The 72,089-nt window shown below is 39.4% G+C and overlaps 2 protein-coding genes across 6 annotated transcripts; one reads left to right on the forward strand and one right to left on the reverse strand.

The window, feature by feature from the left end:
• The first annotated feature begins 6,518 nt into the window (after positions 1–6,518).
• LOC148019663 (putative intracellular pathogenesis-related protein T1) lies at positions 6,519–7,695 on the forward strand. Its single transcript, XM_087700801.1, has 2 exons — positions 6,519–6,799; positions 7,205–7,695. Exons 1-2 carry the CDS (start codon positions 6,589–6,591, stop codon positions 7,507–7,509), a joined length of 516 nt encoding a protein of 171 aa, XP_087556927.1. The 5' UTR covers positions 6,519–6,588; the 3' UTR covers positions 7,510–7,695.
• Positions 7,696–14,214: 6,519 nt separating this feature from the next.
• LOC148019664 (uncharacterized) lies at positions 14,215–24,078 on the reverse strand. Of its 5 annotated transcripts, none has more exons than XR_015694856.1 (3): positions 20,912–24,078; positions 19,314–20,739; positions 14,215–19,070 (listed from the first exon to the last, which is right to left on the reverse strand). XR_015694856.1 is itself a non-coding variant. In XM_087699774.1 (3 exons), the coding sequence occupies exons 2-3, from the start codon at positions 21,482–21,484 to the stop codon at positions 20,416–20,418; spliced, it is 897 nt and encodes a 298-aa protein (XP_087555900.1). In that variant the 5' UTR covers positions 21,485–22,154; positions 22,237–24,078; the 3' UTR covers positions 14,215–20,415. The 5 variants fall into 5 exon arrangements, 2 of the variants coding, with proteins under 2 accessions (XP_087555900.1, XP_087555899.1); XR_015694854.1 differs by having other exon boundaries at positions 14,215–14,739; positions 14,856–20,739; XR_015694855.1 differs by having other exon boundaries at positions 14,215–14,739; positions 14,828–20,739.
• Between the last annotated feature and the right edge of the window lie 48,011 nt (positions 24,079–72,089).

Below are 72,089 nucleotides of genomic sequence, written 5' to 3' on the forward strand. Positions count from 1 at the left end.
TTGCATATGTTGGCAAGGCATGGGAAAGCCTTTGCATTTCAGCCACATGAAATTGGATGTGTTGATCTGAACATAGTTGCACCTATGATGATTTTTACAGTACCTCATCTGCAATGGAATCTAAAGCCTATTCCAATACCTCCGACATATTTGTCTAAGCTGCTGGAGTTTTTGAACGAGAAGATCAGGATGTGGATTTTGGAGCCCTCTTCAGCTCCATATTCAAATTAGTGGTTCACTGTTCCAAAGAAGAATGGTTATTTGAGGTTTATACAGGATTTACAACCAGTTAATAAGGTCACCATAATGAATGTTGGATTAGGCCTGATAGTGGATGAATTTGCAAAAGCATTTGTAGGCAAGGAAATTTACTCTATGGGAGATTTATATTCAGGATATGATCAGTTTCAACTTGCATTGGAAAGCCGAGATATCACTACCATGAAGACACCACTTGGATTGGTTAGGATGTGTACACTTTCACAGGGAGCAACCAATTCAATGGCACATATGATGAACGCTATGCATAAAGTTTTGAGGGAGTATATTCCTTAATTGACCTTACCCTTTCTTGATGATGTGCTGATGATCAAAGAATGTGATATGTATGACAAGAATTTAGAGTTAAATGAGCACAAACGTAGAAGATTTGTGGTTGATCATATTGCTGATTGTGATAAGATTTTGAGCAGTCTTGAAGAAGTGCATTTGACTCTGTTAGGAGAAAAGTCAATTCTAGATTGGAGGAAGTATAAGTTATTGGGCACATGTGTGGACCATATGGGAGAAATCCCTCACCAGTAAAGATTGATGCCATAAGCAGGATGCGAGAGACATGTTCAAATGTATCCAAGGTGAGAAGATTTTTGGGTGCATGTGTCTTTTACTTAATATAGATTCCACATTTTGCTCATGTGGCTGAAATTTTATATCAACTCTTGAGAAAAGGGAAAAAGTTTTGGTGGGGTAAACAGCATACAAAGGCAATTCAAAATTTAAAGACCTTATTGATTTCAATCCCAACACTAAAGAGAGAAAATTATGAGAATGGGTAGCCTATTATTCTCATCGTGGATATAAGCCCAATTGGCATTGGTTGTGCAGTGGGTCAGGATGATGCTAATGGGAATAGGTATGCCATTTCGTTTGGAGAAAAGGTCCTCAATGAATGGCAATGGCAATATTCTCAAGTCAAGAGAGAGCTTTGGGGTGTAATGACAGCCCTTAACTGTGATAGGAAGTATTTCATGGGAGCTGATGTAGTGGTAGAGACTGATTGTCTACCTCTATTGGGCATGATAGTGAATTGCTCAACTTCCGATATTGCCATGTTACGATGGATTGCATATATAAAGTCACTTAACCTTGATTTTCAGCATATTGCACATAGAGAAAACCTTGTGGCTGACATGCTTTCATGGGCAAGGTTTGAAGATGAAGAGGAGCTAATGGAAGATGAAGAGGATGATGTGATAGGTGCTAAAAATGGCATTATGGCAGCAGGGAATGAGTATGTAGCTATTGTTACTGCAGGTACAACTGTTGTAACAAGGATTTTAGCAGTAAGAAAAGAGCTTACAACCATGGAGAAGAGATGGGCAGTAGAGCGAAAGCATCATCAGTGTTATGCTTCAGTGAGATCACGATTTTTGGAAGAGTTGTATGAGGATGATTGGCTGAAAATAGGCCAATATCTCAGCCTCATGACAAAGAAGACTAAGTGGTCTAAAGCTGAATTCAAAAGGATTAAAAGAAAGGCTTATGGGTTTTTCCTTGAAAGATGGATATTGATGGAAGCATCAAAGAAAAAGAGAGGATCTCCAGTACGTGTATTGGGGGATAGGGCTTCTCAACAACAGGTGATGCAGGAGTTTCATGAAAGCTTATGGGCTAGACATAGAGGAGTTTGGGGCACATTTACCAAGATCAAAGAGAAGTATTGGTGGAAAAACATGTATAAAGATGTGGAGCATTATGTGGAATCATGCAATGTCTGTTAGATGTATTCCATGGTAAAGCATAGACATGGGTTGCAACTGACCTATCCATTATCTATACATTACAAATGGGTAGTTGATCTGGTTAGCATGCTTACAGGTTTATGGAATATGAGATATCTTGTGCTTGCATGAGAAGACTTGACAAATCAAGTGGAAGGCTGAGCTCTTAGTACAAAGACTACTCAAGCAGTTTGCTGGTTCTTATTAAAAGAATTCTTTTGCAAGTATGGTTGCATTAGTAAAGTGGTTGCAAATAGAGGAGAATTGGATGCAGATGAGGCTTGTGACTTCTTTTCACGATTGGGTATCAAGCTGGCTTTAACTTCAGCCTATAATCCTAAAGCAAATGGCAAAAATGAAAGAGTTCATCAACCTATCATTAAGGCATTAGAAAAGTCATGCAAGGGCAGGATGAAAGAGTGGCCAAGAATGTTACCCTTTGCTTTATGGGCTAATAGGACCAGTCGTAGTGCAGTTACAAGGTATATACCTGCTGAATTAATGTATGGACAACAACCAATCATGCCTATTGAGGAGACTATTGCTTCTTGGAGTGTTTTACCATGGGAAGAGGGTTTGAATAGAGAAGAGTTGTTGGTCCTACCCATTAGATAGTTAGAAAGAAGGATTGAAGACATTGAGACAGCCATGAAAAAGTTGAAGACTACAAGGATCAAGAACAAGAAAAGATTTGACAAGCGACACAGACTTCGACCACGAGCTATACAAGAAGGGGATTGGATGCTAGTTTATGACAACAGCTCGAAAAATCCGTATAGTGCTAGTCAAAAGATTGCAAAGCAATGGTTTGGTCCATATGTGGTAAGGTTTATTTTTGCTACCTATGCATTAAATGAGATGGATGGGATAGCTCTAAGGATTCCAGTGGCTAGAAAACGTATCAAGCTCTTTAAACGTAGGGAGTCTTCAGCATATGAGTTGAATGAGTTAGATACTGAGCATGCATGAATATGAGAAAATGAAAGAAGAAGAGGTAGAAGGTAAAGACATTGACATGGTAGAGGATACGATACTTCTTCTGACACTTCAGATCCATAAGACTTTGGCACATGCAAGAGGATGTGCAGGTTAGGAGGGGGTGGATGTCATGTCGCTACGTGCACACCGTGTGAAAAACTCTAGAGTGCGGCTTTCTTATTGATCTAGAGAGCCAATGCCATTTTAGACATTAGTGTTAGTGTCCATGGTTCAAAAATATTAGATTTTTGGATAAGTTTAGACAATTTTTGATATTTTAGATATTATCACTTATAAAAATCCAAGAATTATAGATAACTTCTAGAATAGAATGACATGTAAAAGAAAGTAGGTAGCTTTCAGCCATTTTGAGAGGATTTTATGTAAAAAGAGAGATTGGCAAAATCGTGCGACGCGCGATTGCTATTTTTAGGCAATGAACAACACTCTGAAGTGAAATGAAGCAGTGATCTGGCAGAATTCTAGTCAGTTGTCCTGGTATTTTAGCCCCCTTTCGGAGAAAATGGAAGCATTAGATTGGCGATCTAAACAGCATAGAGGAATGCATTATTTTATGCACGTTTTGGTCTACAAGAGATTTATCTTCTCGTAATGCAGAAATAAATTGACATGCTTCACCTTTGTGAGTATTCTTCTACATCTTCTATTTCTTTCTGTGAGTATTCTTCTACATCTTCTATTTCTTTCCAAGAGTATTCTTCTACGTCTTCTATTTTTTCAAACCCCTTCTCTTCTATCTACTCCTCTCCCTGAATCTCCCTTCACCCTGCTGTCTTATACCCCCGCAGAAGACTTTCGACCCCAAACGCTTCGACATCGGGTAATGGGTTGATGGGTGGAGGCAAGCACGAGCAAAAGATGCACCGATCCCATGTGGTGGTGGTGTCATATAAAGGATTGTAAGACTAGTCGAGACTTGTGCTTGAGAGAGAGAGAGAGAGAGAGAGAGAGAGAGAGAGAGAGAGAGAGAGAGAGAGAGAGAGAGAGAGAGAGAGAGAGAGAGAGAGAGAGAGAGAGAGAGAGAGAGAGTGTGTGTGTGTGTGAGAGAGAGAGAGAGAGAGAGAGAGAGAGAGAGAGAGAGAGAGAGAGAGAGAGAGAGAGAGAGAGAGAGAGAGAGAGAGAGAGAGAGAGAGAGAGAGAGAGAGAGAGAGAGAGAGAGAGAGAGAGAGAATATATATATATCTTAAATAATTACAAGAAATGCAGGAACAAAAATTAGACTTAATCATTGCATTGAAAGTTATAGTGAATGACTGAATTTCCATGCTATGGATGCACAACTTTATCAGTGTAGGGAGGCTAAACTAAGGTACATATTATGGATAACAAGATTAGTTTTTCGAAGAAGCATTTGCATTTGGATATGTGTGAGAGGATTGTGTGAATATGAAAGGATGCAAGCTTACCTCCTTGCACATTAATCTGTTGAGCTAAGAATGCTAGGCATTTGGACTACCAATATGTAATTGTCATAGGCATGTCCACTTGTGAGGCTGGCTCGACAATGCCATAGCTCCCTCTCTACTAGGTGCAAAGCCTATGAGAGAGAGACTATGCGTGTGTGTGTGTGTGTGTGTGGGTGGGTGAGAGAGAGAGCTATCATGTTTTCTTTTGTCGGTTTAATTTTTGGAAAATATGATTTTCTCTCAATCTATGGACAGTGGCATAAAGAGACAATTCATATGGCCATTTGGTCAATAGTTGTGAAAAACTTACCAAGATAAGAAAAGAAAAGGAAATTTATAATAATTATTATAAAGTATTACTTATTTGTAATAACAAATAATAATAATTTTAATATGTATCAATAATTATTATTTAATTTGATAATATTAAAATAAATAATAATTAATATATTAATATATTAATATATTTATAATAATTTAAATAATAATAATTAAATTTATAAAATTATATAATAACACAAATAATACTTAATATTATTAATGTATATAATTAATTATTGTATTGTTATGTTATATAGTTACTACAGAATATGATATATATTATTATATTAAATATTATAATGTATATGCTATGTGAATATATGTATGAATAGGCATGTGTGTATGTGTGTGTGTCTATAATATGAAATAGTATATATAATTGATAATATATATAATATATCGATGCTAAAATATAATTTTCTCTCAGTCTATGGACCGTGGTATGCCCATTTGGTCTCAATGGCTATGAAAAACGGATTAAGACAAGAAAAAGAAGAAATTTATAATAATTATTACTTATTTCTAATAACAAGCAATAACTTTAATATATATCAATAATTATGATTGATTTTAATAATATTAATATCAATAATATTTAATATATAAAAATATTAATATATTTATAATAACCAACGTTATAAAATTATATAACAATATTAATAATACCTAATATTATTAATGTATATAATTAATTATTGTATGGTTATGTTATACAGTTACTACAAAATATGATATATATTATTATATTAAGTATTATAATATATATGTTATGTGAATATATGTATGAATAGGGGTGTGTGTGACTATAATATGAAATCGTATATATAATCGATAATATATCAATGTTATAATATGATATAGTGGCGAGGGGGGGGGGGGGGGTGGTGGTTTGTCTCACGATTGGTTTTTTTGTGACATAAGGACCCACGAACCCTCCTGCCATTGGAAACATGCCTTTGAATCTTTGTGGGAAACACCACAAAATACCAGTGCAAAGCAACAAGAGAACATCGATGTGAAACATCGAGAGAATCTAGGTGCAGAGTGCCTAGTATATATGAAGACAAAGATAAATATGTTTTTGAGTTTAGAAAGACTAAAGCTACTCCAAACAACAAACAATGGCACTTCCAATTCATGAGGAAACTTTGGAACAATAACATCTGTGATGCATGCGGTCCTTGAGTTACCTATGCCAAGTGATTTAGGTCTTGGGAATAAATGAATGAAACTTTAATTTTGTGCCTTTGCTTTATTTTAGACTTGACACTGTGCCGTACAAGTATCCACCAACGTGCCTTATGTAAGTCTATTTCCACCAGAATACCCTTGCTCGCACGCTAGGGTGTACTACGGATGCTACTTTTGCACTATTATCTCTCTATATATAATTCAAATCCGGATCATGGATTGTTGTGAGTCGTGCATTAACAACTATTAACGTAACAGAATATATATAGCTCATGAGCCATCAAGCGAGCAAGGCTCAAGCCAGCGCGCCACATGCAGCTTCACCTGGTAGCGCAAAAGTAATTAGCATAAATCATTGAGTCGGCAGTCATGTTTCACCTGGTAGAGAATCAAGGCTATTATTGATTTTGGGAGTTGTATCTCAAAGATGTAAAGGTGCACACTGCCGCAGCGAGCAAAGCGTAAAGGTATAAGCAACTCGGGCATGGTAGGATAGACATAAGTGGCCACTAATTAGGTGCATACTCGAAGTGTCGCGTCAAGTGGGGTGTATAGTGGAAGTGCAGCTCTCTTATATAAACGTAGGTAGGGTCCGGGGCTGCCAAGATCAACCACGAGAGAGAGAGAGAGAGAGAGAGAGAGAGCGCTAGCTAGCTAGCTAGCTAGCTGGAATGGCTTATGGGAAGGCCCACATGAAGAAGGTGGTGTTCGAGGTGGCAGTGAACGCGCCGGCGTCTCGCGTGTGGAGAGCCTACGTGGACGAGCTCCCCCGCACCCTCCTGGCCGCTACGCCCGACCATTTCGAGCGCGTGGAGCTCGTAGAAGGCGACACTTGGGCCAAACCGGGCAGCGTCTTACATGTCAAGCTGGGGAAGAGCATGGGTAATTAGAGCCTCCATTCCCACTCTCGACGGTCATATTATTGGCTATTCGACTTTTATATGATAAGCAAGGCTCCTCAGCAGCGGATACTAGGTTATATTAGTGGCTATTCAAGTCTTGTAATACAAACTTCTCACAAGGGAATGCTAGCACGGGGTTAGGAACTAATTCCAAACATTTATAGTTGGTTTTAGAAGTTCGAAAATTCCTTAAAATCTCTATATCTTTTCCTATAATAGCCTTGTTATGGCTCTTGCACATTGTTACTTTTGACCACACACACACACACACACACACACTCTCTCTCTCTCTCTCTCTCTCTCTCTCTCTCTCTCTATCTCTCTCTCTCTCTCTCTCTCTCTCTCTCGTATCAAAGTGAACTTGTTGGATATGATTGTATTGCAGGTTGCCTCCATGGGTTGAACTTCACAAAAATCAAGTTCGAGCACAAGAATGAGGACAACCTTGAGGTCACATGGCGCACAGTGGAAGGCTTTGGTTTAGGCACCTATTGGCTCTCTTTAAGCCACAACATCGAAGTCAAAGGTGCGCCTCATACAAGCTCGTCCATGCTCATCCACACCCTCGAGTTTGAAAGCATTGGTGAGCATGACCTCCACGAGGTGTACAAGGAGCAAGCTATCCAATTTGCCCATGCCCTTGAGAGTTTCCTCAACACCAACCCAAACTTTGGTTGTGTGCCCAACTAAGTTTGTTGTCATGGTTGATATGGCACACTAGTTGAAAGTTTGTTGCACTTACAACTAAATGCATCTTCTTTAGGAGTATTTTGCACCAACTCTAGCTCATAATAAATATGACAACATCTATCATCCTATAATGAAATCTTCTATACTATAGTAGGAATAAAACTCAAAGCTGATGTTTTTCTCTCATGACATGCTCACAAGAATTTCAATAGTGATTGTAGCTAGAATATTATGGAAAGAGGACGCATTGACTAATTGGTGCGAACTAATTGACCTACAACTAACAATAATTAACTAGTGGGGCTAAGTGAAATCCATGACTATTGCTACCTTCATGGATGCAAATGGGTTATCGTGTATGGACTGCATGTCACCATTTATGCACTTCCACATGAGACATCAATCGTGTTATCAAAAGACTTAAATGAATTATAAGTACAACGTTCATGAGGAATTAATACCTTCTATTAAACAATTGGGCCATGCTAAAATTTATTTCATATTATCCCAATTTTTAAATAAGCAACATACTTAATGCCTATCATGTCGATCATGAAGGAAATAAGTTGCAAATATATGCAATTGTTTCCTATTAAAATAATCAACTTTATACAAACTATGAAATCCATAAAGCACGTTGTGATAGGGACAAAGGGGGGATTGGGTATCTACAAAATGGAGTAGTTCAATGTTAGTAAGAACTAATAAAGACATATCCTTAGTCGCTATCCCTATCTACCAATATACTCAGTATACTACTTTAGGTTTGTTATTATAGTATGTTTTAATGGTAGACCTCACAATGGTAACCAACACTAAGCAATATTGCAATAGCATGTGTTTTATATGGGTTCTAAGTACCAATGTGTTCAATTGATAAAGCAATGTTAGGATGTGACAATCCTTACATTTAGGGCTATTAGTTAGCATCAAGTAGGTGGTCTATGAAACCTTAATCTAGATATATCATGTCACCACCATTTGCATTATTGTCATAAACATGGAGGAATAAGTTGAGAATATATTTAGGTGTCACTAATGATGCTAGTATTGAGGTTTGGTAATATATATATATATATATATATATATATATATATATATGAGAGAGAGAGAGAGAGAGAGAGAGAGAGAGAGAGCACGAGAGATGGCCTTAGAGTACTTGATTATGGTGCATCTTAGATGAAAATGGATAAGAGCGATATAATGTGTTTGAATCTATGGGATATTCATGTAGGTTGCTACCACACATGTGAAGCCACATTACTAGGTATTCATAGTGCATACATGACATACATGTCTCACTCTGGTATATCATAGTGGCCATTATCAATTCCGTAGCTTGAGTCTCATCATGCAACAAATAGCCAACTATGGCACAATATAGGTTATGCATATATTTAGATGGGTATGCATTTGGAAGAACATGTAAATATGGGATTTTGGTTATGTCCAATATATGAGAAGCCTCCAGGCTACACTCTTCATGAATAGGTGGAAGTATTGTTGCGAGCAATGGATGCATGGTTTGCGCATAATGAATGGCAGAAGCTCCCTCTTTCTCTCTTTTACTCATAAAATTGCATACGATTCATGAGAAATTAAAAATAGACTAAAAGAGAGGGTAAAGTAAGATGAAGCGACACAAGATTGGGTACAATCTCCCCCCGACATGAAGTGAGCAGCTCCTTTCATGCCGTATTTATAGTAATATTATGAAATCTTCTTTGCCCAAGATTTAGGCCCTTTACTGTCACTCTTTGCATAAAGAGTTTGAGTGTATTGGAAAAGAGATAGAGTAATCTAAATTAATGGATGCTAGCAGTTGTGCATCCCACAACTCTCTAGAACCATTAATATTTTATTGGAGATATCTTCTAAAAATCTATTTTGCTAATAAATATTTATATAGAGACTATGCACATGCTTTATAAGAAATAGCGGTGCATCTAATACAATAATCCAATAATTGCCAAACAAATTCTTAAGGAAATAATCTTTAAAATGCTTGCGCGTGGCACGCCTTTCCAATTCTCCTTGCTCTACACATTAGCTGCCAAAAATTCAGAAAATCATGTTAGAATAATAACCAACTGAATAATTGCAACTAGCCACATAAATAAATTAATTTGAAATTCCATACAATGATTAATTCACAAAGATGTTAATACTCGTGTGGATAAAATGGTATCTCCCATGCTCACACTTGCATCGACGCCCGGAAAGGATAGGCATCCCCATCGACCTTCCGCCTAAGACAATTCTTAGGAACGTGCCCCGCATTGATGGAGAACCATTTAAGGCGCTCATCCCTTTGCGTAAGTGCCACCTGGCAACAAGCATTACATCAAGTTAGGGATATAGAAATACAAAAAATTAATGAAAGCCGGTAGGTGAAGTATGCACCACTTAGAGTGACTACTCTTAATTGTTATGGGAGCACTAGATTGTGCTCAAGAGACTAGACTAGATGCAAGATTTGTTACAAGAATTGTGATTACAAGATATTACAATGTAGGGGCACGAGGTACAATGATAACTTAACAAGATATGAAAAGTCCCACAACTTGGGACCGTGGATATAGACAACACGAATTGATAGGATATGAAGGATCTCACAACTCGGGACCATAGGTATGGATACAAGATATTAGAATTCCAAGATCTCCCTCGAAGACAATACTACTAGACAAGATCTCATATTACGAGATTACAAGGTGACAAGATAACAGAAGTATAATGGAAGATAAGACAAGACTAGATACCATGACAAGACAAGAACTAGAATTGGAACTCGAAGTTACTTACTTGGACATTTCAACTTCATGAGCTTCCAAGTCTGACATTGGTAAGACGACTAAGGAGCTCTATATCGAGCCCCTCCTTTTATAGGTGTTGGAGGGTAGCTAAATATATTTTAGAATGTTGCATGATGACATCATTGATGATATAGGCGATGTCAGAGTATATCTTCTAGAAGGTTCTATGATGACATGTCAAGGGTGGGTTCACACGATTGGTACAAGGATGTCTTATTAAGGGTGCATTCACATGGGGAGTGGATTCATATGGCATGAGTAGGAATGAATCCGTATACTTGATCATGGCATGTTTGCGACATCACCCCTTCTCTAGCGTCGAGTTCCACGAGGAGCGGCTTGGTGGTTTGGTCCAAGTTTCATTGGATTCCTCTTGTGAAATTCTTTAACTTTGAGAGGTGCTCTTTGGAGATATTATGTAGGTTCCCAAGTGTGATCATCATTAGGGCCAAAAATGCTTCAAAAAATGTGCTTGTAAGAAATGATTAAGTTGCTAATTAGTTGAGATTTTGAAAGAATGAAAACACCAAATTTGGTTGCTCATATGTGATTAATGAGAGAATATTGAATTTATTGAATAGCTTAGCCATTAATTATCCCTCATCTTTAATTCATGTCAAGGTCACATTTTTGGCCCTTTTTTGTCATGGGAGACTCAAAAACTGGATGTTTTTTAGGAAACAATACAAGAAAACAGGTGACATTACTTGGGAGCATAGGAGAGAGATGTGGGGAATAACGATAAACATTGCAAGCACACCACGACTTGCATTTCTAAGGATGGAGGTTTGGAGATACCTCGATGTCTTCCTAAAGCTCCTCAAGCAACAAACAAAAACCTACACGTACGTATCTAGAAGAGTTCAAATGTTCGATTACAAATCTTGTTCAAGCAATAAAGGAGGTATGGGGAGAAAAATATATCACATTTTATTTGGTAAGAGAGAATATTTAATCCACGATTTCTTCGATAAATTTTCCATTGGCATAAAATGATCATTACTCTTATGAATTTGGAGCATATCCTTCATATCCATGGGTCTTATTTTATGGAGAAGCAAGGCTCCCTAGCAACTTATAGTGGCCAAGGCATGGAAAAATCTCACTATCAAGCATGTACAAGTTTTTTTCGAAGCACAAGACATAGAGGAGGAGTTACAAAAAGCAATGCTCTTGAGGAGCTATTCAATTGGTTTTTTCAATGACAGCTTCAAAGAATGAATACTTTAACTTGAGAATTCATAGTATTTTTCAAGAAAGAAAAGTACAAAGCTAGCTCTCATGAGCCTTTACATCATCCTCCCCCTCTGGGATATTTCCACTATAACGTAAAAATTTTATTCTCTTGTAGCCAACTATTGACTTTATATCAATTCAGTTTGTTGCCAAAGCATAAGATGAGAGGGCCAGAAAGTATCCTGGTCTAGAAGCAGTGAAACCAGGAACATAATAAAAAATCCTAATTGCTGCAGTCTTCTCCGAAAACACCATCTTCTGTGCATTGTACTATAACCTAGAGAAACCAAGTGGCCTTGTAAGTGCCTTGATACATAGTATAGGCCATATTGCTTCCTCTGAGAAGATGTTATGAAATACCAAGAAAACATGCAGATCAATACTTGCTAAGTAATGGTGAAGTGCAACATATTTCAGTGAACTAATACCAACTCTTGTCCCTTTACCCCATCCCAAGAAGTTATTAAAATATTCAATCTCCAACTGTAAAAAAAGATAAATGTCAAATGAATGTTGAAATCAAGCATATTAATGTATATCTTACAGAATTCAAGATTATAGTACCAATTGATTTTCATCATTCTCTAGATTAGTGGATTCCATATGTTAATTGATGATTGTGCCTCATTGGTATCTTCTAATTCTTTAACATATTGCGACTCTTCTCTTCCAAAATTGGAAATTCCAAGTTGGTCTTGAAGGCTGTGGAATTCCTCTCTAGTAATCCCATACTCTTTCTTAGCATTCTTTGCCTTATGAAAACAAAGAGAAAGGGCATCCCTTGCTTCAATAAACTTGCCGTCCGTAATTTCGGTGTCAAGTTTAAGTAACTCTTCTTTCGATTCATTTTCCACGTCAACAATGCCATTTGCAGCATCAAAAGCCTCTGCAATGATCGCTAAACAATAATCCTCCCTAAGATTGAAGAGCCTTTGGATGTCTACTAGCAGTATGTATTCATTGTTCTTGATAGGGAAAGTTGGAAGTTAAGAAACATATAAAAAGAAGAGTCACATACAAGATCTACATTTGCATGGTTTTCTTCAATAATGGTCTCAACTTTGAATTAGGCAACATCTAGTTTTCCAGCAATATATGCTTTTTGCTCAGGGTCTAAACATTCCTCTGCATCCTTGTCATTTGCTACCTCATCCAAAAGGCAAAAGTAGGAACATTTTGGACCCTCTAATTGTTGTTCATAAGATTTTACATGATATATCACAAGAGTACAGAACTTGTCAAGAGAATGAGATGTACACTTCCTTGAAAATAAAGCCTTCTCTGAAGGTGAGCTCCCAATAGGAATGTGAACATGTTCCTTTGCATCATTTTCAACTACCAAAAATGCAAGACTTTCAAACTCAGCAAACTCCTCCAGGAAAAATTTCTTGCATGAGTTCAATACATGGTCAATATCCTAGTCAAGGTTAAAAATATCCTTTGCAATTATGTAGTAAGATAACTCCATGCCATTCTGCAGAAGAAAGTCCAGGACCCTTTCTGATGAAGAAACCTCTATGATCTAAGACAATTGAGGAACCCTCAATGGTGACTTGCCTTTGACCCGAAACTTCTCGGCATTCCTACACTTGAAGCTGAACAAGGGGAGGAAGCTATAGGAATTTCAGGGGAGAAGGCATCACAACCAGAAACCCTTGACCCTGATGACAATCTTCTTCTTTTCTTATTAGGGGTCACTTGCTCTTGGTAGCTTGCAATATCCTTTGGTTCAAACATGAGTGAAAGCACGATACAACATGAAAGTGTACACCCGACCTCACGAACAATGCCTCCTCGCTTTATATTTTTTGGGGATCCATGATACGGCACGAAAGTGTGCACCTGACCTCATGAACAATATCTCCTCGCTTTGTATTTGGGGATCCACAATACGGAGCGAAAGTGCGCAAGCAACCTCACGAACAATGCCTCCTCACTTTATATCAAGGGGTGCGCATAATGGCGCAAATTGACAAATGAAAAACTACAAGATGAGCTTGATAATTTGCCAAAAAATCATTAATGTCTAATTACATGTATATATAGACAAGGACAACTATTTGCCATGTGGACAGCCACGTTGAAAACCAATTTGATGGCCCTTGCAAACCCTTGCCAATAAAACAGTGCCACGTGTTGCCTATCCCACATGTATAAAAGACCGATGCCAACTTACGTGGATCACTTTTTGAATCCACGAGAGCAAAAGATAATACCTTCTGAGTGACGTTAGATGTGCATATACGACGTGAATACACAACAATGTCGAGTTCAACGATTGTCACTTCGCACCATATGGGTAATTTCTACCCAGCAACATTCAGTATCAGTTGATTGCATTCTAATCTAGTGAGTAGGTGAACTTTAATACGCCATTGTTGTACGAGGGTTTGCACATGGTTCGTAAAAGTCGCTCCCCGTAGGGACGCTTAGTGAGATGGAAGCGAAGGATAACAAAGAGTAGTTAACTCAAGGCAAATTCGTGGAGTAGAAGAATCAATACATTACTGGGCAAGGTAAGATAGAAGAAGTCATGTATACGTTCAATCTTCCTTTGTAAATATGAACAAGATACAAAGAGACTATCTTCCAAGGTAAGAAAGCCTCTCCATGATATAAACATTAAAATGTAGAAGAAGGTGTGGATAAAGAATTTCACAAATTATAAAATGAAAAAGGCAATTAGATATACTTCAATTCAATGATAAAGCTTTCTTGAAATAATACTTTTGGTGAAGCTAAGAATTCGTTGAGGCCTTGGTTACAAGCTCACACCACAAGAAACAGTTGTCTTAATTAGCGTTGACGTAGGCAGTCCACCTCCACACGTTTTGAAGGTTTTACAGAGAGGTTGATGGCAAATCATGTGCTAAGAAGATTGATAAAGGAGGCAATGACGTCTTCCAAAATAGTGCCCAAAAAATGGCCTACTGTTTATCGTCTTGAGATACAAGGATATTCCCAAACTTCACATGCCGTTGAAAGCTTCATTGTAGAAGATTTCAAACTACCTGAATTGCATGAATATCTATGTGCTGCCACATAGGAAGTACTGAGATACCAATCAGAAAATGCTCATTGGGACGATTTTGTTAGGAAGATCGAGCACACCATACTCCTTGGTAGCAAGCATCGGGTAAATAAGAAGGTATGTGCCCTGCTTCATTGTCGCTTCTTCCTACAATCGAGTGCAGGTTGTTAGTTGGCAAAGTCATCAGGTACATCGAATGAGACTCATTTGGCTATTACACACCATTGCAACTCACAAGTTGGCCCTTTAGAGAGTGCACGAACCATTCAAAGGACGCGGAAGAGAAAACAACTCGTGAAGCTGAATTGGAAGGTGATCATGGAACTATTATTGTTGCCTCCTTAGTTCACTGCCTTTCACGTTCTTCGGCTTCATTCTGTTCCTCCTCTTCCAGCTGTAGGTCATTGTTGTCGGCTTCTCTTCGACTGACACCTCTTCCTCGTCACCCTACGTAGCCTTTGTGGAGCTTTGCTAGCGCCTACTTGACTTCTGCTTTTCATGTTCGTGCTCAACTTTCGTCTTCAGCTATCGTCCTCTGCAATTACAGTTGTTTCTACACTCGACTTCTCCTTCAACTGCGATGTCATCTGCTGCTTTGTCCTCTTGTCGCCTTCATCACTTTCATGTCCTGTGATGTTGTCGCAATTCGTCCTCTTTAGCAGCTTCCCCTTTCCATCTTCGCCATGAAGATCAGCACGCTCGTCTGCACCATTGCCTTTGTTTTTCGCCAGCTTCGCGTCCGTCCTTCTTCTTCATTTTTCTCATTTGTCACCAGCAGAGCTCTTCGCCTTTGATTTCGCTGTGGCTTCATTGACGGCTTTTCCTTGCGATCAAAGTCTAAGATTTATAGGAATTATCAGTCGTTTTTCGCTAATCATGTCATGTTGGACCTTTTTCCTCCAGAAAGCAATCGATCCCGTCATCAGTACTTATGTCAGTTAGGTGGCGAGCAAAAGCAAAAGCTTTAAACTTTTCTCACCACCCCATTTATTAATGCCGTCATAGTTGAAAATATCGTAAAATCTATAGCCTTATCTATCTGCTGTCTCAATCGTGATTCCACCAATGCTAGGTCCTAGCTCAATCCTCGAAACAAATAAAAATCCTTGTGGTAGAGCAGCATTTATAGTATCCTCAATGCTATCTCTCTTACACAATAGGAAGTAGACTTGAATGAAGCATTGCTATGCCTCTCTCCACATAAGTGGTTCTTCTTTTCAACAATAAGTTTCAATTTAGAACCTCCCACATGAAAAGCATAATGCTACAATGGTGTCGTCCTAAAGTAAATGTACACAACATTGCATGGTTGTTTATACAAACAGCATATCCATTATTGGGGCTATAGAGACATTTCCAATATTCTCATTGAGGACAAAACCCATGTTTCTCAACGTCCTTGAGTCTTCAAGATGGAATCCTTTGTATGAGCATGTTTATCCATGCATTGTGCCCTATCAAGAATATGCTTTGGAAGAGAATTTTGAGCTCAAACACTCATGAAGTTTGCAAATTAAAATCCATGCTATGCAATCAATTGAGCCATGCTCCACAAAAATTTATGAATGCATTGAAGAATTTGTGCCTAGCCTAACTACATGTGCTTGTGCATCATGCAGATGCAAACACAAAAGAAACACATAACAAAAAATAAACTCATAATGACGCTAACTTAAGAGTTCAAAATCTTGGCAGAAAATTCCGCCGTCAGGTTTGCAGTGGTAGATGCACAGTGTCACGACATCCGCCCCTCCAAACCTGCACATCCTCCGAATGCGCCATAGCTATCCATCCTCATCAGCACCAAGCTCGACGGTTAATGCAATCTCTTCATCTTTTGCAAAAGCATCTTCAATGTCCACATCTTCATCTTTATCATCTCTTGGCTCAAACCCATCATAAATCGCACCATCCATCTCCTCGAATGCATAGGATGCATTATCTCTTCTCTTGAATAGTTTGATTCTCTTCCCTGCAATCGGAATCCACAAGGTCGTACCATCAAGCTCTGGTAAAGAATATGTAGCATTGTCATGGACATGCTGCACTAAGTAGGGCCCAAACCATCAGCTAGAAACCTTGAGGATAGCACTATATTGGTTGTCTAGACTGCTATCATAGACCAACACCCAATCTCCCTCTTTTATCTCTTTAAGCCTCATTCTGTGTCCGTTATCAAAGTGGTCTTTGTTGCGAGTTCTGGCCCCTTTGAGCTTTTGAATTGCTTTCTCAATATCTTTAGGTCTTCTTTCCAACTGACGAATACGAAGAGCCAAAAGATATTCCCTAGTCATATCTTCTTGTTGCCATGGTAAAGCACTCCAAGTAAGTGTGCAAGTCTCTGTAGGCATGACTGGCTTCTATCCATACATTAACTCAGCTGGCATATATCTTGTAGTCACAGTGTGAGTAGTGCGATTAGCCCATAAAGCATAAGGCAACAACCTAGGCCACTCTCAAACCCGTCCACCACATGCTTTAGCCAAGGCTTTCACAATTGACGGATGGCCTCTTTCACTCTTCTCGTTGCCTTCTGGATTATATGCTGAAGTCAAAGAAAGTTTAATGCTAAGGCAGGAGAAAAACTCTCTAGCCTCATCAGCATCCAACTCATCTCTATCTGTAGTAACTTTCCCAATACATTCATACTTGCAAAAAACATCCTCCAATAGGAATTTACAAAACCACTGAAGTAGACTTTGTTCGTAATGCTCTTCCTTCCACTTGATTTGTGAGATCTTCTCGTGCCAAAACAATATAGCGTATTTGCCATAAACCAATAGGCATAGTAATCAAATCAAGAACCCACTTGTAATGAATACATAGCGGGTAGGTAAGATGAAGCTCATCTCTATGCTCACTGAAGAGAACAACTGACAATCAAGGCACGTCTCAACAAACTGTGAGATATTTTATACATTCCTTTCCACCAATAACGCTATTTGATTTTCTCATAAGTTGCCCAAACAACTCGATGTCCAGGCCAAAGACTTTCATGGAATTCTTTCATGATACGCACTTGGGACGCTCTATCACAAACAACTCTCAATGGCTGTCCTTCTCGCTTTCGTGGATGCTTCCAAAGTAGCCCACTTCGCAAGAAAAAACCATAAGCTTTTATTCGAATTTTCTTGAAATCCGCATCAATCCATCCATCATGTTTAGACATTGTGCTGAAATAATGACCAATCTGCAACAAATACTCTCCTATATACAAAGACTCATCAAAGCTTTCCAAAGCAGACACATGACAAATATGATCAGTATGTATGGATGAAAGATCAGCCCCATCATCAATGCAAAAAAAATCCATATCTTTATACCTCGCTCGTGAAACCATATCAACTACTAGGTTGTCTTTACCTGCTATGTGCCTGAACTCAGGGTTCATGGATTTTATGTACCCAATCCACCTAAGCATGGTAATATCTGGAGTAGAACAACTCATAATCATACCTAGAAGAGGCAAACAATCAGTCTCAACCACCACTACAGCTCCAATGAAATACTCTCTGTCATTCTTGAGAGCCATGACAACTCCCAAGAGCTCCCTCTTAATTTGTGGATACCTTCATTGTCACTCGTTTAGGACTTTCGCCCCAAATCGAATAGTATACCTATTCCCATCTGCATCATCTTGGCCAACAGCCCATCCAATGCCAATAGGACTAGTATCAACAATAAGCACAATAGGTCTTCCACACTCATAATCTGCCTTTCGAAGAGTTGGAGCGGCTCTCAATAATTTCTTCAATTTCTGTATGGCTTTAGTATGTTTCATCTCCTAAGAAAAATGTTGCCATTTTCTCAAAAGTGAGGTAAGATAAAACACACAAGCTCCAAGAAACTTGCGAACCTCTGAAGTTGAGTAACAAGTTTCCAGAATCTTTTCTATGGCATCAACCTTTGCAGGAGAAGGCTTTCTGCCAAAATATCTACACATATGACCAACAATCAAAACTTCTCTGGCACCAAAAATAGACTTCAACCCTCACAAGGTCAAATTCACTTCTTCCAGTCTGTAAAGAATCTTCTCAACATCTCTAATATGTGAAGTCACAAAGAATCTACATCCACAATCATCTAAAGAATCATTTTTACCTTCTTCAAAACAACCCTTGATAGGTAAGTCATCAATGAAAGGTGTAGTAAGCTCAGGAATTAAATCTCGTAGAACCTTGTTCATTCCATTCATCATATGAGCAATTGAATTAGTAGCTCCTTATGGAAGCGTACACATTCAGACAAGGACTAGAGGTGTCTTCATCATAGTCAAATCTTTGCTTTCAAGGGCAAGCTGGAACTGAGCATATCCTGAATAAAGATCACCAGGAGAATAGATAGCACGTCCAGCAAAAGCCTCAGCAAACTCATCCACAATAGGTCCAGCACCAACATTTTGAATAGTGACCTTGTTTACTGGCTGTAGGTCCTATATGAATCTGAGTGTCCCATTCTTCTTAGGAATTGTGAACCACCTGTTGGAATATGGAGTTAAAGATGGCTCTAGAATTTCCATCTTGATCTGCTCATTTAAGAGCTCTACTAGTTTGGGCAAGTGAGCCCTCGATACAAGAATAGGTAGAAGATTCCAAGGGACATGCGGAATGGTAAAAATAACCATAGGCGTCACAACCCTAAGGATCAACGCATCTAATCTTATGTGGAAAGAAAGCAAAAGATTTTTCATGTCTGCATAGCATCTCTTCAAAACATCTTACCTCTTCAGGAAGTAGAAAACCTTGAGTCCCAATCCTCGTCTCTTTCAATGTCTCAGCTGAAAACTTATGTCCAATACCTGTAGGATCTCGCAAAGGAGGTTGCATAGCAACTTTTCTAATCATCTCATCACTGTCCAAATATAGCAGTCTTGCAAATGGACGAACCTTCTTGTCAACTGTCTTATATTTTGTTTGAACTCTGGCTTCATTGCTGCAACCTGTAGATTTCACCTCATAATGAGAAAACCTTGGTGAGCACAAATTTTGATGTGTATAAGCAGCAACATCCAAATCTTTCTGCTGAAATATGTCAGCAAGGAATTCTTTTTGCTAAGAATCCTCAGTACCCAATTTCTTTTGAAACATGAAATCAGCAATCTCACAATACATAGCCAGAGAATGAACCTGTAAGACATATGACATCTCTTGATTGTTAGCATTAAGCAAAACCAAAAGTTCTTCCATGGTATCTGAGCATGAAAGGCCATCATAGAGACCATCTATCCGGTCTTCTTCCTGCAAAACACCTGCAATCATTAATTCTTTTTCTTTTCTTTTCACATACTGCCTAGCAGCTCTAGGCATATCAGAAAATATGCTAAAAACACAAAGTACTTTCAGTGGATACACCATAAACACATGAGGAAAAACTGCTACTTCCAGGAGGGGAGAGCTTCCCTTGACTCGTACCACCATCGTCTCACAAGACAGTGGTACCTAGCAAAAATCCGGTTCTCCTGCTACTAGAAGAGGGGAATCCCTCAAGGAATCTTTCTTCCACTAATGATTAATACAAACAGTCATGAACTGAACAGCTCTCTTCCCATCCTTGCTTTGAATTCGTGCATAAGAAGATCCATCATCCAGAACTTTAATCTCCATTCGAGACTCAGTAATAAATCACTGCCCCAAAATAATAGGATAAGAACAAGAGTTTTGTACAAAGAAATGATAGGACTCACCCACATCTCCAATGGAAATCTTGAGATTTGGGCAAGTAGCATATAAATCCCCTGTAGTGTTGGTGGCCGCACGTATTCGCCAACCATGATCAACATCAACTGGCCATCTACCAGTATCATATAATCCTTGCACAATTACATTAATCTCGGAACCATGATCCAAAGTGCAGGGCAAGGAGTTTCAGCCTCACCAATCTTGACGACAATTTCCGTAGTCGCACGAGCCAAGTGACTTCAAGAAAAATGGCTACGAGGCACCAATCTAGGTGCATCGTCGCTTTCATCATACTGCACAAGCTAAAGTAAAGGTTGAAGAGACTTCTTGGACTGCATACATAGAGATCCTCGTTGACCTCTTCTTCGTTGATCATATCTTGCGATGGTTCTTCAATAATTTGGTGCTTTCTCATTGATCTCTTCTTCAGAATCAACCTCCTTAATCTGTAATCCATAGAGAATAGCCTCTGCAACATCTAAAACCTCTCGATGGATCATGTCTTGCGATGGTTCTTCAATAATTTGGCACTTTCTTTTTATGATGTCTATAATAATATCATGGAACTCTCTCTTTGCAATCCCCAAAACTTCTCTAAGTGTAAATTCAATCTTGCAATTAAGAATTCAATCTTCAAGTACCTTTTTCAAATCTGTGGAAGACTTGATGTCGGATAGTAGCTTGAATCCATGTTGCTTCTTTGGCTTCGAATCCTTTAACTTTGGGGCCTTTTTGTCTTCTTGCATCTTTGGCTTTTTCTCATCAGCCATGCTCTTCTTCGGTCCTGAAGAAGAAGGCTGAAGAAATGGCTCACTCCTCCTAGTTGCTTTCTTTAATCCTTCTGGTTGATCATTATCTCTTTTGCACTTTTCTTCAACAAGTGCTTCAAATCCTTGAGATTTTGCAATATAAGCATAGATAGAGAAGATATCTACTTGATCATTCCATCCAGTTCCTTTTCTAATTGCATCTCCTATGAATGAAAGTTCATATGAAGAAGCTTTACCTTTCTTTTCCGCATGCAGTGTATAGGACCATAGAGGAGACTTATCTTTTGCTAACTGCTCCAATTGAAGACCATAGGCTGCAGCTTCTCTTGCCGCCTCTTGCTTTACATAAGAGGAATGTAAAAGAGTTTCTTCCAATAATTTATTCATACCTCCTTCGTCGAAATTTGTTTTGAGAGGTTTCTCTGAGTCTCCGAAACATATCATCCTATCCTTCCATACCACCAACTTCAATCTTTTCGCCTCTTCAAAGTCTTGATAGTCTTTGCACTCATGGTCTGGACTGTCGCACCATATGCATCAACAAACACGATCATTTCTGGAAGAATTCATCAGAGTGGAAGAAGAGAGAATAGAAGTTGGAGCTGGGTTAAGTGGATGTTGATCTCTTCTGGCCATCTTTATCTGAAGATCCTTTAGGTTCTTTGAAATTTTTTCCACCATGTCTTTGATAGTTGGTTTGGCATATGGCCTGACAATTGCCGCAGGAATAGGCATAGGCACAGGCATAGAAGTAGGCATAGACATGGGATGGGAGGTAGAAGAAGTGGAAGGAGCAATAGGAGAATTGGAGGTAGCAGTAGACATCGTTAGGGGATTTTGCATACCATTTTGTAGGCGAGCCTTCCATCTTCGCCTCTTCGTTAATGTGGAGACCACATCAACAGCATCTTGCCAATCCGTCTTCAATCCCATAGGCTACATTCGGTCTTCAAGAAGCTCTCCCAAATCGTCCTGAAGTGCAAGATCAGCTGCCTGCAAAAATAACTCCACTTTCTCCGAGTTTAGGGGTCTTTGTTCAAGTGTATCCAACTTATTGTAGCGTTCTTCAAACTCGCGCAATAACTCGGAAGCAACAATTCCTTTATACCATAATCTTCCAAAAAATATTCATCTTTAAGTGCCTTCTTGAAGACATTTCAATTTGAATCTTGCACAAATAAATCAATTACTCTAACCTGCAAAGCAGGCGTGACAAGCCGAAAGAAATAATTGCTCCAGTTGGTAGAAATACCAAAAAAGTGCATCTGGCTTTCAAAAGTTTTAAGATAAGCTGAGACATTCCGGCCATCAAATAATTTACATTCACTTACCACGGCCTCGATTTCTTTGGTTGCTCCATGTGTATGCTCTTGTTCTTGATGTAGAATCCGTTGTTGATCCAATTGTTGTTGATGTAGCTGTTGCTGCTGCTACTGCATAAATAACTGCATCTGTTGATTCTGCATCATAATAGCTGAAGATATAGAGTTTGCAATAAATTCTTCATTTCCTCGATTGAAAAGGAAGAAGCACTCGATGATGAAGTGGGTGGGGTATTTGAAGAATTTCCTATCTCGTCAATCAGAAGCAATGCTTTCACATCAAGTCCACCAGATGTCGCACGGGGGTTCGTGCAGGGTTCATGAAAGTTGCTCGCCGCATGGACGCTTAGTGAGATGGAAGCAAAGGATAATGAAGAGTACTCAACTCAAGGCAAATTCGTGGAGTAGAAGAATGAATACATTACTGGGCAAGGTAAGATAGAAGAAGTCATGTATATGTTCAATCTTCCCTTGTATAAATGAACAAGATACAAAGAAACTATCTTCCAAGGTAAGAAAGCCTCTCCATGATATAAACATTAAAATGTAGAAGAAGGTGTGGATAAAGAATTTCACAAATTGTAAGATGAAAAAAGGCAATTAGATATACTTCAATTCAATGATAAAGCTTTCTTGAAATAATACTTTTGGTGAAGCGAAGAATTCGTTGAGGCCTTGGTTACAAGCTCACACCACAAGAAACAGTTGTCTTAATTAGCGTTGACGTAGGCAGTCCACCTCCACACGTTTTGAAGGTTTTACAGAGAGATTGATGGCAAATCATGTGCTAAGAAGATTGATAAAGGAGGTAATGACGTCTTCTAGAATAGTGCCCAAAAAATGGCCTACCGTTTATCGTCTTGAGATACAAGGATGCTCCCAAACTTCACGTGCCGTTGAAAGCTTCATTGTAGAAGATTTCAAACTACCTGAATTGCATGAATATCTATGTGCTGCCACATAGGAAGTATTGAGGTACCAATTAGAAAATGCTCATCGGGATGATTTTGTTAGGAAGATCGAGCACACCATACTCCTTGGTAGTAGGCATCATGTAAATAAGAAGGTATCTGCCCTCCTCATCATCGATTCTTTCTCCAATTGAGTGCAGGTTGTTAGTTGGTGAAGTCATCATGTACATCAAACAAGACTCGTTTGGCTACTACACACCATTGCAACTCGCAAGTTGGCCCTTTAGAGAGCGCACAAACCATTCAAAGGATGCGGAAGAGAAAACAACTCATGAAGCTGAATTGGAAGGTGATCATGGAACTATTGTTGTCGCCTCCTCAGTTCGCCGCCTTTCATGTTCTACGGCTTCGTTCCATTCCTCTGCTTTGACTGCAGGTCGTCATTTTCGGCTTCTCTTTGACTAACACCTCTTTCTCGTCACCTTGCGTAGCCTTTGTGGAGCTTTACCAGCGGCTACTTGACTTCTACTTTCATCTTCGTGCTCAGCTTTCGTCTTCAGCTATTGTCCTTTGCAATTCCAGTCATTCCTGCACTCGACTTCTCCTTCAATTGCGAGGTCATTTGCTGCTTTGTCCTCTTGTCGCCTTCATCATCTTCATGTCCTGTGTCATTGTCGCAATTCGTCCTCTTCAGCAGCTTCCCCTTTCCATCTTCGCCATGAAGATTAGCAAGCTCGACTACACCATTGCCTTTACTTTTCGTCGGTTTCTTCTCTTTCTTCTCTTCACCTTTGATTTTGTTGTGGCTTCATTGACTGCTTTTCCTTACAATCAAAGCTCTAAGCTTTATAGGAATTATAAGTTGTTTTTCGCTAATCATGTCATGCCGGAGCTTTTTCCTCCAGAAAGCAATTGTTCCCATCATCAGTACTTATGTCAATTAGGTGGCAAGCAAAAGCAAAAGCTTTAAGCTTTTCTCACCACCCTGTTTTTTGCTAATCATGTCATGCCGGAGCTTTTTCCTCCAGAAAGCAAATTTTCCCATTATTAGTACTTATGTCAGTTAGGTGGCGAGCAAAAGCAAAAGCTTTAAGCTTTTCTCACCACCCTGTTTATTAATGTTGTCATAGATGAAAATATAGTTAAATCTATAGCCTTATCTATCCGTTGTCTCAATCGTGATTCCACCAATGCTAGGTCCTAGCTCAATCCTCAAGGTTTCAAAAAAAATTGGAATATTGCTACTTTCACAGCACTATTGATAGTGAGCCTTGGGAAGGGCATCCATGATAAAACAAATGCGTTCACTACAATTTTTCCTTTGGAGCGCTTTAGGTGCTGAAGTGCATAGAAAGTTGGATACACGTAACTCCAAAAGTCAATTTCCATAAATTTTCTCATTCGAGAAGTATCCCTTGCCTCATCAAATAAAAATCCTTGTGGTAGAGCAGCATTTATAGTATCCTCAATGCTATCTCTTTTACACAATAGGAAGTAGACTTGAATGAAGCATTGCTATGCCTCTCTCCACATAAGTGGTTCTTCTTTTCAACAGTAAGTTTCAATTTAGGACCTCCCACATGAAAAGCATAATGTTGCAATGGTGTCGTCCTAAAGTCAATGTACACAACATTGCACGGTTGTTTATACAAACAACATATCCATTATTGGGGCTATAGAGACATTTCCAATATTCTCCTTGAGGACAAAACCCATGTTCCTCAACATCCTTGAGTCTTCAAGATGGAATCCTTTGTATGAGCATGTTTATCCATGCATTGTGCCCTATCAAGAATATGCTTTGGAAGAGAATTTCGTGCTCAAACACTCATGAAGTTTGCAAATTAAAATCCATGCTATGCAATCAATCAAGCCATGTTCCGCAAAATTTTTTGAATGCATTGAGGAATTTGTGCCCAGCCTAACTACATGTGCTCGTGCATCATGCAGATACAAACACAAAAGAATCACACAACGGAAAATAAACTCATAATGACGCTGACTTAAGAGTTCAAAATCTTGGCAGAAAATTCTGCCATCAGTTTTGCAGTGGTAAATGCGTAGCGTCACGACACCATATCGATAATAACATGGGGCTACTAGCTTGAGTAAGGGTTTAGGGAGAAAGACCCACTGCCCAATGTGTGGATATGACCCGTATATGAGGATTTTCAACGGACGGACTCATTTCTTATCATTGGTCAACATTGGTGTAGGATTTCACTCTGAATTTCTTGTAGACATTATGTACTTAGGAGCACAGACATAGATGGGAGTTGATTGCTAGCATCATTGCTTGGTTCTTGTGGACTGTGAGGTGTAGTCATGCTATTGACCTTCATAGTGATTTCACTCTAGAGACCCTCTAAGTTGTGGAAAAAAGGCTTCTTATATTCTCTGCGAGAGTTGGGAGAGATTCCACAGTGACCTCAAGTGGGTAGCAGATACTCCGGGAGTAGGTCAATTTTAAGCTTGCATTTGATTTCATTCGCGTCGTATCGATCATCCACAAATATAGCGCAAATGTATTCCCTGTGATCTGGCGAGATCATTCGTGCCATATTTACTATTTCTTTTGACTGGCGTTTGATTATTGGTCATGCGCTGCTCAAGTGCAATCGCGTCATATCGGTCATTGGTCATGCGACCTCTGCTCTACAAATACAGCACGAAAAGACAAAACATTGTTCATGCCGCTCGAGTACATTCATGCTATATCTGTTGTCTACAAATATGGCGTGAATGTATTGATACAATCTAACGCTCGAGTGCATTCACGTCGTATTTGCTATTCAAATCTTTGTTTCACAAATACAGCATGAATGAATCACCTTTCATCTTGGACTTCCCTCCTTTTGCGCCGTATTTGATGTTTTAAGTTTCTGATTAGAATTTAAAGTTTTTGATGTGTTTAAGGTTTCTGATTTGTGTTTAAGGTTTTTAAATGTTCTAACTTGTCTCATTTTCCAGAAGCTCATGTCTAGGACAAACCAAACTGCAAGGAAGGTGGATATAGATAGCAAAGATAGTGAGGAAGAGACAAGGCCATCAGATGTACCTCAATATTTCCTTCCTCCTCCCTCAATCTCCCGCCATGAAATCTAAGCAATCTAGTGCAGAGATGTTGAGAGTGGAAAAAGACTGAATTTTTGACTGATTTTTGTTATTTTTGAGGTCTGAATGATTGATTTTTGATGGATTTAGAGTGATGTATGGTTGAAAATGGAAGTATTTGAGAGTGTTTTGGATGATATTGATTATGTTTTGGAAGTTCATGATGATTCTCAGTGGAGATATGAAGTTCTGTTATGTTCTGATAGGTTATGTATACCTTTTGTATATCTTCTGTTTTGTTCTGATTGTCTTCTGTATGAAGCATGGATTGATGATTGATGAAGATTGAGATATTTTGAAAGCTTACTGAATAGTTTTTGATAGTTTGGAATGGTTTGAGTATGAGTTATGAGGTTCTGATGACCTTCTGTAACCCTCTGTAGACCCTCTATCTCTGCTCTGTCTCTGTACTGTAATTGTATTGTAGCTGTTCTGGTGCTGTACTGTAACTGTTCTGTAGACCTTCTGTAAGTGTTCTGTAGAATGTATGTGTGACTTTGGGAAAGTTTTCTAACCTTTGGAAAGGATGAATCTAAGTTTAAAAGAGCTAAAACAAATGGAGGAAGTAGCTGCTAAAGACTGAAGAGAAGACTAAGTGACAGTGACAGTAGTGAGCTGTGAAAAGACAATGTAGTGGCTCTGGTGACTCTTCATATCAGACATACCTCTTGGGAGGTGCATCCACGACCTAAGAAGGATTATTGAGGATTATTATGAGAGCATTGTAGTGAGGAGATGATGTAATATTGATAGAGTGAGAGAGAGAGAGACCTGAAGTTGGCCTTCCTCACTAAATTCAGGCGTGACGGTTTTGAAGAGCGGATATGAGAAGAGTTCATGAACCTAAGTCAGTCCTCTGGAGAAAGAGTAGAAGCTTATGTCTCGCGAATGGAATCCATCCCGAAGAGATGGACTAACCATCATTTGGATGAAGGAATCCATAAAGGAGTGTTTCTCAGGGGCCTACAACCAGAGGTTCGCAAGTTCGTGGAATTGAGAAGACCTGTCAATCTGCAAGCTGCAATGGAAGGTGCATGATTGTATGATGAAGTTGAAGCAAGGCTGTCAATGACTCCAGGAAGAGGAGTCTTACCTTCTCCCATGCCTGGAATGGTATACCCACCAATCAATCCCAGGGACGGTTCCCTACCCCTATCCCCACATGCAAACAGTGCCGCAGTATAATGCACCTAATCCAGTGTGGTCACCATAGACGCAGTGCCTCAAATGATGGTTCAACCACAACAACAGTGGCCTCAAACAGTTCCTCCAATGGCGACTCAACAACAGTGGAACCCTACCAACTGGAATCAACAACCCCAAGTCTCAACAGGAGCTTTGAATCAGAGTCAGAACAGAGGACCCTCTGGATCTACCCAACCAGTTTATGCAGTAATTATAGACGCTTCCCAAAACCCTACTACAAGCACTTCAGGAGGTGAAAATCTGAAGGACTACTTATCTAACTCAGTTGCAAGTATCAAAAAAGAGCTTCTGGATGTGATTACAGAGCAGTTATAGACGCTGAAGGTGAATACCGCCAATATATCCACTCCTGCAAGAGCTGGAAGAGATGTGATGTGCTCTAATACACGGTGCGGAAAGTGTCATTAAGCGGGATATTTAGCCACTGAATGTACCCGAAAACCAACCATTCCTGGAGCCTTTTGTTTCTACTGTTTGTGGAAGAACCATACAGATGATATTTGCTCTCTGAAAGAGATGCATGAACAAAGATAGAAGGATGAAAATGCAAGATTCAACTTGCTAGAATCCAAAATGGCAACACAGGATATTGGACCAAAGCCTAGGGAATTTGGTCCTAATTTTGGTCCAAGGAGGTTTCCCTCTCAAAGTTACAGAGGAGAACAGTCTGGCGGTGGTTAGAGATCAGAGGTGGAATGTTATAGGTGTGGAGAAAAGGGACATATCTCCCCAAATTGTCCAAACCCTAGACGATCTATGGATTACAAGCCCTTATGCAGCCGATGCAAAGGAGAAGGCCACACCGCAAAGGACTGTCCTAGTCCCAGCCTGTGTAAAGGCCAATGCCACTGATAGCCAATAAAAGGTACAAGAGCTTGCCTCCAATTTGGTAGAGTTGGAAGTTGCTGCTGTTACACACACCAAGAAGAAGGAACCAGTGGTTCTAAATGAAAATAATTCTCCTGCCAAGACTGTGAAGTTCAACCTATCTATAGAGGGACAGAGCAGTATAGAACAGAACAGTACAGTACAGAGCACTACAATGCCACAGAGGGATATAGAGATAATCCTAGAGACAGGATCAGAGGCCTAGGAGATAGAAGATACAGAAGCACTTCCAGAAACAAAAGAAGTGCCGATGCAGCAATTATTAGAAGAAAGAGGAAATATGAAAATGGGTGTAGCCCCATTTCCCAGCCGGTTAGAGAAGCCTGTGGATCCTATCAAAGATTATGACTTGGCCAAAGACGTAGACACTTTTAAACCAAACTTAACATTCCGACAGTTATTGATGCTATCTCCCAGCTACCGAAAGAAATTCAAAAGCATCTTGACAAGAAGACGTGGACTAAGGATTGCTCCTTCAACAGCAACCAAGACCAATAAGGCTGCGGAGCCTGTAAAAGAAGTCGATGTGGCTAATTCCTTTCTAGATCTTGGAACCCCAGAGATTAGTGTATGGATAGAAGGATGCTTTATTTTAGATGCATTGATTGATGGAGTCTCATCAGTAAACATAATGACGGATGTAACAATGAAGGACTTAGGGTTGCAAGAAATTCAACCTACACAGTGGCTTATCAAATTGGCAGACCAAAGCAAAGTCAAACTGTTGGGCATCCTCCCATACGTAAAAACAACCCTTGTAGGAAGAGATTATTGGCTGACATATTTGGTGGTCAAACCAAATTCTTATGGGACCTCATACCCTCTGCTGTTGGAAAGACCTTGGCTTTTTGAAGCAAGAGCCAGGACGAACTGGTTCAAAGGAACCCTAACCCTAGGCAGAGGACCCAACAAAGCGGTGTTGAAGCTGTATGGATCGCAAAAAGGCAATGAATCCACATCCATTGAAGTCAGAACTGAATCCTCTAATGAGGTAACAGATGGTACATTAGGAGATGAAGAGGCTGTTAAGCAAATCTTTCCTAAGAAAATAGAGGCACAGTCCCTAACAGTGGGCACTGTAAGCCAACTGCCACGGGATGTCAAATCTTTGTCCATGGGAGAATATCTCTTGCCTCAACTAGAATTAACTTTGGAAATCACCTCTGAGAGTGAAATAGAAGCATGGATGTACTGTTCTCCCTGTTACATGACAGCCGTCGCAGTTACAGAGTAGAGACAGTACAGAGATAGTACTTATAGAGCAGAGATAGTACAGAGGCAGAGCAGATACAGAGCGGCTAGAAAGTAGAGACAGAGCAGATACAGAGTGGCTATAGAGAACAGAGACCGAGCGGATACATAGATAGTCACAGAGACAGTAACTGATATAGAGCCAGAACCAGAGGCAGAAGCAGAGTCAGAAGCTATGATAGAAGCAGAAGCGCTTGCAGAGGCAGAAGATCTATTCTTCTCCTACAGAGCCTTTATAGAAGCAGAGACAGAGCCTCCAGAGGACAAGGATAAAAATGATGAGGAAGAAAATGAAGCAGGTTATGAAAGTGTAGATGAAGAATTCCCTTTGATAGAGGATGATCTGGTTGATGTCCCTACAGAGACCTCAAAGGCCGAATATCTTAGGGTACTGGATGGAATGACCATGGTGCCATTTGGGTTGATCAATGGACCACAAAGTATGCAGAGTCTGTATAAGAAATGGATTAAAGGCATAAAGATTAAGTTCATCAGTGGCTCCTGTCGCCCTGACTGTTCAGTCCAAAGAAAAGATGATGATGATGCCCCCTGCCAACAGAAGCCAAAGCCCTCAGAGCCTCGGCCCCTAATAGGTCCGTGCTATGTAACATTTTTGGATGCATCTTCGGAAGATGAATCCCTAAGTCTAGAAGAAATTACCACTCACACTGAAGCAAACAAAGCTGTGATACCCTTTCAACAACCTAAATAGACAAAGGAGTCATCAATTCAGAAGGAGGACACTGGTTCTAGTGGGACATCAGACGAGGATACTACTCTCTTGAAAGAGTCAGACCTCTATCCAGAAGCAATCCGTGGGACATTTATCCGTGAAGTAGAAGGTGAAAGACAAGTAACGTTCCTGGATACTGAGGGTACTGAACGTCACCTGAAAGTGGGTCTCAACCTTCCAGAAGAGGAATTAGTGGTCCTTTGAGATCTACTCAAAGAGAACTTAGACGTGTTTGCTTGGTCATATAAAGACCTAAAGGGGATTGATCCCACAGTATGCCAACATCACATTGACCTAGAGCCCGATGCCAAACCTGTAAGGCAAAGACAAAGGCAGATGAATCCTAATTATTCCTCTTTGCTAAAGGCCGAATTATTGAAACTTCTCGAAGCAGAGTTCATCTATCCCGTGGCTAACAGTGAATGGGTTTCGCCCATTGTGGTAGTATCCAAGAAGAACGGGAAACTTCGAATATGTGTCGACTTTCGAAAGCTCAATTCGAAGACAAAGAAGGATCATTTCCCTATCCCTTTTACAGACCAACTGTTGGACACAGTGGCAGGCCACGAGCTTTATTCCCTCTTGGATGGATTCACGGATATAACCAAGTCCAAATTGCAGAAGAGGACCAATCCAAAACAACCTTCACCACAGAATGGGGGACCTATGCCTACAGAGTGATGCCATTTGGGCTCTGTAATGCTCCTGCCACCTTCCAATGAGTAATGGTGGCTGCCTTCCAGAATCATTTGCATGATTTCCTTGACGTGTATCTTGATGACTTTTGTGTCTATAGTTTGATCCGTGAGCACTGGGGACACATAGAGCAATGTTTTGGCAGATGCCGAGAGTATGGGATCTCTCTTAACCCCCACAAATATGTCTTTGGCGTCTCCTCAGGAGTTTTGTTGGGCCATATTGTCTCTGCACAAGGGATTGCAACAAACCCAACAAAGATTGAAAAGATTGCCGTCTTAACAGCACTGACAAAACTCAAGCAATTGAGAGGATTTCTTGGCCATGTGGGCTACTACAGAAGATTTATTGCACATTTTGCAACTAAGGCAGCCCCTCTGCACAAAATCCTAAGAAAAGAAGCTGATTTCCTTTGGAAGGATGACTGTGAAGAGGCCTTTAATACCCTAAAACAATGCCTGATCCAAGCACCTATTTTGCAGCCTCTTGATTGGACGAAGGAGTTCCATGTGCACATAGATGCATCAGTTGAAGGGCTAGATGCTGTCCTATGTCAAAAGGGCCCCTCTAAATTAGATCAACCGATATATTATGCAAGCCAAAAGGTCACTGATAGGGAACAGAACTACACAGTGATAGAGCTTGAGTGCTTGGCAATGGTGTTTGCACTGGAGAAGTTTCGACACTATTTATTGTCAACGCATTTCAAGTTCTACATGGATCATGAAGCCCTGCCCTTCTTGATGAAAAAAGTAGATGTTAAAGGAAGACTGATGAGATGGTTGCTCCTATTCCAAGAGTTTGACTTTGAAGTGGTCACTAAGCCTGGCTGTTCCCATGTCCTAGCTGATCATTTGTCACGGATCCCTCAACCAACAGAAGAGGAACATGATGATCCAGACCTTCTTGATGCTTCCTTGTTTCTAGTTGAAACAGTTACTCCTTGGTATGAAGACATAGCTAACCTCCTAGCAACTCAACAATATCCTCCTAGCATCTCAAGCCGTGAAAAGAAGAAGCTTCTCTTAGAATCAGCCCCCTACACTTTGCTAGGTGGTGCACTGTACAAGAGAGGCAAAGATGAGGTGCTGCAGAGATGTGTTGCAGGAGATGAAATCGGCAAAGTATTGAAAGCATGCTATGACGAACCATGTGGTGGACACTTTGCAGGAGAAGCGACAGCCAGGAAGGCTTTGTTAAGCAGGATATTGGTGGCGGACCTCCATAAGGATGCATATGATTACTGCAAGAGATGTGATGCTTATCAGCGAATGGGGAAACCCGCCAAAACAAGTGCCATGCCACTTCAACCCATTCTCCCTCTAAAGCCGTTTGAGAAGTGGGGGATTGATTTTGTGGGTCCCATTGATCCACCCACCAGACGGAAGCAGAACAGATACATCCTAGTATATACAGATTATGTCACAAAGTGGTGTGAAGCTAAAGCCTTGAAGTAGGATGATGGTAATAGCATAACCTTGTTCATGTATGAGAATATTATCACCCGTTTTTGTAGTCCCCTTGAGCTGGTAAGTGACAGAGGTACTCATTTCCTTAACAAAATCATGGAGGAGCTGACAGAACTGTATAAGATCCGCCATCGTAAGTCCACTCCCTATTATCCCAGAGCCAATGGCCAAGTTGAAGCCACCAATCACATCCTTTGCTTGATTCTAACAAGAATGATTGCCGCACATCGTCGCGACTAGGATGATCAACTTACAGAGGCCCTCTGGGCGTACAGAACCTCCCATAAGGCAGCTACCTACAGGACATACCCCTTTCCAACTAGTGTATGGTACAGAAGCTATCTTCCCTGTCGAGCTGGAATTGCCCTCTTTGCGAGTGGCAGTTAAAGAACACTTGGGAGATAGTGAGTCATTGCAACGCTGTCTCCTATACTTGGAATGCTTGGACGAGATACGGCGGATGGCCCTACATTGCATGGAGACCACTCAAGTGCGACACAAGGCCTATCATGACAGTTTCATCAAGCACAAGGAGTTTAAAGAAGGTGATCTTGTTCTAGCGTATGATTCAAGATTTGGCAAGTTTCCTGGCAAGCTTCAACAATGGTGGATGGGCCCGTATAAGGTACTGGTTGTCAATCCTAACGGCTCTGTTCAAGTACAGACCGTTGATGCCTTTGATGATCCTTTCCTGATCAATGGCTATTGTCTGAAGAAGTACTTCCCTCCATGGGGATCTTGACAATCACAATCGACCTACCCCTTCCCTTTTGGGCGTCACACTGTCCTTTTCGTCGTGCTTTTGATAGCCCTTATGATTCTCCTCATGAGGCGGTCTCGTTTTGCTACCCCCTCGCAGAACCATCTCAACCCGACATTGTTCTCTTCTCGTCTGATCCAACAACGGTGGCGAGGTTGGTTCTAACATATGGTATTTCTACCATTCTCTTTCTTAATGAAAAAAAAAGAAAAAAAAAGGAAAAGAAAAGAAAAGAAAAGAAAAAAGAAAACAGAAAGAAACAAAACAACAAAACTGTTATGGGACAAAAGGAAGAAATTCCCTGTCATAACATGCCTCGTTCCCAGAAAAGGTGGAAACACCCTTGGGCGAGAAGCTGACTGTGGAAAAGGTGGTAACACCTTGCAGTTTAGGATAGCTGACTCTCTAGCAGAACCTCTTCAGAAAGTAATTTGAAGCTACCTCCCTTGGTGCGCTGTCTCTGCAATATCACTCCGTCTGCCCTTCTTAACATATGACTCTTCTTACCAATCATTGAAGTACGAGATTTGTAGGCTGCCTCCCTAGGTATGCCTTGCCCTCAAGATCCTGATGACACCAACAGCCAACATGATCCTCATCACCAACCCCTTGAGTGATGTGAGCTTTCATCCTAACAGGTTGAGGACGTATGGGCTGCCCTCTGTATCTATTAGAGAGTGAGACAGAGGGTGGGGTGAGTGACTAGTCTTTCCCTTCAAATCGAATGAGAGGTGAGATGTGTGAACAGAGTGTTGCACGCACGGGATGGGCCTCTCAATCCACAAAGCACAATCTGTTTTTGTGCACTGTACCATAAGGATCCCTGGCCTTCCTTCTTGCACTGTATGCCGGCATAGGGCGGGATGCATAATTGCACCATCAAATGTGCACAAGGCATACAACCTCTGCACAAGCGACAGTGAGGATTACATCAACGGGTTTCAGGACATGGCTACCCTTTGCATCTTTCAACCGAGCGTGAGACAGAGGGTGGGCTGAGTGTGACTGGTGTTTCTTCAATTAATTACCGAGAGGTGAGGATTGAGGGACGTTACGACCTTTGGAGTCAGGTATGTTCCCATTTCCCTATGCACCCACGGGCTGGGTTTCTGCCATCAACATAGGACAAATCACTCTGCTCTATACACTGCACTACAAGGCTCCCTTGCCTTTCTCCTTGCACCTATGCTAGACGGGTTGAATGCACTGATGCACCATCAATTGTGCACCCTGGCATACTCTCTCTACATCGTTCCCTTGTCGATTCCTAAACCGGGTATGAGCTCTGGGTTTTCATCCTTATTTCCTTGAGTGATATTAGTAATGGGGTGAGTGACTGCTCTTTCAATCCATTTGAGTGATCGTGAGTTGAGTGCAATATCCCTCGCTAGCGACGAATTTCTTGCGATTCCTTCAACCAGCTACCTCCCTGGGTGCTGTCGCATGGTCCCTGCCATGAAGGACAAAGGACGTGTGTTGTGCAGATACCTTGTTACCTCCTGCAGAAGCTGACGACGCCTCCAGACGCAACCTCGATAGTCGACATTCCTTCTCAACAATATGGGCCAAGTTTTTCTAACCCTACACCTTCTGTTTCTCAATATTGGTCATGTTTTAAGTGTGGGATGTTTTTGGTTGGTCTGATGTGAGGTTCCAAGTCCTTGATGTTTGGTTTAACCTCCCTGTTAAGGTCTTAAGTGTGGGGACGCGTCCCTGCGCGTCCATGTTGCATACTCCCATGCATATATCCTATTCTAATCATGCATCTATGCCGTGATTTTATTTTACCCTGATGAGGTCCCTTCCCCACCCTTACGTTCTATTTCACCTTGTCCTAGGGGTTGTTCCTTGATCGTTTGCCCTTCTTTTTGGTTTTACGCTTCTTTCATACGAATAGATCTTACGTTCACCGAAAACTCAATCTAACCTTATAGCCCTGTTTGTCTCTTTGAACCGCCTGTTTTTCCTTTTTACCAACCCCTGTTCCGACAGACGATTCTCAAGTTATTAATTTTTGAAGCAATTCCCGTAAATGGGACATTTTTCCATGTGAACGCATCATGATTGCTTTGGAACCCTGATCTGATGCATCAGCCTATTCTACCCTTTCCCCCTGACATTTTTTATTTTTACTCCGTGTCCTTTCGATGCACGGTTCATCCGTTATTAATTTTTGCGGGTTTTCAGACATTTTTTCGTGCCTATTTTTCACATTTTTCCATGTGAACCTGCCCTATTTTCACACGAATTCAAGTTTGATTTGACATTCGTGTCCTGCCAGCGTTTCCTCCACTTTTTCCTTTTTCCTCCTCCCTCTTTCGACTGCCGGATTTTTAGTTATTGATTTCTCAGAGCGTTTTTAATGCATTTATCGTGTTTTTTCCATGTGAACCCCTCCTAATTTTCCCCAAACTGAGCTCTGATGTGCCAGTCCTGTGAATTCCTTTTTTTGAACATTTTTCCCTTTTACCACCTATTATTCCGACACACGGTTCTTTCCGTATTAATTTTTGAGTCCATTTTCGGGCCCATTTTTGAATTTATTCCATGTGAATGCATCCTATCTCGATCAAAACTGCGTTTTCTCGTGATAACGTTGTTGGACACATGGTTTTGCATACTTTTCCTTCTTTCTGTACTTCCTTCCGATGCGCGGATTTTCCGATATTAATGCCCGTATGTGTTTTCAAGTTTATTTTTTGCATTTTTCCCATGTGAACACCCTGGTTTTGTTCCAGAATCAGTATTGCATATTTCCAATATTTTCTCTTCATCCCCCGACCCATTTTTCATTTTTACGGATTTTTGTTCCGACAAACGGTTTGGATTTTATTAATTTTTCTTTATTTTTCTCGTTAACTGTGTTTCTCGCCTCGCGTGTGAAGGCGCCTGTTTTTGGTTTTACGCGCCTTGGGAAGCCCCGTGGCGTTCGTGGCTCGCGAGTCCCCGTCCCTACTCGTTTGATCCCGTCAGTGCAAATTTTTTTACGCTCGCCTGCGCTTGCGTGCGGGACGGGGGTGCGTTTCTTTGACACACCCATATTCAATTTCTTGTTATTTAAAAAAGAGAGAGAAAAAAAAACCAAATCAAAAAATCAAACACCCAACAACCCAAATACACACAATAATCCAAACAAGAAAATAGAAAATAAAATAAAATAAAATAAAAAACAAAAACAAAAAAATAAATTAAAAAACAATAATACTAATAATAATAATAATACAAGCTTTGAAATTACAAACATTTGCCAAATTTAGAAAAAAAGAAAAAAAAACTATAAAGAGAAAAAAATACACATCTTTTCAACTATATATAATCACATTTTAATCCATTAACAAATAAATAAATAATACAAATTATATTATTAAAAAAAAACTTAACTAACTTACCTGTTCGGGCTCTGCAGTCCCCTTCTGTCATTGTCGGTCCCTCCCTCCATCTCCTTCCCCTGCAGACATCCCCCATCCTCCTCTCCAACTCGCCCCACCATTAGACATCCTCCTCCTCCTCATCCTTCTTCTCACGACCTCCTGTCGTTGGGAGCCGCCCACCTGCTCTCCACCTACCCTCCACCTATCCTCCTCTCCTTCCTCTTCCTCCTCCTCCTCCCCCACCACCCTGCCCCCGTCGTCCCCGCTGAGCACCACCTCCTCCTTCTCTTCTCCCCCCCTATTGCTCAGGCCCTCGACACTGTGGCCGCCCACATTGGCCGCCTGGAACGCCGCGCCCCGATTATGTTGCCATTTGCTACTCCTCGCCGCCGCCACTGAAGGGAGCCGCAGTCGCCGCCGCTCCCCCGTCCTCTCGGCCGCCGCTGCCTGCTGCTCCAAGGTGTTGCCGCTCCCCCGTCCTCTCAGCCGCTCCTGCCTGCTCCTCTAGGGCGCCGCCGCTCCCCCTTCCTCTCGGCCACCTTGGCCTCCTCCTCCAGCCCCGCCCGCCTGCTCTCCACCTACCCTCCACCTATCCTCCTCTCCTTCCTCTTCCTCCTCCTTCTCCCCACCACCCCCACCTCCTTCGCGTCCTCCTCCAACCCATCTCCTCCCACCCTCTAACCCCAGGTTAGCCACTAACCTATGATTAATTTAACACTAACCTATGATTAATTTCATACTAACCTAAGATTAATTTAACACTAACCTAATTCTGCTTAATCACTTAACTAAGGTTAGGTTAAAAATTAACCTAACTAGGCTTAGGTTAAAAATTAACCTAACTAGACTTAGGTTAAAAACTAACCTCACTAGGGTTAGGTTAAACACTAACCTAACTAGGGTTAGGTTAAAAACTAACCTAACTAGGGATAGGTTAACCCTAACCTAACTATAGTTAGTTAACTAACCTCACTCAGGTTAGTCCCCACCCCACTAACTAACCCTAGTTAGTCTACCCTAGGTTAGTTAGAACTTACCTAGCCTCACTTCACTAACCTAGGCTAACCCCAGACTCACCTAATTGACTTAGTCAACCCTAGACTAACCCAGACTAACCTAATCACCCTTGACTAACCTGACTTGCCTTAGCCTGACTTATCTGACTTATCCAGACTAACATGGCTTAGTTGACTTGCTTTGACCCTACTTACCTGACTAACCTGCTTTACATAATTTAATTGATTTAGTTAGTTTAAAAATTCATTTCAATTCAGAAAAATTATAGAAAAATTTCTAAAAATTCCCCCAAATTTCTTCAAATTTTTAGAAAATTTTTCAGGTGAAAATTTCAACAACCAACATTATAGAAAATTAAATATTTGACAATTCCTTCACAATTACCTAAAAAATGCACAAAATTCATTTAAAATTAGTAAAAAATACAAAAAAAAGTCAAAAAAATTCTAGAAACTTCCATCCACCCCCTGACCTTTTTCCACTTATTTCTCACTTCAAAATATTTTCATACTAGGCACAAATATTCTTTGAAAAAAGAAAAAAAAAACACATATATAAAAAACTTATTTTTATAACATAAATTGTGGATATTTTCTAAATGGCTAAAATTTTATTTTTTCCTTCATCACATATCCATATTTAATTCTTATTCCTTTTGAAAAAGAAAAAACAACCACATACAATTTATTAAAAAACAAAAAAAAAACCAAAAACACACATAAACCAAACAAACACACATAATAAAATAAATTAACCAAACCACACTATAACAACCAAAACCAACACACCTAAAATACCAAAAAAACAAAATATAAATTAAAATAATAATAATAATTAAATAAAAAATAATAATAAATCATAATATTAAAAATTGACAAACCCACTAAGGTGCTTTCTTTGTTGTTCAGTCTTGTTTGACTGGATTCATTGCTTTTGGGGGACTCTGCCGTGCGCCTTCCGGCCATTGCATACACACCCCTTCCAGGTATTTATTTTGTGAGCTTTATTTATGTTCATTACTCCCTTAATCACAATTAATTGCTAAAATGAACTATTTATTCACCCACATTTTCCACGCACATTCGCGCTAAACACACAATTTAGTAATTTTAAAAATCAACCAGACGTTCACTTTGCATGTGCTACGTGCGCTTAAGAGGCACTTTAATTTGTAATAAAAATGAACTAGCTGTCACAAAAGAGCACGCGCTGGCAAAAAAGCGCTCCACATTACTCTTAATTTTTAATTAAGGAATTTGCATTTAGAGACCTAGTTTGGGAATCGTAGTCCGGGTTGCGTTAAAACATCGTTTCAACATAATAATTTGTAATTAAAATTTTAAGAAGGAACCATCGTGTTCTTATTAAGGTTTATAACCTAATAAAATGTCACCCATTGTTAATAATTTCTTAAAATGAACCCTTCATTAAACTAATTCCCCCTCACTGCACTTTTTCTCCCTTTTTAATAAACACGCTTCGTGGGATGGGCACGTAAAAGTCTTTTCATTGACACTGATGGTCAAGGTTATGGTCAGGTCTTGATGTACATTCTTATGGTAGTCTGATTTGTCTATGTGTTACGATTATGGGTGCGGTGTGTAGTTCTTTCTTTCTTTCCTGATACGGGGATTTGGGTGCTTGCATGTTGCATCCCATGAAGCTTTCGGTCGCATATGTGTAGAGGTCATGCCGAAATTTTTCTAGGTTGTGTATTGTCTGGGGTGGTAATTGGGTTACTTACGTCTATGTCTGTGTGAGTGTCCTTCTTTTTTGATTGATTCCTTTTTGATAGCCCTTTGGTTGTTTTGCATGCATTCTTTGTGACTGTCTGTGTTGTGGTGTGTGTGTTTACCATTTGAATGGCACCTCACGCTCCTCCCCCTATCCAGTATGTCCCACTAGTTAGTAGGAATTACTCTTTCCTACTCACTTTTGAGCCTCTTGCGAAGGCATGACTTGCGACTTTCATGGCTGCCTCCTTCCCCTTGATTCCAGAAGATCCATCCATGTGTGATGAGTTCCTTGTCTCATACAGCAAGAAGTCGGGACTGGTCCATGGTACTTCCATGACATTGACACCTCGAGGGTTAAGGAAGGCTCTGTCTCTTCCTTACAAAGGAGAGCCCTTTGTTACAGCTCAATAGCTATTCTCTAATGATGAGATTTTAAAGCTGTTACAAAAACAGACCAAGGAAATTCTGGATGTCAAGAAAGTGATCAACACTTCAGGAGTCTCCTTTTCCATGATCACATTGATCCTGTGGAAGTTGGTCTATCAGTTTCTCCAAGGACAGGTTTATGCCTGCCAAAACGCCATCCCATTACTTGTCCAAAGAACTCTTTACAGCTTCCAGGATGGTGTTAAAAGGAGTAGCTATTGATTGGAGCACTTACCTACTCACCAAGATGGATCAACATTTCGTCAAAGTAACCAGGGGCAATGCCACAAACATCACCTATGGATCCTACTTGTCTGCCTTCTTGACGTATTCAGGTTTAAAGTAGGGTGTGCCTCCACCTCCTCCATCTGATCCCGTACCTCCCTCTCTACCTTCAGAAGAGTCAGAATCAATTGATATAGAGGATCTGGATTCTCCTCCTCCACTGGTCATACATCGAAAACGCTTGAAGCGGGTGGCCGATAAGGCTCCTTCAGTTCTTCCTTCAGTGACAATTCCTGCTACATCTGGCAGTGACCTCCCTGCTTATCTCACCTGTAACAACCTGTTCAGAGCACATAGAGATGGTTCCTTGGACATATCAGTCCCTTCACTGAATAGTCTAGTGTCGGGAGATGCCATTCTATTCCTATGTAAAGACATCCAGAGTTCAATTGAACTGTCGGTGACAGCCTGTGTTCAACAGCTGTATGCTTCCTTTTATGAAGAACTGATGCAGTCTAAAGACCAGTTGCATAAGACAACATCCGAGTTAGCCTCTGCCAAAGACACCCTAGAAGATCTGTTTAAGCAGAAGGAGCAACAAACCCAAATGATTGAGACCCAAAGAGAAGAGATATCTTCTTTGAAGATTCAGTTACAGAAGCTCAATCAGAGGTCACTAGAATCTTAGAGGAGAAGGAGAGGATATCCAAAGAAGTGCAAGAGTTTCAAACTCTTTTAGATGCAAAACTCTCAGCCTTACAGAGTGCTAATGACACAGTGGAATCACAAGCTTCCCAAATCATGCAGTTGTAAGACCAACTGGCACAGTCACGGTCTATTCCTCCAAGCCCTAATGTTTCCCTGATCCTTTCTCTCTCACAACAGGACTTGGCAGTTCTCTAGAGACAGGCTACCTTGTGTCTTCTATTCCAAGATAAAGTGGAAAGATTGCAGTCCAGGATGGATCTACTATGGTCTACATTTGAGCATTTCCAGGAATATGTTCCTCCAGACCATTCTTTCTTTGTCCACTATCAAATGCAGAAGTTGGCCTTTTACATGAAGCTTTCAATGATGGATCTTTCTCTTCCAGAGGATGGTTGGAGTGGGGCTTGGTCTCCCGAGTTACTGACAGAAGTGGTCCGTATGGTGTTTAAAGATTTTGTCACGACGGATACCATGTTGCTGTCATATATGTATCTATGGGGAGACTTGTTGATTCTAGATGAAGTGGATATGGCCTGGTATGTGGGAGATGTGGTTTTACAAGCTGTTTTGTATGTCAACTACTTGGAGTTGCGAATAGATGACATGTTCCACAGTTACTCTTCAAAAGTGGCTACTTGCCCTGATAATTCCTGGCACTCAATGATTGATTCTGTGGTCCTGAATCAATGACAGAACACAGCTTCTACCTATGTACAGAGCACTAACCAACTGAGGGTGGATCTCTTAGCTCACCTTTCCAAAAATAATCCATTTGATTCAACCTTTTTTGATGCCTATCAGAGAAGATCTATCTTAGGTCCCTCTGTTCCTAGCCTACTGTACTACCAACAAATGGCTCACCGTTATGATATCTATCTTCCCCTTTATCAAACCAATTCCACAGCAATCTTACCCCTTCTTTTCCAACCTCAATTTTTTCCTCAAATTCCCATATTTACATATTGCTCTTTTCTCGAGGATAGAGTATTTTCCCATTCTCCACCATGCCCTTCTCCATCTATCCATGTACCTTCTACCTTTCCTATTTATCAATTAACACCTTTCCTAACTGATTCCCTAAAATTTTCAGCCACTCCTTCTTTAACCTATTCCTCCTTTTATGATTTTGCCTACCCATCTCTTCATCCACTTTTATTTATTCCACTTCCCTCTCCTGCCACTTCTATATCTCAACCCCCTCAGTTGGTTAGTGAATATGAAGGGTTTGATCAACAGATTACTAGAAGAAGAGGATGGAGCTCGACTGATTCTCTTATGGGACCTCAGATAAACTGGCCCATAATTCCAGGAGATTGGACAACTGCCAGTCAAGCATACCAGAACTACCTTCATTTTGCTCACCAATATTCACAATCTTTGGATCCTTCGGTGAGATTGACAGCTCATTTTGCTTGGTATCTAGCATACATGCATACGCATTCCCATAATGATCAAAAGGCCATTCCAAAACTTTGTATGAATGTCAATGTGGACATTGACTCCCACCAGTTGGATGTCCTGTATTTTCATGCCCTATGTCTCCCTAGCAGATACCTTGTCTTGTTAGAAAGGATGTGCTGCTTGCAGTTCTTTCAAAATCCTCCAAAGACATTTGTAGATGAATCCTTCTCCATGGATCGCTTTTGAAACCACCAAGATTTCAAAAGGGATCATCTTCATTGATGCCTTTGCAATGTATCTTGGATGATTCTTAATGATATATCTCTCTTTTTGGAGGTGTCATTCAGATGGTTGTGTTAGTGTTTGTATGTGTTGTATTAATTGTATGTGATGAGCTCATGCTGATTGAGAATAATTTGTTCGAGAGCTCTTTTCAAAAGATTGATGGTGGATGGAAAGCCTATGGTGGAAAGCTGAAGAGAACCTCTTATATCCTTTGCAAATTTGTTATGGTTTTTTAAAATGATTAATCAGATGAGTTAATGAATAATGGAAGTTTTCCTTTAGTAGTTTTTTCTATTAGATACAGGTGATAAGTTGGGGTCGTGGTTTAGCAAGATTATTGAAGATCTGAAGGAAGACAAAATTGAGCTCTTTAATGAACTTATATTCTTCTTTTCCTTAGGTCGCGAGGACGCTTCCTTTCTAAGTGTGGGGAGATGCTGAGAGTATAAAAAGACTGAATTTTTGACTGATTTTTGTTGTTTTTGAGGTCTGAATGATTGATTTTTGATGGATTTAGAGTGATGTATGGTTGATAATGGAAGTATTTGAGAGTGTTTTGGATGATATTGATTATGTTTTGGAAGTTCATGATGATGCTCAATGGAGATATGAAGTTCTGTGATGTTCCGATAGGTTCTGATTGGTTCTGTATACATTCTGTATAGCTTCTGTTTTGTTTTGATTGTCTTTTGTATGAAGCATAGATTGATGATTGATGAAGATTGAGATCTTTTGGAAGCTTATTGAATAGTTTTTGATAGTTTGGAATGGTTTGAGTATGATTTATGAGGTTCTGATGACCTTCTATAACCCTCTGTAGACCCTCTGTCTCTGCTCTGTTTCTATACTGTAACTGTACTGTAGCTGTTCTGGTGCTGTACTGTAACTGTTCTGTAGACCTTTTGTAAGTGTTCTGTAGAATGTATGTGTGACTTTGGAAAAGTTTTCTAACCTTTGTAAAGGATGAATCTAAGTTTAAAAGAGCTAAAAAAAGTGGAAGAAGTAGCTGCTGAAGACTGAAGAGAAGACTAAGTGACAGTGACAGTAGTGAGCTGTGAAAAGACATTGTAGTGGCTCTGGTGACTCTTCATATCAGACATACCTCTTGGGAGGTGCATCCACGACCTAAGAAGGATTATTGAGGATTATTATGGAGCATTGTAGTGAGGAGATGATGTACTATTGATAGAGAGAGAGAGAGAGAGAGCCAGAGATAGTCAATTCTAGCAAAACATTGTAACTGTATGTGAGAGATTGAGAGAAAGAACTATAAAGACATTGAAGATGAATATTATGTGATTTATTTCCATTCAAAGATGGTGTATTCCTTTGTGTTCTTTATTATATTGAAGAATTCTATGAAGACGTTGAAGATCATGGTTGATTCTATCAAATCCGTGGGAGAAATCTACTATTATGTTGTGTGAAGAATGACTGTTTTCTTTGTTTTGATGATCAAAAGAATGAAATAAAAGCTTGTTGATGTTACAAGATAGATTTTCCTGCAAGAGAATTCCCTTTACCTTGGTGTTCCTCTTGGGGCTCTAAGAGACAGTGTCTTCTCCTGCCCATAGTAAGCTTTATTATGTGCAGTCCTCCCCTACAACTGCCAAGTTTCCAACCTCCCTTATAGCCCCTATTCAACAAACAGAGCAACCAGGACCCTCTTATGCCCATGGAGAAGAAGAACCTTTCAATTCCAAGAGAAAGAGATAGTCTAGATTTTATTATGTTCAGAAATGTTTTAGTGAGATAAGGAAGGCACAAAGAGCTACACAGCATGTGATTCCAAAGACAACATTTATCAGAATTGTCAAATATATTTCTTATAGATTATCAAGGGTGTCCTTTCAAGTTGGCATGCAAAAGAAATGGTAGCTTGCAACCATTCTTTGCCTTCAAGACGCTACTGAAGACCTTGTTATTGATTTTATGAACTATGCTTACATTGATGTTGCCTATGCTCATAGAGTGACTTTGGTGAACAAAGACTTTAGTATGGTCAACAAAATCAAGTATAGGTTCAACAAGGTATTAAGGCCCTTGCCTACTACTGATAAAAAAGCCTTTGAGATCCTTAACGTTCCTCCAAAATTGTCTAGGAGAGTGAAAGGGCTAGTGATCAAGGAGGTGACACATTTATACCCAACAAAGACCACATCCCAACAAGTGACTGCACAATAAGAACGACCACAAGAGGTTATAGACTTATAGAGTCAGAGTATGAAGTTTGCAAGAGGAAAATCCTTGTCCTTGGCCTTGTTAATCTGAAGAGAATGGGGGAGGTATACGGGCAAATGGTTGTGAATGTCTCTTGCGGACTATCTAAGTATTTTCGCTGAGGACAAATCCATGCTTGTTAAGAAAGATATTCAATTGTCAGATTATGTAGTCTTTTTTTGCATAAGGTAAGGCATTTTGACTCAAAATTTTTACTATATGGAATGATAGTGTTGTTCATTGCAAATGACATTCCTTTGTTTTTGCTATTGGTTTTAGGGCGTTGATTGCTTCTCTCAATCAAGAAATCTCTAAAACTATATTTATCATTGATCCACTGTTATCAGTGGAATTGTTTTCAAGATCTCGTTCAAACATATAAATATTTTTTAAAAGTTTCGATCCAATCATAAACTACTTTTTTTTTCCTTACATCGAAAGGTATGTAATTTTGCAAAGGGCTTAATGTATTTTTCTTTATAGTATGCATTTCTTACTAACATTTCACTTTGTAGGGGACATTGGAGCCTAATATATATTGATATTCTCACTAGAGAAATTATCCTTATGAACTCTCTCAATGGTATGCACGGCCAAGCAAAAATGTGTGTTGAATACATTAATCCTCACTTTTTGGTTTATTGTTTATTTTATTGGATTGCGTTTTTTTAGTAACATCTTTCCATTTACAATGGTGCCTTGTGGATGGAGAGTGATTTCAAATGTTTGTAGGACAATAGATTCAAAGATTCTCAAGATAGAAGGGGTTAATGTAAGTATCTTTCACATTGTTTTTGGAGCAACATGTCATTGAGTTTTCACAACAATTGTTACATTATCATCAAATTTTATAATCATTCCATTTCTTCATTTTAACTCCCTTCAAGTACGAATTATCACTACCCTAACAACCTTCGAATTTTTAAGATACATGTTGGGTATAGTTTCCAACTTATTACAATTTTCCTCGCAATGCCAAGATTACCCCAATTCATACACATGGTGGATAAGAGAGAGATGTATTGAGTTGATTTTGGATAGGGTAATCACGCCAGTACCCTGACTCTCCTCCACTAAAATCCTTAACTAAGAGTAAGGGTAAGGCAAAGGGCAAGTTATCTAGAAAGACAAGTAAGGTAAACTCCAAAAAGACAAAAATGCCAACACTTTCTCATCCATCTCCTCATCAGCCTAAAGAGAAGAGGCCCCCTATCCAAGCCAAAATTTTCAAGCAACCAAAGAAAAAAGCCATTGTAAGGAGATTAGATATCTTTGCGGAAAGTGATGCAGAAGTTACAAGGCTAAAAGAAGACAAATAGATGCAAATGAAGCAAGATCCTTGTATATTTACATTTTAATTGTGTAACTCTTGATTCAATGAAAAGCTTTTCATCAAATGTAAATGTCATCAATTTTTTCATATTTATGGCTCGAAGCTTACAATTGTGGGAGGCAAGCAACTCATACAAGAGAAAGAGCGTTCAGCTCTTTTCCCAACTATTTTACCATTTACTTTGAGCTTATATTTTGGGGATATACAGTTTAGCATTTCTAGGGTATCCCTTACATCTTTAAGACTCCAATTGGAAGTGATATTTATCTCCTTTTCTATAACTTACACCTTAAGTTTGAAGGGTATGCAATCTGTATCACAATCCAAGGGAATCTAGATGCCTAGTTTAAGTTTGTATCTCCTATAATCAAATCCCAAAGCAAGAGTTTGTCATGTTATATTATAACACAGAGACAAGGATTGGGGGCTACAATACACCTCATGGTGTCGCCCTTATGGTTAACCTCTCTAGATTTCCAAAGCCTTCCTATAATGTTATCTAGTTATGCTTCTGCAAAAATTCTGCTTAGCCAAGATACTTTTGTTCTTTGTAAGTTTGCCATTTTGAAGCAGCCCACAAAGATATGTAAGGGGATAAACCATGACAGGTGTATTCTTCTTGAGATCCTTCCAGCTATCATGGTCTTTTGAATATCTTGACATATTTTGAATTTAAAACTATGCATTATTGCCTTATCAAGAATCTCCCAAATTAGAGATGAGAGACTTGGCACTGGCAAATCCTTGATATGTCCATATGTACCCTCTCTAGATAAAAAAACATATTGTGCATAATATATAAAAATTCTTCTCTCACTAAAATAACTGACGGTCTCATTAGCATATATAATGTCTGCAGACGCCTTATGAATCACATTGAAAGTTCCACTCAAACTCTCTACAGGTTTCCATTCCATAGTTGTTGACGGAAATATATCTATAACCAAGAATTCGATATTAATACTTGCTTACATGAAAAACAATATCACATATGTTATCAACTTAAGGCTTACAATGTGCTTGCTGGCAAAGATGTTCGTTAGGAGAGACAAGTGCATATCCTTGGGCATGTAAACATGTTGCACTTTGACTAACCACCCTTCATGTGTAATTTTGAAAGAAATGATACGCCCCTTCAAGTGATATTTTATATCCTCTGTTTTACTTCTTTTCACCTTGTGAGAGCCTTTGCAAGAGGGCAACATAGTAACCTAATCATTTATGCAAAAGGTTTTGGGCTCCCAATTTTTGTCTACTCCTTGGCTATAGGCAGTGCAAGAGTTTATTAAATGAGAAGGGCACCTTTTGGATGCCATACTTAGATTGAATTCACAGGGAAAAGTGCTCACTAAGAAAGGAAAATGAGCAAAGAAAGAAGCTCATGGAGAAAGGTGAATGAACTAAAAAGAAATGATAAAAAGACTAATGAAAATATGTTGGGGGCAACAAAATCTCCCAACTTTCAAAAAAGTCATTATTAACCTCACAACATCTTTATTATAACCGATTTTGTCAGATTTTGTAAGTAAATAAGGACTTCAGGACTACCAAAACATGTTAGACTTTGGAGATTTTGGCTAAAAGAGAGGAGAGAATCACAAAGTGGACTCTACTATCTCCAAAAAGGACGAGACAAGAATAGAATATTCTTGCACACGTGGCAAACTCTCTTTGGCCCTTTCCTTAATCCCATAATTAACAAAAGTACATTTTTTGAAGCGTTTTTGGCCCTAATGTGATGTCATATCCTTTCCAGTAAACAAGCTATTCCAATTGACCTCAGGAGATCCTCAAGTCTAAGGCATGCTTGACCTCAAATTCTTCATGATCTTCAATTTGGACAAGTGGTTGGGGATTAGATCTCTCCCCCCTCAGGGGTAAGCTATTGTATGGCTCAAGCAAGGAAACATGGAAGATGGGATGGATCTTCATGGTGTTGGGGAGTTGGATTCCGTAAGCAACTGGGTTGATCTGGGCTATGATAGTGAAGGGCCCAAATCTTTGGTGGTCTAGCTTGGTGGAGGGCCTTGTTGTCTGGAGGTTATGTGTGAGTACTCATACTTTATCACCGACTTTGTATGCTAGATGTTGGAGATGATGTTAGTCCGCATAGTGCTTGTACTGATTTTGAGCCTTTTGGATTTGTTGCTTAAGTTCTTGGTGTATATCTACTAGGTGTTGAGCTTTATCTCAAGCGGCAAGTTTCTTTACTTGATTGGAGAGTTGTACATCCATACTTGGATGATGGCCATAGTTTGCAAAGAAAGGAGTTTACTTGGTAGATGCATGGATACTATTATTATAAGCAAGCTCTACAAAGGCAAGATCTCAAACCAATCATTTTGATGGTAGTTGCTGGTGCAGCAAGGATATTGTTCCAAGATTTACTTTCTTGTTCTGTTTGACCATCAGTCTGTGGTGGATGATTGGCTGATTGGAAACCCTGATCATTGATGACGTTGTTTGGGAGTCCATATAATCTAAAAATGTATTTGAGGAAGAGTCTAGTGATAGCACCCTTGTGATGGTCTTGGTGGTGGGGATGAAATGTGCCATTTTTGTGAACCTATCTATCACAACATGAATAGAGTCATATTTGTTTGATTTGGGAAGATCTGTTATGAAATCTAAGGACAGAGAAGACTAGGTCACACTAGAATGGCTAAGGATTTTTGGAGGCCATGTGGTTTGTGACAACGTACATTGGGCATGTTACAAGAATCACATGATTTTATATATTCCTTAACTTATTTCCACATTTGGGGCTACCAAAATCTCATGAAATAAGCTCTAAGTTCTTATTAACTCCAAAGTGTCTTGTTATTAGGGTGTCATAGTATTGTTGGAGTACCTAGAGTCTTAGCTCCTAAAGGGATGTAAAGTAGATCCTTATAATATAAAAATCTATTAGTTTCTTGAAACTCACAAACTTCATTTCCTTTTCCCTCTTGATTTTTTCTCTTGACATTGTCAGCCAAATCATCATGCGGTAGGGCTTCATGGATTAACTAGATCAAGGTAGGGTTATCAAGTTTGTGACAATTGGAGATGGCTTCTTGTTGGAGGTGCTCTGGCTTGAGTAGTATTTCTCATTGTTGATCAAAAGCTTCTTTTCCTTTGTAGGTGCTAGGTAGGATCTTCTTGATAAAGCATCCGATTGGCATTTTTGGCATCCTGGGTGATATGCGACGACAAAGTCAAACTTAGATAAAATGTTAATCCAACAAGATTGTCTTCAATTGAGGATGCAGGTTATCATAAACTATTCTAGATTTTTATGATCTATATAGATGATAACTTTATGGGCTTTACCCTCTAGATGATGATGCTAAGTATCAAAGGCATCTACAATGGTAAGGAGTTCTTTGTCATGGACCTCATAGTTTATCTCTGGAGGGGAGAACTTCCTTGAGTGGAAGGCCATTGGATGCTTATGACCATCATCTCCATGCTAGGACAAGATGGCTCCTAAGGCATAGTCTAATGCATCAATCTCCAAGAAAAATGGCTTTTTAGGATCTGGGTGGACTAGGATTGGAGCATTTGTGAAAGCAGTCTTTAGGGTTTGGAAGGCCTTGTCGAATTCTAGGGTCCATGAGAACTTTGAGTTTCCTATGAGTCTGGTGAAAGTGATGTGACTATCTTTGAGTAATCCTTGATAAATATCCCATAGAAGTTGGCAAAGCCAAGGAAACATTGGACATCGTAGATACATGTGGGTGTTTACTAGTCAAGATAGTCGATCTTCTTGGAATCCATGGAAATTCCTCTGTGGGAGATATTGTACCCCAATAATTTCACTTATTTTGATGGAAAACACACTTCTCAAGTTTTGCATATAGTCTTTTTTCTCTAAGATTTTCCAAAACTAATTTTACATGGCACTCATGCTCCTCTGGATCTTTTGAGAATATCAAGATATCATCCAAGCATATACCTACAAAATCATCTAGATGCTCCCGAAATATATCATTCAAATTGCATGAGAATTTGTGAGACCAAATGGCATAACAACATACTCAAAGTGACCATACCTTGTGTGGAAGAGTATCTTCCATTCCTCTCCTTCTCTAATCCGTACAATATCATAAGCCCCTCGTAGATCAATCTTTGTCAATATCTTGGCTTTTCCAAGGCATTTCAAGAGCTCTGGTATCAATAAAAAAGGTATCAATTCTTTACTGTTATCTTGTTGAGTCCTTGATAATCCACACACATTCAAAGTGACCCAACTTTCTTCTTCACATACAGAATTGGGACTCCAACAAGAGACTTCAAGTACCTAATAAATCCCTTGGCTAAGCACCAGTCGGTCCTTCAACTGCTTAATTTGGGAAGCTTGGGATTCCAATGTATTGTGAGCAGTCTACAAAGCTGACAGTTTCGTATCTAAAAGAGTCTTGAACTCTTGAGCTTCTTTAGACATTTTCTCTTTCTCTTCCGAAACTCTAGTGACCTCTGACTAAGCCTCTGGTAACTAAATTTTCAAAGAAGATATTTATTCTCTCTGGGTCTCAATCATTTGTGTCTGCTGCTCCATTTACTTAAACAGATCGGCAAGAGTGTCGTTAGCAGAGGCTAACTCTGTGGTTGCCTTATGCATCTGGTCTTTGGATTGCATCAATTCTTCATAGAAAGAAGCATATAACTATTGAACACAAGCTGTCACTGAGAGTTCAATAGAACTCTGGATATCGTTACAAAGGAAAGGAATGGAATCCCCTGACACTAAACTATTCAGTAGGAACTGCTATTTCCAAAGAACCCTCTCGATGTGCCCTGAATAAGTTGTTGCATGTGAGGTAGGCAGGGAGGTCACTTCCAGAGGTAGCAGGAACTGTTACTGAAGGAATAACTGGTGGACTTTTTTCTGCCACACGCTTCAATCGCTTCTGCTGAATGTCCAATGGAGGAGGGGAGTCAAGATCCTCTATGTCAATGGGTTCTGAATCTTCTGAAGGTGGAGGGGGAGGTACTGAATCAGATGGAGGAGGGGGTAGCACACCCTTTTTAAGTCTTGAATATGTCAAGAAAGCATATAAATATGAACCATAAGTTACGTTGGTAACATTCCCTCTAGTCACTTTGATAAAATGTTGATCCATCTTCGTAAGAAGATAAGTATTCCAGTCAATGGCAACCCCTCTTAACACCATCTTGGAAGCTATGAAGAGCTCCTTGGACAAAGAGTGAGATGGTGTCTTGGCAGGCATGAACCTGTCTTGGAGAAATTGGCAAACTAGCTTCCAGAGACGATTAGTGATCATTGAGAAAGACACTCGTGAAGTGTTAATCGCCTTCTTGACATCGAGGACCTCTTTAATCTACTTCTGTAAATAGCTTAAGAATCTTGTCATTTGAGAATAACTGTCTAGTTGTAACAATGGATTCTCCTTTGTAGGGAAGAGACAAAGCCTTCCCTAACCCTCTAGGTGTCAAAACCATGGAAGTACCATGAACCAAGCCCGATTTCTTACTGTATGATGCAAGAAACTCATCACATAGGGCTGGATCATCTGGAATCAAAGGGAGTGAAGCAGCCACAAAAGATACAAGGCTAGCTTTTGCCATAGGCTCAAAAGTCAGTAGGGAAAAATAATCCCTACTAATTAATGGGATATACTGAACAGGAGGAGCTTGAGGCGCCATTTAGATGGAATATACACACACCACAAACACAAACAATCACAATGAATGCTTGCAAAACAACAAAATAGCTATAAAAAAGAAACGGATCAAAATAAGCACACACAGACGTAACTAACCAATTGACCACCCCAAATAACCCACATCCTAGAAAAAATTCGGCATGACCCCTACACATATGCGAATGAAATCTTCATGTTATGCAACAAGCATGCACCCAACCAAGACCCTGTATTAGGCCAAAAAAGAAAACTACAAACCGCACCCATAATCGTATCACACAATCAAACCATAATACCTCAAAAACCTAATCAGAACATAACCAGAACTTTGATAAACAATGTTAGCTTAAAGAACTTTACGTGCCCATCCCACGAAGCATATTTATTGAAAAGGGAAAAAAAGTGCAGTGAGGGGAATGATTTTAATGAAGGGTTCATTTTAATAAATTATTAATAATGGTTGAAATTTTATTAGGTTGTAAACCCTAATAAGAAAATGGCGGTTCATTGTTAAATTTTTAGTTACAATTTATTAATGTGAAACAGTGCTTTTAACGAAACCTGGACTACGATCCCTAGACTTAGGTTTCTAAATGCATATTCATTGATTAAAAATTGAATGTGTGTGAAGCGCTCTTCTTTTTCAGTGCGTGTATTTTTGTGACGGCTAGTTCGTTTTTATTGAAAATTAAAGTGCCTCTAAAGCGCATGTAGCATATGCAAAGTGAACCACGGGTTGATTTTAATTTATCAGAAAAATGTGTGTTTGGCACGAGGGTGCGTGAAAAAGTGGATGAATAAAATTCATTTTAACAATTAACTGTGGTTAAGGGATGACCAAAATAAATAAAGCAAAAAAAATAGATACATGATAGGGGTATGTATGCAAGAGACTGAGAGCGCACTAAGTAGTCCCAAATGCAAGAAATCCAATAAAAAAAGTAAAAACCACTGACTGAAAAAATAAAACACCTTATTATTTAAATAAATAAATAAATATCAAGAAAATATTAGTGGGATCACATTTGGTTTAGTTAATGTTGATTCGTGTTTGGGTGAGATTGATATTATTATTATTTTAATTGTAATTTAGGTGTGTTTTTATTTTGTATTTTGTATTTTTTCTTTTTTGTATATTTTTTATTTTAAAATATTTGATTTATTAGAGTATCAATCAAACCTAATTGAAAATGAAACCACCAGGCTTCAACAATGGATCTTGTTTTTTTAAAAAATTATTTTTTAATTTTGCAGCCTATATTTGGAATTTAAAATAAAATTTTATGACTTTAGATTAAAAGTTTATCATTTGGGTCCAAAAATGATAGGGTGATCATGTGCCAAGGTTTTTTCAACTTATAAAATATTCCAAAAGTAGTCAAATGCATTGATAGAAATTTTTGTGATTTTTTTGAATTTAATTCTAATTCTTTAAGGATTTTTAATGAAATTTTCTCAAATTTTAGTGAATTTTAAAAAGAATTTTAAATATTGTTAATTTTTTTGCAATTAATTCTCTGTATTATAATCAGCAAGATCAACCAAAAATTTTTCCAATTTAGTAAGGAATTTTTTAGTAATTTTTTTGTTTTTAATTGAAATTTTATGAACATTTTAATATTTTTAAGTGTTTTAAGGTATTTTTCGCGGGTTTGTGGAAAATCAAAGGAGATACCCGAGCTGTGTGTGAACAATTGTGTGTGCTCGGGGAGACGGCATACACCACCGCACGGATAAGACCAAACGCGCATCCGTGCTCGTGAACACGTGCCGCAGCTTCCGATCATGCGAATAAGCCGCGACACCTGTGCGAACACATGCACACACGAAACCACCGGGCAGCAAGGGGCCTACGTGTGGAGGGTGGGGGTAGAGTAGTGTAGGGATCCATAAGAACCGGAGGTGACCGCGGGTGGGGGTGATGGAAAAGGGGGCTAGAAGGGGGGAAACTGGGGTTAGGTTAGTGTAACCAGGGTAGGTTAGTGTAACTAGGGTAAGGCTAGTTGACTAGGGAGAGGTTAGTTAACTAGGGAGTGGTTAACTAGGGGAGTTAGTTAACTAGGGGAGTTAGTTGGTTAGGAGGTGTGGGAGAAGGAAGGAGGAGGCAGTTGGCGCATGGGCGAGAGGAGAGGAGAAGAAGGGAAAAGAAGTAGGCATCGGCGGTTGGCGGCGAGAGGAGGAGGAGATGGCTGGCGCACGGGCGGCTACGGCAGAGGCAGCGGCGGCGGCGAGTGATGGGCATAGCGGGAGTGGAGGCAGCGGCAACAGCGGGTGGCGGGCGTAGAGGCAACGGTGGCGGGTGGCGGACGGAAGAAGAGGAGGAAGGGAAGAGAAGGAGGAGGAAGAGAAGAGAAGGAGGAGGGGAGAATAAGGAGGAGGGGAGGAGAGGAAGAGAAGAAGGAGGAGGGGAGAAGGAAGAAAGGAAGAAGGGAGGAGGGGGAGAGGAAGAAGGAGAAGGGAAGGAGGAAGAAAGGGAGGAGGGAGGAGGGGAAGAGGAAAGGAGGGAGAAGAGTAGAATAGGAGGAAGGGGGAGGATGGGGAGAGAGAAAGAGAAGGAGAGAGAAGGAAGAAGAGAGGGAAGAAAGAAGGAAGAAAACCCTTGGGGGGGTCTTTTAAAAAAAATGAATATTTGTTTTGAAAAAAACAATTTAAAAAAAAGAATAAAGAGAAAAATAAAAACCCCCCTCATCATATGTAAAAGCACGGGGTGAGGTAAAAAAATTTGCAGTAGCGAGAAGCAGCGGGGGCTGGGATCGTGGCACAGGGCTGGAAGGACGTGACGGACGCATCATCAGGATTAAAAATTGAAAAAAAAACGAGTGGGCACGTGTGACACGAGAGGCATGACAGGTGCAAATGAGCCGAAAAATTTAGAAAACCCAAACCGTGCACCGGAAGGAAAGGTGGGAAAAATAAAAAATATGCAAAAAGGCATGCCGGACAAGCCTATCACTTTAGAACACAGTTCCAACGAAGAAAAGATCCATTTACATGGAAAAAATCCAAAAATCGGACTCGAAAAGAGATTCGAAAATTAATATGGAATGATTTGTGCACTGGAATAGAGGATAGTAAAAAGAAAAAATGTCTGAAAAAATATAATCTTCAGGGCTATCACATCAAATCTCAGTTTGGATGGGATTAGAAGGCATTTGCATCGAAGAAACAAGAAAATGACGTTAAAAAACACTAATGAAAATTAATAACAAAAAATCCAGAGGGCAAAATAGGGCAAAGAAAAAAGAAAAAAGATGTAAGAAGAGTGGCCGGACAAGGCTATCTAGTCAGAATGGAATCTCGAAGAGAATAGGGCAGGTTCACATGGAAAAAGAGCAAAACAACGCACAAAAAAGACACGAAAACTCGCAAAAATTAATAACGGGCAACTTGTATAGCGGAAGGATAGGGAGTAAAAAGGAAATGTGTCCAAGGGAAGTTGTAGCACAGGGCTGGTATGTTAGATTGTTGTTTTGAAGTGAGAAGGATGCGTTCACATGGAAATATATCCAATGAGCGGGAATTGGTTAAAAAATTAATAACTCAAAAATAGTAAGCTAGAACAAGGGGATGTAAAAAGGAAAAGTGTGCCAGTTGAAGGGATGAACTAGGTTATGACTTCAGATATCAGGTCCAGTGAACGTAGGATGCGTTCACATGGAAAAACATAAAACTGTTCAAAATGGGATAGTGGATGAACCGTAAGTGGCAACAAGGGTATATAAAAAGGAAAAATGGCTAGTTTGAAGGGACAAACAGGGCTATAAGGTTGGATGTGAGTCTCAATGAACATAGGATCCGTTTACATGAAAAAAGGGCAAAACAAAGGATAAATGAAAATAGACAAGGAACAGCCCCGGGGACAGGGTGAAATAGAACGGAGGAGTGGGGAAAGGACCCCATCAGAGCATAAAAAATGAATTTCCACATTCAGAGGTGGATAGATGTATTCCGTGATGATATGCAGAACTGATGCGTAGGGACGCATCCCCACACTTAAAAAATGAATTTCCGCATTCAGAGGTAAATAGATGTATTCCATGATGATATGCAGAACTGATGCGCAGGGACGCATCCCCACACTTAAGACCTTACTGGGTAGGGTTAGATGCAGCAACATAACCTAGGACTCGTCAACCGACTGGACACATGGATCCCCACACTTAAAACATAACATACACATGCAATCATAAGGATAATGTTAGAAAGACTTGGCCCGTTTTGCGTATAGTCGAAGAAACCGTCACTGCTAATAGAAGGGTTGGAGTTGGCTACAGGAGGTACCATAGTTCACTCCAGCGTTCGGCTAGCATGGCAGGGACCATGCAGCAACACCCAGGGAGGTAGCTAGTTAATGAAGCCCGTCGGGGTAGGTGTTGTTGACAAATGATAGTCACTCAGCTCACAGTGCATCCCGCCCTGTGCCAGCATACAGTGCAAGAAGGAAGGCCATTATGGTGTAGTGCACATGAACAAATCGTACGTTGTGCATTGAGAGGCCCAACCCATGCGTGCAACACTCCGTTCACACATCTTGCCTCTCATTTGATTTAAAGGGGAAAGACTAGTCACTCACCCCACCCTCTGTCTCACTTGTTGATAGATACAGAGGGCAGCCCATACGCACGTCCCCATCCTGTTAGGATGAAAGCTTACGTCACTCAAGGGGTTGGTGATGAAGATTTCTTTATCTGTTGTTGTCATCAGGATGTTGAAAATGAGGCGTACCCACAGAGGCAGCCAACAAGTCTCGTACTTCAATGATTTGTAAAAAAGGTCGTCTGTTAAGAAGGGCAGACGGACTGATATTGCAGAGACAGTGCACCAAGGGAGGTGGCTTTAAATTACGTGCTGAAAAGGTGCTACTAGTGAGTCAGCTATCCTGATCTGCGTGGCATTACCACATTTTCCACAGTCAACTTCCCACCCAAGGGTGTTTCCACATTTTCTTGGAACGATACCTATTATGATAAGAATTTTCTTCCTTTTCTCCCATAATAGTTTGTTTTTTTTGTTTTGTTTTTTTTTTCTTTTTGTTTCTTTTTTTGGTAATAAAGAGAATGGTAGAAATTCCATGTGTCAGGACCAACCTCGCCACCGTTGTTGAATCAGACGAGAAGAGAACAAGGTATGGTTGAGAGCTATCTGTGTGAGGGGCTAACAGAACGAGAGGGCCTCATGAGGAAGATCATGATTGTCTTCCTCTGTAGCTTCGAGAGGGGAACCTCCTTGGACCAACATTAGGATCAAAATCTCTCGGCTTTGGGCCAACCCCTTGACTTGTCATCTTGGATTCTAGCATGTTAAACTTGCTTTCTCATCTTTCTTCCCTTTGCCATTAGAGAGTACATGTCCTCTATGTGGTTCTTTCTCAGGAAATAAGAAGAGAAAGCTTTAGGGATGGTTGGCTTCTAGGTACATTCAATGGCTAAATATCCTATTTAATGGAACTTTCTACACCAAGTATTTGATTGCATGACATCTCTTTCCACTCCTGTAGTATTGATAGACTAGTAGCATTCTTTTTTAGTGTCTATAACTATTCGGTAATCAAATCCATTAACTCTTTTTTGACGTTTGCAATTAAATTAGATAAGTAGTCCTTCAAATTTTCTCCTCCTAGAGCATCTGTAGTAGGATTGTGAGAAGTATTTGTAATCATTGCATAGATTAGTTGGATTAATTTAGAGGGGCCTTTGTAAGTTATGGGTGGTTCATCTCTTTAGTATGGATTCCATTCTAGAGATATATGCTTCCACTTTTTCTCCAAAGGACTAGCTCAAAGTCATAAACTCCTATATCAAATCTTCAAAATATTCATGCTTCAATTTTATGAGAAATGTCACCTTCAGTTTGTCCTATGTGCCAAAAGTTCCTGTTACTTATCTCTCATACCAGTGAAATGCTACACCTTTGAAAGTAGCAAGGAATATTACTAACCAATGCTTGGGGCTTCTTGCATTGTTAGCTACACAAGCTATCATGAACTTGACTATATGAAGATTGGGATTTTCATTGTATTCTCTCTTAAAAATTAACAATGAGACTACATTCATTGGCATGTCATCAATATTTCTAGGATGGATCTAGTCGGGAAGAGGACCTGGATTTACCATTGGGACTTCTATGAAGAGTGTAGGAAGTGCATCAACAAAGGAGGCTCCTCCTGCTAGCTCATTCTCATCTTTAAGCTTTCCCTTTTGTCTTCTCATGTACCTTTGGATTCATTCTAATGTTTGCCTCTTTAATTTTTTCATTCATAAAGGAATTGGATCCACTAAGTTTATTGGTACCACATAAGGGAAATAGAGGGACTTTAGTCTCTAGAAGACTCTCTTGCTAACATTTCTTACACTTCTTTATTTTCATAGTCTCTACATTCCACTTTCATACCACTATAGAGGGGAAGATATTCTATTCTAAAGGTATCAAAATTCATTCTTCTAAGAATTTCCATAGTGCTATCATTTTGAAAATATTAGTACAAGAAGGAAAAGAATACTTGGAACAACAAATCTTCATGCAACATCATAAACAATTCGCCTATGGGTTTATCTTTATCAAATCTTTAGTGTGTCTTCATTATTATGCATTTATGACCAAGACAAAACAAAGATCTAATCAAATTTTAATGGAGATAATCGGATAGACTTCATTCATCATGATTCATTGTTTCTTCATCTCTCAATCTCTCATAATCTCTCTCACAAATACACAATTTCAACCTTTGAAAGGGATATCTTTATCTCTCAATTTATCCCTCAATCACTTATACATCATAGCCACTTGCAATGCAAATAGAATGAATCACTAAACTCCTCTCTTGGTCATGGAGTTTCCCTCCAAAATGTAAGTTTGATCTGAAGAGGCACCAAAGCCAGTATAACAATCCTTCACAATCCAACACTATCACAATCACTTCAATTCTTTACTTTGATTTTCATCAGCTACATCTTCACTTGAGATAGCTAATTTTAAGCTTGTAATATTCTCTTTTCAAGATTTGAAAACTTTCCTACACTAAAAATTCATCTCACACAACACTCACATAAGCAAATAGCAAATAATGACAGACATACAAAAGCTCAACAATACCCCACAAAGAGTCAACATAATTATATCATAAAATCTCATAGATTCAACTAAAACCATTTATACTCATAAAAACCCATCCAAACTATACCTAATCACACTAAAACTAATCATTCACAATCTTAACCTCTCAAATAATATCAAAAATAGTACCAAGTAGAGGCAAATTAGTCCTATTACAATCAATCAGATATACATTAGCATCTATTAGAACATCATAACTCAATCAAAATTCATAATAAGACTTCTCAAACATATTCAACCTATCCAAAAAATCAAAAAAATATTTTTAAAACCAAAGAAATCCAACAATTCAATCATAAAATCAACCATTCAGTACCTAAAAAGAACAAAAAAATAGCTAAAAATCAATCACATTTAACCCTCAACACGTGCTTATCAACCCAATGACACACTGTTGACTTGGAGGACAAGTAATGTACAAGAGTTGTGTGGTATAGACATACATATTCAACCATTTTAAATTATTAAATAAAGTTTTATAATTCCTAATTAATTAATATTTGGACACATGGCCAAATCTTATCCCCTTACTTGAAGACAAAATTTTCCCTAGTTACTATATAAGTAATCTCCCCACGTCTCACTCTCAAATATGGGGTCAAGATTTAGCCAATTAGTCAAATATTTACTCCTTATTTGAATGTGAAACATAGGAGATTCCAAAATTCTCTAATAAGGTATTACAATGTAGGGGAAGATTGAACTGATAATACTACTTATGTCAAATATTAAGTAGAAGTGAGTGTTGTAGTGTATGATGATGGCACAAGTAGTTTTAATGAATGTAGAAAACTCCGATTATCAAAATTTTTGATTCAAAAAGGAGTCAAAATACCTTTTTTGAGATGAGTTCTAGTACATTATAACACATTTAGAACAAAAAAAAAATCCATAACCTAATCTCTAAGTCTATATTGTCTAGGCCTACACCTTGTTTTAACATGTAAGTGCCTTGTTTCCACTTGTGAGACCAAAATGGTTGTGCCTAAGGGCTTCCAAACACTATGGATAGCTAGATAGGACCTATAGGAAAAGTGTAGTACCTACATTTGTATCCCAATGATGAGGATGGTATGTGTAATAACTTGTTTATACCCTACAGTATCTAGTAATGGCCCTATTTTGCCCTATTTTAATCTTCAAGAAACTTGAATCTTTTTGAGTGCTTGAATCTTCAAATATCCACTCTTGGTACCTTTTTGAGAGATAAAATGGTATGATAGGCTTTCTACATAGGCTTCGAATGACCAGAAGATGGGAAAAGTCCCTTCTAGGTCAATTGATTGCACCCTTTCAGGATCTTTAATAGTGGGGGGGAGTCACCTATCTATTGTCCCACTATCTCCCTCGATATCCACTATTTTCCTTGATAGAGATCTCAACATGGCAGAGACATGCTACTCTAATTAACCATCATGATATGAATTACTAAAAATATCCATTCAGCTAATTTCATGAGATGCGATGGGATTGGAATTGGCAAAATGAGCAAGGAAAGAATCTTACTGTGCAGTGACTCTACTTGACTTACCATTTACAATGGATTTTTAATATTGTACCATGAATCAATCAAGATCAAATAAGTCATTAGATTAGAGAAAAAAATTCAACCAATCAATTGGTCCAATAAATAGGATTGAATGTAATGCTGAAAACTTAAGCAAAGCTTCCAATTCACTCTCTGAATGAAGCAAGCAATGCACTCCATGAATGGTCTGATTTAACCAATGGCATGCTAAAATTAGAGGAGAAATTTTTAATTCTTAAATATATCAATCTAATGTATGAAGCTTAGTAATTGGATAGATGAGAGAGATCAAGAATTGAAGGGAAATAACTCTTATATAGTTTGATGGAGACTTGAGTAATTCCAAGTGGTTGAATAAGTATCCATTTGCTCAATGTTGATAACATAATCTTCAATACTTGTTCCTTGAATGCTTGAAAGAAATTTTGAAGCCTCAATAGTTTGAGATTGATGCCTTGAACTCGTTTCACCCAAATCTTGACTCCATGGAAGCTCTTGAGGTTGAATTTTGGCCAACCTTATCTACCAACCAACCTCCTATACCTCCCAATGTCTGCCTCTAGTGCTGATGTATCCTTGATGGATAACTTCACATTGACCTCAATAGGTGTAGCTATCTCCTTACACTCAGTCATGTGAAATGCTTTTAAGATCTCCCATGCATACTTATTTTGGGAGATGAAGATTTTGCTAAAGACTTCAATCCCCGAGCTCAAAGCCTCTCAAGTCTGATGGATTATATATTCATAGTCACCTATAATAAGGAGGTTTTCCATGTATAGGAAAATCACTACAATCTTTTCATCATACTTGTAAACAAATTAATACATGTGGTACATATTTTAAAACAGATTACCTAAGAAGAATTTATCTGTTTACTAGTACCATGCTCTAGGGGCTTATTTCTCTCCATATTTAATATTCATTTGGTTAATTGCCCACTTCTTATGAGTAGCAATTGAAAGTACTTATGTGAATAGTGGTCATTCTGGCAATTGGAGAAAATGATTATTGAAAATCAAATCCTTTAATATGTGAAAATCCATGTGTAACTAATTTGGCTTTGTACTTTTCTAAGCTTCTATCAACCTTGTACTTGACCTTCTAGACCCACTTTGTGCCAAAAGCCTTTCTCTTTTCTAGCAACTCCACTAGCTCCCAAGTATCATTCTTCATTATGCTATCACACTCAACTTGCATAGCTGCTCTCCACGATGGATTGATAACTGCTTCTTCCAAGTCTGTTGACTCCTTTACTTCTCTCATAATCTTAGCCATCAAGGCCATATTGACTATGTGAGTTGAAGCCTTTCTTTGCTCCTCTATTCTCAAATAGCTTCTTTTTCCACCTACCTTTTCCTCAACTATGGTAAGCATAAGATTATTGCGATCATAGAGTTGCTTCACCTATCATGGCAATGGCTTTTCCGGTGGCATAATTGTATGTTGGTGAACTTTTTCCTCATCATCTGAAGATTGATGTTTCCTTGTCCTTGAGGGTAGGGATATCTCATGAGATTACTAGACTACTTCTTCACTAGATAATAAAGTGAAAGATGCTATATTCTCCTCCTCCACTATATGTTGTTAATCCTTGAACACCACATCATGGCTTGCTATGATCTTCTTTGTCTCTTAGTCGTAGAATTTGTAAGCATTTTTCTCATCACTATAACACAATAAGTTACATATTGTGCCTTTTGAGTTTAACTTATTTCTCTTATCCTTTGGAACATGTGCATAACATTCACATTCAAAAGTTCTAAAGTGTGAGATAAATGGTTTCTTACTAGAATAGGCATCTTGAAGGGTTTTGGCCCTTAAGAGACTTTGTGTAACTTCAATTGAGAATATAGATTGCATTATTAATAGCTTTTTTCCAAAATTGGTTAGAAAATCAATTGTTCTTAAGCATGCACCTTACCATTTTTACAATGGTGTGCTTTCGACATTCAACAATGCCATTCTATTGATGTGTATGAGGCATCATCAATGCCGTGTTTCATTCTCAGCAAGTTTTAGCCATTCTTTAAACTTACCAAAAGCTTGAGACTCATATACCCACATCTTCCTATTGTAATCATCAAAGACTAACATAAAATAAGAAGATCCTCCCAAGGTTTAATAGGAATTTTACCACACAAGTTAGAATACATAAATCTCTAGAGGAGTCTTTGCTTTGTTCTTGCTTTCCTATGGAAATACCTTTTTCTATTGCTTACATAACATACAAGCTTTACATGGTTCCTTCATTTCAATTACTGTAGGTAGATGAGCAACCAGACTTTGCTTATGAATCTCCTTTAACACTAAAAAACCAATGTGATCAAATATTTCATGCCAAAGTTTACTTGTCCCCACACTAGTAAGTAGCGGTTGTAAGAGCACTTAGTTCATATAAGTTTTTTCTTCTTTCTCCTTTGCCAAAAACTTTGCTGGTATGAATGATTTTTGCATTTGTATTAGTAAATCTCATCTCATAGCCAAGATCACTCATAAAAGCAATTGATAGTAGATTTATTTTAATATCTAGAATATACAACACATTTAAAAGGTTTTTGAGTTCATCATTTGTAGCAACAAAGAAATTCATACCTATACACTTAAAAGGGAATTTTGCACCATTTTTAACCATCACAATGGTGGATTCTTGTAAAGGATTTATAGAACCATATATACCTTTCTTGTTGGCCATGTGATGGGAGACACCACTATCCAATAACCATGAGCTAGTGGTAGATGTTTCTTGTATCAAGGAGTACACTTTTTTAGTGGTTGCCATGAATAACTCCAACTTTGCTTTAGTCGTATTGGTTGTCTCCTTCTCTTTAGTCCTCGTAGTGCCATTCTTTTCATCTACCTTCTTAATATGACAATATGCAATTGCATATAATTTATTCTTGTAGTAGAATCATTCTCCTTGGAATTTTTTTCTTGCCACCCTTCTTATTTTTTTCACTATTGGTAGAGTAACCGCCTTTGACTTTTGAATTGGTAGAGAATGTAGCATCTCCAAAGTTGCTACCTTCTCAAGCTTTAAGTCGCAACTCCTCCATTAGTAATGCAAAAAAAAATTCAAATATTAAATCTTGGGATCTCACTTGAGAATTGGTAGAGAATGTAGCATCTCCAAAGCTGCTACCTTCTCAAGCTTTAAGTCGCAACTCCTCCATTAGTAATGCAAAAAATTATTCAAATATTAAATCTTGAGATCTCACTTGAGAATTTAGGATGGCTACTCCTCCATTACATTTTGGCAGAAAAATTCAAAGACACCTCTAAGTTAGCTCCTCACTAGAAGTACTTGCCCACTAGCATACTCACAATATAAACCTACCTCCTGTGGCATCTTGTAGATGAAGTGGAGATTGTGTGACCTGTCCATACGTGATGGATGTTCTTCTTGGAGTGCTTCATGAAAACCCTCAAAAGCCTTTGTGCGACAACCAGCTCTGCCAGAAGGTAGCATGGTTGACGGTTGATTGGTATCGGAGGTGTTAGTGCATATTTCATAGTGGCTACCAACGGTGGATGCAAACAATAGTATAGTATGGTTGCTAAAGGACGATGATAGACTGACCATAGGCTATGTCATACTTGTAGCATCTGCCTACTCAATTTTTTGATGAATCACTTATAAGGGTACTCTAGAATATGCATTTTAAGTAACATTTTTTTAAAGCGTTATATTAATGTGCTTTGCTTGAATATTTATATTGATTATGCTAACATCACTTTTTGTATGTGCAGGTGACCTTTGATGATATTTAGAGAGCACAATGAGTCGAGGGATGAGGGACAAGTAGTTCCAGGAGATATTCACATGTATGTCTCTAGATCAGATGGCTCAATTCAGAGATATGTTGAGATATTAGTAATCACACCTAATGTAGCCTCTTTGTATGAGGCAGTTTGGGATGAAGACATGCAGGGTGTAGGAATCCCGTATGCACAGAAAGGGAAAACTGTGCCTATCCAACAACTATAAAGCATTGTACTTGACTACCACTTTTCATATATGAATGAATACATGATGATGCTTTTCTTTATTAGTTAGTGTCAGTCTTGTACTTGTCAGTCCTACACAAGATTGTGTTTATGAGTCCAAGATTCCATATTGGAACCTAATTTCACTTGTGTAACAGTTGTGGTCTTCAGTCAATGTCATCATGAGTTTAGTCTATGCTTACAAGCCGCCATAGCCATGCTCTAGATCCGCATATTTTAACATGGTATTAGAGCTCAGCTGAGCATGTCCCAACTCTCCTTTCACTCCTCTCAACTCCTTTCCATCTCTACTTAGCTCAGTTTGAGTACTGGACCCTATCTCCAACCTCATTTACATTCCTACCTTCAATGAAGCTTCCATGGCAGCCATAGTCAGCTGCACCATGTCAACTTGAAGCTTTCATATCTCTCTCCACAGGCCAAATCTCTCTAAACTTCCTTCTAGAAAAGTGTTTCTCTACTTTGAGAGCTCCTCTCTGGTACCTCAATCATTAAGAGTGAGCAACCATAGCTTCAGCATTGCCTCTTTTCAGAGTCGCTGCCATAACTGTGTCTGTGGATAGCACCTATCTACCTCTGTTGGAGCAGCCATATCTCATCAACCAGGCCATATCTCTTTGAGCTTTCTTCTCGATACTTATTATTCAGATCAAGTTGCAACTTCTTGGTAAAAAAATCAAGGAGATTGAAGCATACCATGCCCGGCATTTGCATTTTCCCAAATCTGGGTGCAGTTTTGACAGTGACCACTTTGAAGGCTTAGATCTCTCAACTTGGGCAAAACTAATACAAACCCTCTTAAGGGGAGTTAGATCCATTAGTGAGGGTCCTTTATCTCAAAGGGTTTGAGTAGATTTGACCTGTGGAGCTTGTGGGAGCTCATTTACCAGTTGCTGGTCCCTGTTTTGACAGGACAGCCATAGCCACTTACCTTCAAGCTCATTTTTCCTTCATTTTCTCTCTCCTACCACTTGAACCAAGCCAAGGCCACTCTAATCTAAAGTTTTCAACAAGTATTCAACCATCAAATCAGCAAAGGAGGGGAAGCTATGAAGAGTTTTTGAATATCATCAAGTCGAACTCAAGCAACAAACATCAAATTTGAAACTAGTATCTTTTGATACTTCACTGCCATTGCTTGTGTCTTTTGACACATACAAAGATCAACTCATTGCTGGTTATTCTCAGTCATTTGAAGCTGATTTCCATCATGGAAATGACCAAAATCAATTATGAATATTCTTCTCATGAAGAGTAACATTACTCTTGTCGCTCAATTCAACTACATGGAAGACTTGTTTATTCCGGGGATGGATGGATTTACTTGTTTTGAAGAGAAATTGATGAATTTATTTGAAGATTTTGATGACATTTCTGCTGCCTCAAAGACAATGATACCTTTGCTTGAGGGGGACATGGACATAAAGATTGATGCAACTACTATAAGCAAAGTCAAGGAAGAAGCAGATCAAGAGGACCAAAAGAACAAGAATAAGAAGAAGAAGCAAAAAAATCATGAAGACTTTGAAGTGGTAAACAAAGTGAAGTATAAGTACAGGAAGCTAGACAAGAAGAGCTGCAATGAATCAAAGATCTATGTCAAAAGAAATGCTAAAAACCACAAGGGCCTCACGGCCCTTGATCCTACTTTTTACTGACTTCTTTAGCCTTGTATTGCCTAGCCCAAATGTCCTTATCATAAGCTCATAAATTCCTCATGTAGCCTTATACTAAAACCTCGAAAAGGCCCCTGCTACAACCTCTGGATGACCATCATGTTTGTGGTACCCACACTTAGCCTTTTTTGCGAGCCCCTAGTGTTTTGCCATGTTTATGGTGTGCCCACACTTTGTAGGTGTTATTTTCACTAAAGCCTCTACACACTTTGTACTTTCTAGTTGTGATTGAGGAGGGGTGTTGAGATATTAGCAATCACACCTAATGTAGCCTCTTTGTATGAGACAGTTTGAGATGAAGACATGCAGGCTGCAGGAATCCCATCTGCACAGAAAGGGAAAACTGTGCCCATCCAACAACTATAAAGCATTGTTCTTGACTACCACTTTTCATATTTGAATGAAAACATGATGATGCTTTTCTTTATCAGTTAGTGTCAGTCTTGTACTTGTTAGTCCTACACAGGATTGTGTTTATGAGTCCAAGCTTCCATCTTAGAACCTAATTCACTTGTGTAACAATTGTGGTCTTCAGTCATCAATGTGATCATGAGTTTAGTCTATGCTTACAAGCCAAAATAGCCATGCTCTAGATCCGCGTATTTTAACAAGATATGGCAGACCAAGAGATGTCTTAGATACAATCACACCATTGCGTTAGATCTACTTCGGCATGCTCTGATAGTTTGGTTTCTAGTAGATGAGGTCGATGCTCCAGACTGGGCCCAAATGGAGGGAGTGATTCTGGGGGCTACTATAGAGACGTGGATGTGGTGAGCCCTCGGTCGGCTCAAGATATAGGTGGTACTCCTTGCTCTCATGCAGGTTGGAGAGAGGGTGGCTCAGGTGGTTATTGTGGAGGCACTGATGCAGTGTCTCTGTCTCATCATTTTGGTGGAGTTGCATCACCCATAGGATTTGTCACACCTATGGGGACGTCTACTCGAGTGACTCCACTCAGCCATCCATAGGTGGCACTCCTATGGATGCTACTCCGAGAGATACCACCCCCATGGGTATACTAGATGTATAGGAGTCTCTTGGTTATGCCCAGGAGCATGGTCATAGGTGGGAGAGGACACATCTTAAACATACCCCAAAGAGGTATGGATACCTTATAGATGACATGACATGAGCTGTGATCATGAACAATGAGAGGAGGAGGTGATGTCTCGTATGAGAGAGTTGTGCCAATAGGTTTTTCAATACAACGTATTGGACCATTGGAAGAACATACCCAAGAGAAGCAAGGAGTACATAGTAGCATTCTTGCATGAGGATTTTTCGATACCCACCATGGTAGAGAGGTTTTCCACAGGTTGAAAGATGGAGTACATGTGTGCGTACATGTTACACAAACAATCGGTGCAAGGCATTCAAGAGTGGCACCTCAAATCCCAAGTGGCTAGATGCAGATAGATGGATTTTGTGTATAAATTGTTGATGCGTTATCTCCCCCAGTGAACATTAATTTGATAATCTTCAGGTAATAATAGATAGAAATAACACTTGTTAGGATCCTTATCGAAACTGATGGGTACGAATCAGCCTTCCATCCATGCCAAAATAGGTAGAGTTTACAAAAAAAACCTACTAGTGGGGGGATACCCCCTAGAGACAGTAAACATGGGACTAGAGAAAATGTTAAAACATGATCCTTCATGTATAATCCCACGTAGTCCCTGATATTATCCATTCCGGTTCACGAACCAAATGAAATGATACAAGCAAAAGTTCCTAGATTCATGAGTATATGAATAAATGTATAAGTTATCATGCTTGCATAGCCATTCTCGGGATCTACATCAATTATTCTGATCATAATATATCCCGTTTGGCTTATAGAAGAATACGCTAACATACGCTTCATGCTTGTCTGAGTCATGGCAATCAGATTTCTTGATACCATACTAAGAGTGGCTAACACTCCCACAACCATATGCCACTCATTAACAAAAGTTAAACCAGACGTAAATCTCTTGTGCTTGATTAAAATTTCTCCAGGAGTATGCAAGGAATTCAAGAAAATCATGTGTGTATCGGGTATATTGTAGAACCTTTGGGCATAGCACGAGTGGGAGAAGATTGGTTTGATCATGCTGAAAAGCATTGCCCTAGGGTTCCAACATATGTGGATGGAATATTAGTGGAGCATGCTATCGTGGACACTGGATCCTCTGTCAATATCATGAGTTCAGACTTGATGGAGAGGCTAGGTCTCGAAATTCAAAAAGACAGCTCCACACTTCTTAGGATGGCGAATGACAATCTAAGACAACCAGAAAGTTACATCACTAAAGTCCATGTTACAGTTGCGAGCATGTAATGCTATTTGAACTTTAGGGTGATAAGGTTTGCAAGACATCCTAGCTATCAACTTTTGCTAGGTAGACCATGGATCTTATGAACAGACTGCCAAGTCGATATATCCACTGGTGGAGTGATTCTAGGTAGAGGTGCCAATCGTGTAATAGTGGATGCTTACCCTGAGTCTCCTCAGAGTGAGAGAGCTCCTTTATCCTCTATCGAACTAGAAACAGTAGATGATCCATCTGGTAGTGAGATGTCATCAAGCAATGGATCTAAAGAAGGGTCCACTACAGAGGACATTTATCAGATAACATTGAATGAGTCGATAGAGCCTCAAGATCGAATAAGAGACGTGGAATTTATTGAGTTGGTACGCCTAATTATTTGCGGCCAATTAAATTAGGTTCCATGCTCAATTTGAAAGAGAGAGAGGACTATGTGTCCCTGATTTAGGAGTTCTATGACATCTTTGCTTGGAGCTATGACAAACTTAGGGGCATACTATTCGTGTAAAGGAAGGACAGGCTTGTACGTCAAAAAGTAAGGAGTATACCTTTTGAACTAAGGGATGGGTTGTTTGAAGAGCTACAGAAGTTGCAGAAAGCGGGTTTAATATTCCCTATTAACATACTGAATGGTGTTCGCCAGTTGTGATTAGAAAGAAGGAGAACAATCAAATCTGGCTTTGTGTAGATTTTAGATAGCTAAATAAGCAAACAGTCAAGGACTACTACCCGTTGCCCTTTATTGACCAATTTTGGATCAATTAGCGGGTAGGGACGTATATTCGTTCATGGATTGCTTTGCTGGGTACAATCAAATGGCAATTGCTGAGCAAGACAAGCTTAAAACGACATTTATCACAGTCTTTGGTACCTTTGCATACCATGTGATGGCATTTGGTTTATGTAATGCACTTGGTTTGTGGCAAAGAACAGCCAACAAGACCTTTGGTGACATCTCCCTAGAGGAGTTGAAAGTACTCATTAATGACCTAGGGGCAGCCACCACTAGAGAAAGGCAATTGATCATTTTTCGAAAGTGTTTTGAGCGTTGCAGACAATTTTGCATAGCTCTTAACCCATGAAAGTGCATCTTTGGAGTCCCTTATGGGCTATTGTTAGACCATGTGGTCAGTTCAGTAGGGATTGCGACTTACCCTGAAAAGATCAAGGTCATAGTTGCCATGAGTCCGCCACATACTCCGAAGGAAGTACATAGCTTTTTGTAATTGGTAGGGTATTATCAGGGGTTTATCAATGCCTTGGCAGAAAGAGCATTGCCACTAACGAACCTATTGTCCTTCAACTGTCAGTCTACATGGAGTGATGCTTGCAAAGTATCTTTTGACGATGTGAAGTAGGAGCTTGCCAAAGCACATGTTTTAAAAGCACCTAAAAGGGGCAAAATGTTCTATATATTTTCAGTAGCCACTATGCATAGTATCACTACTGCTTATCCCAAATTTGGGAGGAAAAGTGGTACCATCTGATAGCTTTTACTAGTCGAAAGTTGGGCATATCGGAAATTAATCATACCTATATGGAGAAGTTGTGCCTTGCAATGGTATTTGTGACCAAAAAGTTCAGGCACTACATTCTCTATGAGAAGGTGGTTTTCTATACGAAGGCGGAAGGGCTTCAATTGTTCTTGAACAAGTTACATCCGTGGGATCATTTAGCAAAGTAGTTAATCACTTTGCAGCAGTTTGATTACAAGATCAAGAGTGAGCCAGTGAGGCTACATGGCATTGTAGAATATCTTGTGGATTTCAAAGAGCCCAAAGCGGTCGTAGCTGAAGAAAGTGACATGGAAACTTTGTTCAAGATTGATAGGGCATCTATTCCCTCTTGGTATGCTAGTATAACACGCTTTTTATCTATAGGAGAGACTGGAGCTACTTTATCCAAATTCGAGAAGAGGAAAATTAAACAGCAGGCATTGAAATTTTCCTTGATCACAAGAACACTATATTGGTAGGGTCTTGATGATATCTATCATCGATGTGTAATGCCTGACAAGGTTCCATTTAAGTTGGGCCCCATCATGCACTTTTCGGCTCTCGGATCTAGTAACTGCTTTATAACGTCAAACCTTGCAGTGATTAAATGGGGGTTCAAACAACCTCCGATCGACGAACCGAGACTTGCATTGGGTTTTTGACGTCGAAATGCATCTATGAAAACTCTAGCTCAGCCATTCGTCATCATTTGATTTTTCATAAAAAATGGCTTTTTAACGCCTCTCGGGCACTTTCGAGCTCCAAAACGGGCTCCATCGCTCCAAGAATGGGTCCAAATCGGGTCCTAAAATTGAGCTCTCATGGCTTTACATATACTTGCTCCCAATGTTTCCTAGCCTTTACTTGTTCTACAGTAGCATTTCACACAAGAACTTTAGGTGCTACTACCATGTCTCCTTCAATATAATTTCAACAACCTTTGTCCTTCAAAAAATTTTTCATCTTGAACTTCCATGGAGGATAATTGTTCTTATTTAGCTTCTCACTAACAATCTAGTTGAAATTGATAGATATTTTGACAAAACAAATAGCTTGTTAAAAAGTATAATCTGCAAGCAAGTTGATACTAGTGCACCACAACTAAACATGTAGACTTTTTCATTTAATGCACAATGATAACCACAATCAACAATCTGCAATAGAGATGTCTTCCGTGACTGCAACCCAACAAGCACTTGAAATCTTACAGAATCAAAATTAGTAACATGTACTCTCGTAAATAGTTGACATAGTTGAAATTGCAATATATGTAAAAATTTTCTATCGAACCATTTGCAAGTTCAAAACAGAGGTTGATTTGACCTTCGATTGCAAAAATCAGAGTAGGTAAACCCTAAAAGGCTTGTCTATAGTACATATACTATTTTTCCTACTCATCAAGTTTACTACAATCAAAGACTACTGCCCTACCAGCTTCAAGAGTCTCTTGCGCAGCTATAATCCAAGGTAAAATAAGTAAGGTGGAAAAAATTCTTACATGTTGGTTGCTTGCATATTTTATTCTCCACCACTTTTACCTCAATCTTCAATCAAGCTCCAATAGCCATGGCATGGCTCTGATACCATGAAAAAAATAAGAGGGGAGAGGTGCAAAGAAACCGAGAGCACACACATAAAAGTAATGGAGACTTGAGCACATAATTTGAAGAGATAGTGCTATAATCTTCTTCCTCTTCTTCTTCTTTTTCTATAAGAAAGAACTAAGTCCACAACAATACTAATATGAAAGTACAACAACATATGTACTTGCAGCCACTAAGTCTAAACCCACTAAGGATGGAAGAAATGGCACAACGAATGTGCCATAACCAAGGGTGGACTAGGTGGGTGTAGTCCAACTATAAAAACACTTGGGTATCTACATGTTGGTTACCTAACATGCCAATGAATAATGCCCTACCACATCATCTCAACAAAAAAATCCCTTACTCAACATCAAAGCTTCTCAAAGATTCAAAGTAACCAACTCAAGGAGGAGGCTACAAATTCTCTAGGACATTGGAGACAGCAGCAAGCTGGCGGGAGGCAGTGAGGGCACGACTGGAGAGACAAGGGTGGTCCATCATCTTGGGAGTGGCGGCCACATGACTTACCTGGAGGACTTTGTAATTTTTTATTTTATTCTTCTCACTTTCTTTTTTGCAATATGGCTTATACTAACAATCGTGTTTC

This window comes from Lygodium microphyllum, chromosome 19 (assembly GCF_053477565.2).
Source record: "Lygodium microphyllum isolate KBCC chromosome 19, Lygodium_microphyllum_v1.1.10, whole genome shotgun sequence".
Lineage (NCBI taxonomy): Eukaryota > Viridiplantae > Streptophyta > Polypodiopsida > Schizaeales > Lygodiaceae > Lygodium > Lygodium microphyllum.

What these genes read in the sequence shown, in the direction of transcription:
- LOC148019663 (XM_087700801.1), top strand. Translation starts at nt 6,589, where the DNA reads ATGGCTTATGGGAAGGCCCACATGAAGAAGGTGGTGTTCGAGGTGGCA. An exon ending in CAAGCTGGGGAAGAGCATGG is followed by an intron (nt 6,800 to 7,204) that starts GTAATTAGAGCC and finishes ATTGTATTGCAG; the next exon opens with GTTGCCTCCATGGGTTGAAC.
- LOC148019664 (XM_087699774.1), bottom strand. Translation starts at nt 21,484, where the DNA reads ATGATATGTTTCGGAGACTCAGAGAAACCTCTCAAAACAAATTTCGAC. An exon ending in CTTCCACAGATTTGAAAAAG is followed by an intron (nt 20,740 to 20,911) that starts GTACTTGAAGAT and finishes TAGATGTTGCAG; the next exon opens with AGGCTATTCTCTATGGATTA.